General features: G+C 40.7%; 4 protein-coding genes and 1 non-coding gene across 7 annotated transcripts; 3 read left to right on the top strand and 2 right to left on the bottom strand.

Moving 5' to 3' along the window:
- Positions 1 to 12,606: 12,606 nt before the first annotated feature.
- On the bottom strand, positions 12,607 to 17,621 carry creld2 (cysteine-rich with EGF-like domains 2). The gene is made up of 10 exons (XM_050036683.1): positions 17,259 to 17,621; positions 17,065 to 17,147; positions 16,670 to 16,780; positions 16,399 to 16,490; positions 16,088 to 16,264; positions 15,868 to 15,966; positions 14,708 to 14,791; positions 14,367 to 14,462; positions 14,017 to 14,163; positions 12,607 to 13,201 (listed from the first exon to the last, which is right to left on the bottom strand). The coding sequence occupies exons 1-10, from the start codon at positions 17,400 to 17,402 to the stop codon at positions 13,143 to 13,145; spliced, it is 1,092 nt and encodes a 363-aa protein (XP_049892640.1). The 5' UTR covers positions 17,403 to 17,621; the 3' UTR covers positions 12,607 to 13,142.
- A 269-nt stretch (positions 17,622 to 17,890) lies between these two features.
- alg12 (ALG12 alpha-1,6-mannosyltransferase) lies at positions 17,891 to 23,915 on the top strand. Its single transcript, XM_050036134.1, has 9 exons — positions 17,891 to 18,063; positions 19,405 to 19,537; positions 20,232 to 20,405; positions 20,478 to 20,672; positions 20,760 to 20,862; positions 20,983 to 21,207; positions 21,590 to 21,759; positions 22,647 to 22,722; positions 23,035 to 23,915. Exons 1-9 carry the CDS (start codon positions 17,905 to 17,907, stop codon positions 23,276 to 23,278), a joined length of 1,479 nt encoding a protein of 492 aa, XP_049892091.1. The 5' UTR covers positions 17,891 to 17,904; the 3' UTR covers positions 23,279 to 23,915.
- Positions 23,916 to 24,027: 112 nt separating this feature from the next.
- On the bottom strand, positions 24,028 to 32,098 carry zbed4 (zinc finger, BED-type containing 4). Of its 3 annotated transcripts, XM_050036133.1 has the most exons (3): positions 31,956 to 32,098; positions 28,619 to 28,853; positions 24,028 to 28,426 (listed from the first exon to the last, which is right to left on the bottom strand). In XM_050036133.1, exons 2-3 carry the CDS (start codon positions 28,658 to 28,660, stop codon positions 24,884 to 24,886), a joined length of 3,585 nt encoding a protein of 1,194 aa, XP_049892090.1. In that variant the 5' UTR covers positions 28,661 to 28,853; positions 31,956 to 32,098; the 3' UTR covers positions 24,028 to 24,883. The 3 variants fall into 3 exon arrangements, with proteins under 3 accessions (XP_049892090.1, XP_049892088.1, XP_049892089.1); XM_050036131.1 differs by having other exon boundaries at positions 24,028 to 28,853; XM_050036132.1 differs by lacking the exon at positions 31,956 to 32,098 and adding an exon at positions 31,828 to 31,945 and having other exon boundaries at positions 24,028 to 28,853.
- Positions 32,099 to 35,355: 3,257 nt separating this feature from the next.
- Positions 35,356 to 57,894, top strand: brd1a (bromodomain containing 1a). Its single transcript, XM_050036695.1, has 13 exons — positions 35,356 to 36,225; positions 38,210 to 39,623; positions 39,976 to 40,132; positions 41,789 to 41,920; positions 42,024 to 42,152; positions 44,432 to 44,744; positions 44,866 to 45,192; positions 47,933 to 48,517; positions 49,692 to 49,833; positions 49,970 to 50,103; positions 51,770 to 51,879; positions 52,283 to 52,437; positions 54,879 to 57,894. Exons 2-13 carry the CDS (start codon positions 38,227 to 38,229, stop codon positions 55,060 to 55,062), a joined length of 3,765 nt encoding a protein of 1,254 aa, XP_049892652.1. The 5' UTR covers positions 35,356 to 36,225; positions 38,210 to 38,226; the 3' UTR covers positions 55,063 to 57,894.
- trnak-cuu (transfer RNA lysine (anticodon CUU)) lies at positions 44,034 to 44,106 on the top strand. The gene has a single exon. It is a non-coding gene; the product is annotated as a tRNA-Lys (tRNA).
- Positions 57,895 to 66,485: the final 8,591 nt, after the last annotated feature.

Below are 66,485 nucleotides of genomic sequence, written 5' to 3' on the forward strand. Positions count from 1 at the left end.
TAACATTTGCCAATTAGCACAAGACACAAAGTACAGATGAGGCTGATGTAATTTGTTTTGGAAGTCGCTGGCCATGAAATGAAGTACTGAACAAACTTGACCTGATGATGGCACGAGATGAAAAGTCAGAAGAAGTTATTATGATTCATCCTGAAGGGGTCATGCACATCTGTATCAAATTTCATGGGAATCCATCCAATAGTGGTTGATTCATTTCACTTAAAACCAGAAATGCCAACCTCATGGTGGCACTAGAGGCAACATCAGTCAGGATATGTCATCTGGAAACAATGAATGGGCAAAATTTTGTGTCAGTCCATTGAGTGGATGATGAATTATTATACAGGATGAGTGAAAACTATAACCTGTCAGTGATACTACATGAAAAGTCAGGGTATTACTTTAGTCATTATACTTCATCCTCTGGGAACCATGAACGTCTGTACCAAATTTGATGACAACCCATCGAATCGTTGTTGAGATATTTCAATGTGGAACAAAATGGTGGACCAACTGACAAACCAATGAACAGACAAACCGACTTTGCCATCTCTATAGCAGTGCTGCCAGCATGGCTAAAAAGTAGCTAATGTTTTTCCAACAAAAACTGACTATGGAGAGGGAGATGTAGTGAGTCTATGTATCGTCTTCCAACCTTATCGCTATCGTCAGAATAAATGTTGGCATTGTACATTTCTGCAAACCCTGGATATTTTGCATTTGTACATTTCGATACATTTGTATGTTTCGTACATAGCAAATATGTTAAAAATTTACATCTAATTTATGTTATGTTATGTCAACGCTGTGCTTAATGTGTGGTTAGGTTTAGGCCCAGATAAAACTTGGTTAAAGATAGAAAAAGGTAATGTTATTTGCCACAAACACAGCTGGACATGTCCTAACATGTCATTAAAAAATACCCGCTTTTGTTGTTTGTGGGTCTTGAACAGTGCTCAGCAGCCAATTCACCAAGATGTCACAACATACACCGTATGGCAAGCCCTTTTAACATATAATCAACAGAGCTGACTAGATTACAAATATCTACAATCAACATTCCACTAGCAAGAAAATAATTGTTGATATCAAGCATTAACATTTTGACTAGTGAGAAAATAACTGTAGATATATTTAATTAGAATTTGCTACTATTTAAAATTACATTATGTTGGCTTCGTATTCTACCCAGTCTAAAAGCCATTGCTGATGTCTACAATTGCTATTTCTGCTACTGATTAAATGTTAAAAGGGCTGGCCATATACACCATCCCCTCCTCCTCCTGATGAGAAGCTCAGCTCATATACCTGCAATCTGAACTCACTCACTCACTCTAGAAATGTTGAGATAATACATATGGTACATGGAAATGAAACGTATCTGGTTTGCAGAAATGTACAATGCCAACATTTTATTCTGGCAACTGGGCTGCTCAATCATTGGCTGGCTTTCTCATTTTATTAACAAATCGACATAGTTTATTATGAAAATCTAGCCAAATCACGTCCTTATTAACCCCAACAACAACCTTCATGAATACTCATAGTATGGTTTAAAAGGCTAACTAAAAAATTTAAAGTTACCTGTTACCTACATATGGGTGTCAGCGTCTAAGTCCTTTAAGAGGTTGATCCGAGTCGCCCAATTTTCCGCCTCGTAGGGTAGTCATATTGGCGGAACCTTTTTGGTTTAAACAGAATGAGGCCGCCTTTCACCACGGGAGGGGCTGTTGAGGACTTGTGGGAGGAGCTGCTGATGACGCTGCATGTGCGAGCCACTGGCGATGGATAAATAGGAAACAGCTGATAGCAGGAATGAGCAGCTAGTAGTTAGAGGGAAACACAAACCTGACAGATCTGTAAAGATGAGAAACTGGGGAGACAAAGAATTGCGCCCCCTCCTTGCCCTCGCAAACGAAGAGGCCATTAACCGTCAGATGACGGGGACGGTGAAGAACGGGCCGACTTATGAGAGAATCGCCGAAGGACTGACTAGCCGCGGCTTCCCTCGGAGTACGTCACTGTTTACGTGACATGCTGAGCTACATGTTTTGTTACTTGCTCACGCCCCCCATTGCCGCGAAAAAGGCACATTCTATATAAACAAAGGTAGGTAGGCGGCATTTTGCTGCACTCCCCGATTTTGTTTATATACTGCCAATGCTGAAAAAGACTGATTGGGCTTTCCTGCGAATTTGCACAACTCCTGTCTAAAAAGGGCTTATGTGTCAGCCCTGTGATAGTCTGGCGACCTGTCAAGGGTGTACCCCGCCTCTCATCCAGTGTCAGCTGGGATAGGCTTCAGCTCCTCCGCAACCCCTAACAGGATATGGAAAATGACTGAATGAATGTACATAAAATTGCTGCTTTTTATGCTGCTTTATTTAATTTTTATTATTTATGTATTTGGTTTTGTGGTAAGCTTGCTTAAAACTTTTTCAGTGGAACTAGTTGCAAAGAAATTTTACTGGGAAAATCAAGTGTATGTCATTTAAATTGTGGTATAAACAAACCTAACAATGCCCGACAATCTATTCAAGTGCTATCCCCTTTGACTTCCCCATCTTAGCATCTTAAAAAAACAACAACACAAGACTTCAGGAGCGAGGACTGCAGCATCTCTTTAGAGGGAGATCAAAGTCGCCCTCTCTGTCTCCTTTCATTCCTGATGGGTGTACGAGACCAGAGGCCAGACGATGCAGTCGCGCTGTGAAGCTGCACACAAACACACACACACACACACACACACACACACACACGCATGCCAAATCTCATCATCATACTGTCATGCAGGCGTACACACATATGCCTTCACGTGCAGACAGGCACACACAGACATAGGCGCTGGCTTTGAGATCAAACGAAGGTGGGTAACATGAATACATCCTACCTGTCTGTGAGATCTCTGTACAGCAGAGAGCGTGCCAGCTAGCACCAGGCCACTCCCTGTCTCCTGCACCCACCCCTCCTCTTCCTCCTCCTCCTCTTCCTCCTGCTTCACTGAGAAATACAACTCTGAAACAGGATTGAGCCGGTGCATTGTTCCAAGGGAATATCTGAAGACTAATAATGAAACTAGCATCGCACTTTTAATAAAAGAAAAAAGCCAATGAGTGCAAAAGTCTCTGATGTTCTTCTGTCACATTCACTTTCATACATACAGTAATTGTATGTCTATACAGTACCAACATTTCCAGTTAAAGTACACACTTTGAGCCTTTCATGTTGACGTCTGTTCACAAGAAAAAAACAACACTTTTCATTCCCAGCACAACGAACCATCAGGGTCACATCACATGCTGAATAATTAAAAATGTTTGGATTGGTTTAACACTCTTATCGAACAGAATAGTCCCAGGCAGAATATCATTTTCACACATGAGAGGAAAACATTGGTGTTATTGAATGTTTTGCTAATACATTATTTCTCTCCTGCCTCAGGCCCAGGCGCAGCTTGACCACCTAGTTGTGAAAAAAAAAGCATCATGGCCTCATGACGTAAATAATTCAGATTCACGTTATGTTTCCCTGTTTGCTCCTACCAGAAGTCAATTGAAAATCTTATAGACGGATCACAAATCCAAAAACATGCTCAGTAAATGCAGCGCTGCTTGATTCAATGGAGCGAAACAGCCGTAGTCTAGTTTTTAAAATTGCAAGAGGGTCTGTAGTTACAGCACACAACATGAACAACATACCTGCTTTTGGAAATAACAGTTGTGATTGTGATTTTTCAATAGCACAATTTAAAATTTCTCATACAATTTCTCCTCCCTATTAAACGCTATGATGATTTTATACAGGAGAGGTATATAAAATACTAGGATTGAGCCAAATACTTGGATGAAACAAGTATCCGGTACAGATTTTTTATGAGTACGACGATTATACGCGTAAAATGTGTCAATATATGTCCTTGTGATGAACTATAATCCTCATTTGGGTAGGAGAGTTCAATATCTTGTGATCAAATATGATCTGAAGCTCAATTTTGAGGCTGTTCTGTAAATATTTTTCAAATAAATAATAAATGTAGCAACTTCTGATCAATACATATCAATTTCAGGCCTCAAATAACTTCTTGTTAGTTCCCACCCATTTTTGAGTTAAGCAAAACTATTTTCTGGTTTAAACTCTGCCCATTCCATGTACAGATATGGTTACGGATAATTTAGTTGGTTGTACATGTCAACGTATTCCTATAGAACTGTTCAAACGATATCCTACAAAAAATACATGCACAACAGTTTATATGATAACCTACTAATTTAGCCCCAGGAACGACATCATGTCCTTAACGTACAGTTACAGAATTAACATAAATTTACGGAGGTTAGGTTTAGGCAGCAAGCATTGCAGCTCATTGTTTTCATTTTCTGACCCACAATGTCACAGATTAGGTTCACTCCAATCTTAGAACCCATCGGCTACATTGGTCGGATGACAATATAGCTTCTGGAAGCAATGGCCAATATTTTGGGGGTTCCAGTAAAGCCAATGATTATCCAGGCAAGACTTCCTCTTGCCTGTGCCACTCATTTTGGTTAATGTAATAGCCAATATATTCCTAGGTTGCATTTCGTCAAATATGTGCTGTCTCTTCTGCTCTAAGCAGGGACTCTTTACCTGCCCTGTAAACATGATTGGTCGATGCTACTCAGACTTTTAATGAACAACAAACGGAAACCAGAACCCTTCCATTTCCAAAATCTTGTCCCATTGCCTAGATTCTGCACACACAGATATCTGTTCCTGAAGATTAGGTTCACTCTTAATGCTCTCGTCAATCCAATTTTTTTTTATTTTCAGCTCTGTATGCTACCTTTCTAGCACCAGACAGACAGAGTTAGCAAAGAAAGCTAAAGCTAGTTGATGAACACAGTGGAGCAATTAGCAGCTAAAGAAGCCAGATATGTCCCTTAGAAGTTGGTGGAGACCAAAACAGAGCTAATGGAAGCAGGAATATTGGACCTACATTTAATAAGAGGCCAAAAACATAATTGAAACTGAATGCTAATGTTGAATTTGTTGTTGAATAGTAAACCACTGTCTCACTAAACAACCAGGATACAACTAGAAAACGGTTCATATAGAGATAAAAAAAAGACATGACGACACACTTGTGTGGACCCAGACTTGTATTTCACTTCATCTGCAGATATAAAAGTGCATATGTGATCTTATTTGTAGCCTCAGATAAAGACTAGATAAGACAAGAAACCGCCTCTGTGGTGAAATCAATCATTCGGGTTCATCTGTGTTTCAGGGGTCACATAGGCTGCAAGTCACTGCGTTATATATCTCTTTCGCACACAACACAAATTTCCAATTTCCCCTCCTTAACCTCAGGCGGGCAGCTACAGCTACACATACAGCCCCAGATGCTCCTCTGCTCTCCATCGAATGCTTTTACTTCCCGCCAAAGTCTGTGTTTTATAAAGCATCTTGGAGCAGCAGTGTTGGTGTCATTTCATTCACTGACGCTCCCTACCTACCGAAGCACTTGAGAGGGAAAATTCCCAAGCAGCACCTTGAGAATCTATATTTGAGTTCCACTCTGCAGAGTTTCCAATTTGTCTGGCCTAATTGTTGGCGGTTGAGCGTCCAGATGGGTGAAAGGAAGGCAGACACAACCGCATCAGAGAGGGCAGCAAGTTTAAGGAGTGCCTGACATCAGAGGCGGGGCAGGCCACTGACAGCTGAACAAAAGCACATGGTGCCACATCTGGCTTCTAGTTTAGCATGCAGTTTCCCTCAGCGTACCTCAGCACTATGATTATCTCGGTCCCACCGCCTTATAATGGAACAAAGAGGATTGTTGTCTAAAGATAGGTTCGGGAAACAGCAGCCCTGAGATTTAAGCAGTGATGAATGTGGATGCGGAGGAGAATCAGTTTGATGCCAGGCAGCAGGGTGTCCTGACCTGCTAGAGTAAGAGCCATCTCTGAATGGAGGAGATTATGGTGCTATCAGCTCAGTTTCATTTTCTTGCTCTGCATGCTCCTGGGTTTCCTCAGTAACCCTGTCAGTGTCCTCGTAGTCACCCCACTACAGCTGGACCATGTGCTCCACAGCTGAGATTTACTGGCACGAGAAACCACCACAAAGTCAAGAGAAAAGAGCAGGGTGCCCCTCCAACCGCAGAGTACTCGTGCACATGCTGCTCCAGTGTGTGTAAACACGCATGGGCGATGCAGTGCATGTGCGGACGCATAAACATCATCCACTTCTTGGTGCACGTTTTGTGGAATCCGACCAAAGCTTCACTACGCTGCACGAAAGGAAAGGACAGCATGTGGAATAAACAATACTCTAATTTCAACAGCAGGCAAGCCCAGTGGTTAGAACAGCCGTCTGTCCCACAAAGGTCACAAGTTCAAAACTCTGAAAGTTCCAACCAAGATCCGGAGGACCTTCGTGTCTGCCCATCACTCACTGAATATCTCTAACTTAAAGTTTCTGTTTTCATTTTGTAAGTGCAAATATTCTAAATCACTTCTTAAAACCAATTTTTATAGACTTGCTTTAATGTGATGTCGTCTTTTTATTTCTTTTATTTATGCTTTATTTATTTTATTTTGTTTTTATTTTTGTTATGTTATTGCTTTTGCTGTTGTTGATCTTTTTATTTATATTTACTTAAATTGACATTTTGTGTACTGCATCCTTTTTTTTTCATCTTATTTTAACTCATCTTAACTCCACCCTAGTTTTGTTTTGCTTATGTTTGGTAGGACTGTTTGGCTTTCTGTTGTTATATTGCCTTCTGAGCACCCTGTTTTTGCTTGTGCTTTGCTTGTCAAAGCATGTTGTAAACTCTGTTTTTAAAGGTGCTATTTAAATGCTTAAATTATTATTATTATTATCATTATTACATGTAAAATCTTCTTGCAATTTTAAAATGGCACTAGGTGAAGCAATGTTTGTAGCTCCAGAGGAACAAAGTCTGCATATTCGTTTTCCATTTCCAGCCGCCCATTTTAGATGATATCAGTCCATTTAATGGCCATTATCAGTTGTGATCACTTCCATTATAACTCCTTAAGATGTGGCAAACTGTACCTGCAAGGCCAGAGGGTGCACCTACTTGGATAGGTTTAGCGAAAATATCAAAGTTTTGGTTAAAATAAGTATCGTTTGTTATGTCACTTAAGTTACGTATGTAGTTAAAAGTATGTTACATAAGTTAACTTACTGGTGAAAAAAAGCCTTTTTTTGCAGATAATTGAACTTTAATACCTATTTGTCATGTGCCATATAATCAATAAACTGTGCACATCCTCATCGGAATTAACTAAAAGAGTCAGTAGCTGATGTTATACAAGCGTAAACCTGGTGGTGACATATGAAGCTAATGCACAAGTGCCAAAAACTGCAGTACTGCTAATGGCCACTTGAGGCTGGCTCAAAAAAAGATTCAATCCTCATAGACCCTCATGTTAAAATACCCACTTTACAGCAGAAATAAACATGTTTACAGCCTGGTACAAAAATATTTTTGGTCTCTATAGTTAATTACCCTATTCATGACAACTGTAGGGGGGGTGGACATTTATATGACTCACCAGTTTCAATTTTATCAAGTCTTAAAGTTATGTAGAATTAAGGGCTCTGAACAACAAGCTGTCTGCCCATAGTGTCCTTGGGCTCTCAGTCAGATCCACCCCCCGCTCTTCCACAACTCCACCCTCTCGTCCAAATATGCTCACTTCTGGCTCCCAAATATCCAAGATGGCGATGGTTAAATTGCCAACCTTGAGGCTTTAAAACCAAGCCTCCAGAAACAGTGCCAAGCTTTGAATTCAGTGTTACAAAAACTGGTGTCCAAAACTGGAATTACAACGACCGCGTCCGTCATGTGATGCCATGGTGCCTGAAAATTGAGTACAGCGTACAGTTCGGGCAGACCATGATATCAGGCTCAGGGCACCCTATTTAAACTGCTCTGGCCTGTCTACTGTTGTTGCTTCCTCTGTAAGCCGCTTTGCAACCTGCCTCCACCCCAGCTTCTCCTTTTCGTGTTGTGTCTGATTTCTCAATGTCATTTCTGTTTGTCATTGATGCTGCTCTGTTCTGTTCCTGGGGGGTCTTTGCTGCTGCTCCCTGCCCTTCCATGCGCCTACATGGAAAGCCTAAGGCAGGTGTGCTCTCTCCGCCTTAAGCTTGCAGTGTAGGCCTAGGAAAGGCAGAGAGGCCCCAGAACAGAGCCATACTGCCAAATATAATACTTCAACTGGAAATAAAGTTTTCTTTGACCAAAATGGTCCTGACTCAAAGACTTTCTCCCATAGACATACATTGCGAAAGAGATTTCTGTAAATCAGTGGATACATTTTTTTGAGCGTTACAACTTGAAATGATTCTTTTCACTATTGCGATTTGATCCATTTGGTCCAATAAGATTTTGAAAGTCTAAGAGCAGCTCAATTAAATCATTTCCCCCCCATTACAGTTAGCAGAGTGCTAGACCAGAAGTTGGCCACTGTAAGTCTCTAGTGCACCTGCTCTACGGGCCCCACAATGCAGAAGACACAGGTAATTTCATACCATGGAAATTGAGCTTTTTTGTCTTCTTGACCTCAGAGCAACTTTCATACGAATGAATGGGGCCCCATCTCCAGTGCTGTATCCAGTTCTCTTTATAAATCTGTGTTTAAAATGGGAGTCTACAAACCATTAGGTAATGTTTGTATACCAAACTGATGAGACACACAAAAGATTTAATAATAACAGAAGCTGCTCATTTCTGCTTAGTTTTAACTCTTAAAGGAAATTTCAGGGGGAATTTTTTCAGCCTGGCTCTTATTTTCATAACTGTGTCCATTTCAATTATGAGTCATGCTAACTTAACACTTGTTACCTCCTTTGTAGAGACTTGAGAAATGATAACTCTGAAAAAACAAGCATATCAGGGCAAGAAACAAAAAACACTATCCCAAAAAAAAGTGAATCAGTTTTACATGACTAATTTGCAATACTTGTCTCTGAGTCTCTCTGAACGTAAACATAGAAAATAGCTACCAGAGTTAGCTATGGTAGCTAATGGGGCATGCTAAGTTGGTAATTGCCACATAGAGATTTGGGAAGCTACAGCTATCCAAATAAGTAATTTACAATCCAAGTCAGACCAAAAGTAAACACAGAAAGTCGCCATCTTGATTGGTTATCGTAAGTAACCGAATAGGGATCTATTCCAGGAAGCCTTCCTGGAGTTTGTGCTTCCTAAATCTCTAAAGCAGACATGACTGCAAAATCACAGTGGCCAAGTCAGAGTGGCCACAATTATGAGTAAACAAAATCCCAGTTGAATACTTGAATAAATATAAAATTCTTCTTGTAAATTTTAACCCACACGTATTACTTTAAAACGCTAAAAAAACAAGTCTAAAATGCCTGACTCCAAAAAGTTACCATGGCATACAGAGTGACTCTGCTTCTCCAGATGAAACAGAACACTATTGCTGGCCTACTTTGTGGTTTAGGCTGATAAGTCGGGTGGAGTATATTATCTTAACTCAGGCTTGAATCACCAAATCTCTGCCGCTGCATAGTGTGGGTGTGTAGCAAATGAGAGAAAAGCCCTTTCAAGAGAAGAAAAAGCCAGGTGAATGTGTAGTGATTACTCATGGTACGCAGTCACTCAGCATCAGCTTGCTGCGACATGATCACAAACTCTCCCGGTTGAGCTGCTCCTATCACCCAGGTGGTGCAAGTGGAGAGTCTACCTCGTTTGCTCGGATGAAGCATCATATCAAATATTTCTCCTCTCTATCACTGCTACAATAAAAGCTAAATTCACCTAGATGGGTGTTGTAGCATCAGGAGTAGGTACACTGAGTCATGCATTAGTCAGTATGCTGACTCATGCTAATGCTCTCGCTTGCTTTTTCTGCTGTTTGGACTCTCATCATCTCTTAGAAAGACAAACACTTTCTCCCTCGAGCTACTGATAATACACATATTTTTCGGGTGCCTTAGGAAGTTGTTTTTCATTTTGCTCCTTTGGCACTGTTGCTCTGTTTCCTGCACTCATTACATTGTCGCTTTAAAGGTCCAGTCTGTAGGATTTCAGGAGGATATATTGGCAAAAATGGTATATAATATTATTAACTATGTTTTCATCAGTTTATAATCACCTGAAACTAATAACTGTTGTGTTACCTTAGAATGAGCCCTTTACATCTACTTAAGGAGCGGGTCCCCATCCACAGTCTCGGCCACTGTTTCTATGGTAAGCCAAAACAGACAAACCAAACTCTGGCTCTAGATAGGACCATTCACATCTTCACATTTCTGTGCCACCACAGTTTTCCTACATGCTTGGCACACAACAGAGGTTTCAGTGGTTGTAATTTGTAACCTCATCGCTGGCTGCCACCAAGTTCTACACACTGTGTGGTGGTAAACACACTTCAAAGAAATACTTTGATATTTTGGAAATATGGTTATTTACAAATGTACGGCTAGCAAGTGTGGCTAGCAGACAGTTAGCTTAGCAGACCGAATGTAAACGGGAAAAAATCTGGCTTGGCTCTGTCCAAAGGTAACCTATAGATCTTGCTTATTTAATCTGTACCGAAAATCAGGTGCAGTGTGTTAATGAATGAGCGTTAGGGGTGTTTGGTAAATTAATTCTGTTACCTTGAGACAGAGCCAGGCTAGCCTTTTATCTGTTTGTAGTCTTTATGCTAAGCTATGCTTAGCTAAGCTAAGCTATAAAGACACTTAAAGAAATACTTTGAGATTTTGGAAAATATGCTTAAATGCTATCTTTCTGAGAGTTAGATAAGATTATTGATACTAGTTTCATGTCTGTGCGCTAAATATCAATGTATCGCTAGCAGATGGTTAGCTTAGCACAAAGACTTGTAGCTTGGCTCTGTCCAAAGGTAGACTAAATCATGTTTGTTTAATGCGTACCAAAAGACAATTACAGTGTGTTAATAAGTGAGCGTTAGAGGTGTTTTGTGGGTGAATTTTGTTACCTTGGGACAGAGCCAGATGAGCTGTTTCTCTGTTTTCATTCTTTATGCTGAGATAAGCTATAAAGACACTTCAAGAAATACTTTGATATTTTGAGAAATATGGTTATTTACTATCTTTCTATGAGTTAGATAAGAAGATTGATACTAGTTTCATGTGTGTACGCTAAATATTAAAGTTCAGCTAGCAGACGGTTAGCTTAGCCCAAAAACTGGAAACAGGTAAACTAAACTAAGTTCAGCTAAGCTAAGCTAAGCTAAGCTAAGCTAAGCTAAGCTAAGCTAAAGCTTTAAAGAAAATAAAGAAACACTTTTATATTTGGGGAAATATGGTTATTTGTACACTAAGCAGTCAAGTACAGGTAGCAGACGCTTAGCTTAGCACATAAATTGGAAACAGGAAAACATCTAGCTTGGCTTTGCCCAAAGTCTTGTTTGTTAAATTCATACAAAAACAAAAAATGCAGTGTATTAATTAATTAATTTAGTGTTAAAGGTGTTTGGTAGGTGGATTGTGTTACCTGTCAGCTGTTTCTCTGTTTTTAGTCTTCATGTTAAGCTAGGTATAAAGAAACTTAAGAGCAGTTCAGATATTTTGGGAAATATGGTTGCTATCTTTCTTTGACATAGATATAAAGATTGATTGAGGCCAGCTGATTGAGTTAGGCTAGCTGTTTCTGTTTTTTGGTCTTTATGCTAAGCCAACTGCTTTTTTTCTGTAGCTTCATATTTAGGGTGCATTCTGCAACGCTAGAACAGGGCAAGCACACCCTTGTTGTACAGACATGAGAGTAGGCTACTATCAATATTCTCATCTAACTTGTGGAAAGAAATTGAACCAGCACAATTCTAAAAAATGTCTTATTCTGCTTTTGTTAAATCATTTTGGTTATGTTACTACTGTATGGTTTCATGCATATGTTAATAAACATACACTTGACCACAATAATATATGTCTGACAAAAAAAAATAGGGGTTGTGAGGGGGATGAGCAAATGTGATTTATTGGGCCTAGATTATGTCAAAGATTTCCAGTCTTGGTTTTTCCATCTTTTCCAGAAAATTGATAACCCTGTACATCTGGGAAAGAACCTGTTTCCATCCTCCCTGATAAAAATCTTTCCACAGAGTGGAGTCAACATCTAGGGGTGAAAAGTGTAGGGGTGGCTGGGAGGGGAGTCTGCGGTATGATTGCGTCTCTGCTCCCTCATCACCAGCTCAGACAGGTCTCAACTGGCTGCTACCTCCACCTTGGCAAGCCTGTCGAGTCCAAACAGCTGACATCATCCCGCAGGAAGCCGGGAAGCCTTATTGCAAGGTGAGACTTGGGTTAGAAAAATATGCTTTGATCCAGACGGAGCCACGGGAAGGTCTTTCCAAAAAGCTTCCTAACACCTGAGTGGTGACGGCCCTGCAGACTTTCAAGTCAGTGATAGAAAGGCTTTGGTGAAGTCCAGGCCGCATGAGAAAACTGTGGATTAATGTGCGAAAATAATCCAAGACTGAGGATATAGAACATGTAGGCATGAAGAAATAGAATATAGAGTATGATTCCCTGTGGGAAAACACTTGAATATGATCTTGTATCAAAATGGCTGAGATACAAAGATAAGACTTAAGGGAAAACAGTGACACACTATGTGGTCTTTATTAGATCAGTCTAGGAAAGGCACTCATTCTTCACACAGCAGTGAGCATCTTTATTTCATATGGCTACACTGCCATCGTGTGGCCATTTTATATCACTGCAACACAATCTAACTTCCACCTGTTTACTTAACTGCACTACATTTCCTCCTCAAGAATAATAAAAAAATTTTTTAAAAAAATGCATTTTGTTGACATGTTTATCTTAAATCCAACATAATTAACCTTTATTGAAACAACTTCAATTTAAAACCATACAACAAATAAAGACAACAAGTGGTAGTTTGATCACACCAGAGAAAAGCAACAATAACCAGCGTACTTAGAGCATAAATGTCTCTTTTTAATCCATGGTCCACTGCTGGAAAACACTGTCTTGCCAGCTCATGTTGATTCTAGGTGCAGCTGGTACATTAAGTGCGTGTAGTCGATGATCTAAAAATGGGCGGCTTCAGATGTGCATTAGTTCAGACTGATCTTCCGAATTCGCTCCCATTGTTCCCAGTTTTTACGTCAAAGCTCCCCGTGTGAGCTTGTGGTCGTCTCTGATGCTTCTGACTCCTCTTCTTTTTCTGATGAGAATGGAAACATGGATTAATAATACAAATGATAATATATTCACTTTTGATATTTATAAAACGATTGTGAAACTTAAAGGTCCCGTTTTGTAAAAAAAAACAAAAAAAAAAACAGTCTTTTTTTGTAATAAAGAAAGGTATTAGTGCTTTATAAATACTGTGAAAGTATCAAAACGCTCAATCCACCTTCAAAAATGGGGGCTTTTAATGAGCCATCAGAACTTCCATGAATTTGTGATGTCACAACTGTTCTATAGAAAGACAAAAACTGCCACTACAGTGCTGTTACAGTCATTCCAGTGCAGATATGAACGTCCCCAAAACGAGCGTCTCAGATAGAAGGTGAATACAGGTAATACACACAAACTGTACAGCACAAATGATATGAAGAGAGTCCTAAAAGCTACAACTGGTAACTTGAATAAAGGTACTTTTTGTCATATTTGCTATAGCTGTCACATCCTCACAGTTGGACATGAGACGAATGGTCTGTGAAAAAAATTCTGCTCCTTTTCCTCCTCGTAGTGCTTCTAATGGCGTTTGCTGGAAACTGTGGCTGAACGCAAACAACCAATCAGAGCCGAGGAGTCTCTAAAGCAGCTGTCAATCATGTCAATCACTCCTCGTAAACTGCCGTCTGTCTCACTAGGCAGCGCTGATCAAATAAGAATTAAGGTTCTCCTCAGATGTTTTCAGAAACACATCTTAGTGCACTGTTTAGCTGTTAAATGAGAAAGTTTGCTGAGGACAGTGGGTGGTGCTTGGTCTTTGCTCGACAGTTTTTGCTACAGCTTTAAAGCAACACTAACCCTCAGCTGGCTGTTGCATTTGGACACACTCGCCATCTCGCTCCTCATAGCCACTTGAGCAGATGCACACATGGCTGCCTTTAGTGTTGACACACTCCTCGTGCTCCTTGGTGCACACTGGCTCTGGCTGGGAACACTCGTCGACATCTGGAAAACACAATGTGACACTGATACACCGACCTGACTGAAACACAGTTTTCTCTTCTGAGGAGGTCAGACAGAAAGCTTTCATCACAAATAACACATAAACAGTGCAAGGCTAATGTTACTAAAGCATTTAAGACCTAAACGAACCTTCCTCTGACCTTAAGAGTGTAAACCCTTCATATAGTGAATTATTCACATCTTACCTGAGCAGGTGCCCTCTGTGTCTTGGTACCCGCTGGCACAAGCCTTGCAGTTATCAGGCCCGGCCCCAGTGCAGCCGGAGCACACGTTGTCACAGGCTAGGAAGGACAAATACATAAAAAAAACCTTACTATTAGATGAATGTCACTAAAAATATTCCCATGAAGAAAGAGAAAATTATTTTCCTGTTTGATGTAAACAGGCTGTAAATATGTGAAATCACCATGATGTGTTATCAAACACTTTATGGAATTGCTTCGTATACCAAGGGTAAATAATTTCTCCCCAACCAAAGTAAAACAAGCAGCAGATACTGTTGTGTCCTGATGTTGTGAGTAATTACCCTTGCAGGAGTAGGAGCCTTCCGAGTTAACGCAGTATTGATCTTCTTCACATGGAGACGGATCTTTGGAGCACTCGTTCACATCTGTAAGATGGACTGCAGTGAGGTCGACAGTGGTGCACATAGAACATATATTTTTGCCATTTTTTCCCCCGTGTACAACATGGAGACTTTTCACCGGTGCTCCTATGCCGACCTTGCACCAAACTACTTTTCAGCAATTTGACTGTCGCAGACAGATATGAAAATATGAAAATTTCTAGTGCCGGGATCGTCACGAGAGTTTTACCTCAGTTGGTGGGTGCCCCAGTGATCTTGTTAGTTTGGTGTAAGGTGGTCTTAAAACTCAGCCTGAGCTGTCTTAAGTCTGTTTCTTGTCTTGACATTTCAACAAAATCAAACATGTTCAATATTATAGACACTTTTCAGTCTTGGCTCGTGTAAATAATGAAGTTCAATAACGTGAACATAGTCAACAACCAATAGCTGCACTCTCTCCGGCACCTAACAAGAAGCAGCAAACCGCGTAGACCGTAAACATGGAGGGGACTCTGGGGAGGCATAAACAAGTCTCTGATCTTTTCGGACTGTGGAGTAGGAGGAGAACTGGTGGAGTTGTGGAGTGAACAAGAGTTGGAGTTTAATTCATTCCAACCAGCACTTATTTTAGTGAGAAATCTTAATTTTGAAAATGGCTATCCTCCGACTAAAATAACACAGCTGACCAACAGAGACTGGTAGCAAGTTGAGGCATTAAAATCCACATATGTAATGTTTGTACACAAATACAGTTTATCTTTATGGATTATACTGATGCCGAATTGACAAGAATACTGTCAAGATATGATGTCTTTTATCCTGTGTTTCTAGAGTTATGTGTTTTGTGTACACATGAGGAATAGTTAAAATGTCACATTTCTTAAAAGGGAGTTTGGCATAATGTTTTCCACCAGGAGCAGGATGGAAAATAACCTCAAAAGGAAAATCCAGTTGTAGTCTTGCAAATAGTGACCCTGCAAGATCCCCGGTCCTTGCAAAATCTATTTATAGTGTGTGACTAAAACCTCACAGTCTCAAGATATGACAGGGTGTCAGAGTTTACTGTTTTAAAAGTACTTTTAAAGTCTTTTCAAAGTCTACTCATGCATGGGAAGCATTACCAACACAAGCTTCCTGGTCGTCCTCCTCCCAGCCGTCTTTGCACTCGTCACAGTCCTGATTGCTCGCTCCAGTGCAGGTTTTACAGGAGGAGTGGCATTCTGTAGGGAGAGGGGAAGCTTGCATTCAGAATTCAGAACACTTACCATATATATATATATATATATAGACATGTCACTGAAAAAGCTGGTGGTACAACACTTTCTCTGTGTCGACGTGTACCTGTGCACAGAGAGAAGGTGTCGTTCCTCACTTCGTTGAAGTAGCCGTCGATGCAGTCTAGGCAGAACTCCCCCTCGTAGCCATGGTCACAGCTGCACTTTCCGTTCCCACCGCGAGTCCCGTCGCCATCACAGTTTCCATTTCCGTGACAAGGAGTGTCAGAGCCCCCAACGCAGGCTTCAGAAATAAAATCAGAAAATAGTTAACAACTTTAACATCCATGCTACTGCCACACGCTGAGATACATACATGTCTTGTCTACCAGAAATAGAACCAACATGGACACTAAATGCTGAAAGGATTTTCCTCACCATTGCAGTCCGGTCCAAACGTTCCCTTCGGACAGCACACTTTGATAGTTTCAATGCAGAACCATTTATGCAGATCGGGGTGTTTCGTTTTCCTGCATTGCAACAGGAAACAAAACAGGAAGAGGTGAGGTGTGAATCAGTCATTTTATACACAAATAACACTGCAAGTCTTTTACTTTACACAAGCTGTGTGACGTCTTGATGTTGTGAAACTGATAGTTGCAATTGTCGCTGACCATGCTGGCATAACCTATACATAACCGGCACCCACCTCTTGAACCACCAAATCTCGAAATGATCTTCGTGCTCCTCTAACATGCGGTTGCACTCGAAGCTGCTGCTGTCACACAGCCCTTCAATGATCTCCATCAGACGGATCTCGCTGTAAAGGAAGCGACAAGATGAATGGATGTCACATGAACTGTTTGATATGAGGAAGTGCTTGTTACATGGTTTTGTGTAAAGCTGGGAAAGGAAACTGTTGCTCGTAGTGGCAAATTAACACCATGCAGTCTGCTATGTATTCAAATACATCCTGTTTGTCTAGAAGTTAAGATAAGCTTCCTGCTGTACAACTGCCTGCAGCTCTGGTGCAAAGCAAACACAGGTCTGATGACCGGCCCCTGTGGCAGGGTGACCTGGACAGGTCAGGATGCACTGTCTCACCTTGTTTCATATTTGGACAGTTTTCTCTCCTCCCAGGCTGTGTTGCCTCCCCCAAAGTTCTGCTTTGCTGTTCTGTCATAGCCCTAAAATACAAAACAGTGTCACTGAATATACAGGAATCATTAACAATACTTGAGTAAGATATTAATATAATGTCACACCACACAAAGAGAGGTTTAGTAGTGTTTTCCTACCTTGCTGAAGTTATCAGTGATTTGCTGACAGGTAGAACAGGCGCTTTTTAAGTCCCTCTTGGCGCCAGTGGCTTGAAAAAGTAAAACAACAATTAAACAAGACAATAGCCGCAGCAGCCGCAGCTCTGGACCGGTGGACAGCATCTCAGCCGATCAATTCAGACACACTTTCATATCAGGACACACGCTGAAGCCACACACAAGCTAGTAAAGCGCTGCACGGGTCGAACACATCTAAATGAGCCGTTCCTAACATTAAATCTAAGTCTGCGTTATCTATGCAAAGCGCAACAAAGTAGTATTTACATGCCGGCTGAAGAAAAAAACGCTGCGGGTTCGGATTTCCGCGTCAGCTTCTTGATCGAATTGTGGCTTGCGCTGATTGGCTCGGATGGCCTGTCAAACAAATGTACAACCAATCACAAGCCGCCACGCGCGGGACAAACAGCTGCTTCCCCACGTGGAAAATTCGGGAATATAATTATATTATGTAAAATAATTATTTTTTTCCATTTTGGTGACGTGTTAGAGGTAATTTCTAAAAAATATCTTTGTCACATTACTATAAAAATATTTTTCAGCGAGATGAAAGCATTAATAGTTCGCTTCCTGTCTTGACCGGAAGTGATAAAGTCACTCAGCTGTCATGGCTGAAAAAAGGACTGTTTCAGGGCTGCCACTGCTGTTTTTACTCACAGCAGTGTGTCTTTTGCATTTATTTATTTGTCCGTTCACTAAAGTTGAGGAAAGCTTTAATTTACAAGCAGCGCACGACATTTTGTATCACAGACTTAACTTTGACAAGGTAAGCAGGCGTTATCTGTCCTCCCATACTGTTCTATGTGCTAACAAGCTAACTTTGCACAACACCAGTGAATTAAATAATTATCAGAAATATTAAACGTCTGTGAATACGCCATCTTTAAATGTAAGAAGACACATTCACTGGCTTCAGCTTATATTTACATGTTTTTAATTCACTTATCCTCACTATTTACAACAGTATCTTATACCTTTTGCTTCATATTATCAAATGTGGCACTGTCCCTTCTAAGAAAACACTGGGCAAAAGAGCTTTTATGTTTAAAGCCCCAACAGACTGCAATAATTTGCCTGTTGATATTAGATACTTTCAACACCTGGTATGTTTAAGCATGCCCTGTCTTCTTACTTTGAGATGGACTGCTCTTGTTATTAGTGAATATCATGTTTTTGTACTGTTTACAGAAGTATTATGTGGATAAATGAATGCTGTATTGTATCTGCTGAACTTTTAAATGTAATCTTACTGCTTTCATAAGAAGTATGCTTTATCTTTATCATATTAGATTAAATTAGGTACCTTTTATATTTGAAACAAAATGTTGTTTCAGCTTTACTTGTATAGCCAAGTCATAAAAATACGTTACATTGCAGTGTGTGCTGATACATACATCTTGTATTTATTCTCAAAAACATGTAAATATAGATGATAATTATGCACACAATACCAGTTCAGTAATTGAGAAAACAGTTGTCAAAACAATCCCAGCACCAGATCAATTTAGTAGCTGTTCTGAAGAGCTTTCAATCTTCATCCATAGATGGAGATAAAAAAAAGAAGTTTTTTTTTTAATACTATCCATTGAGTTTAAACAGACAGAGCAACATACATACCCCAGACAGCTGTACAGCACATAAAAAAATAATAAAAAATAAGGCCATAAATAAAAGAAATCAGACTTGATGTATTGACAGTATTTCAGTAAGATTAGATAATAAGAAAAAAATTAACAAAATGAAAAAACAAAAACACATACAATCAGATGAGTATAATGACTAATCAAATGGAGTTAAACCAAACACTCTCTCTAGTCCCTTCTGCGCAAGACAGTTTGGAGCCACCAGCCATTAGTAGCCATGTCATGTGTGACTCATAATCGGGGCTATGAGAGGGACATAGAAATTTCAAAATCTACACGTCCTCCATCTGCTATTTAAAACCATGTGATGTGATTGAGATCTTCAGATTGACTCCTAAATAGATCTTTAGGAGATCTAAATATGAAAATATTTTGCCAACTGTTGTTTCCAAGGTCAGCAATGAATTCAAGTAAAAATAACATTTTCTGTAATAAGGTCTGACTGTATCTGTGTTGTCTTTCAGTATGACCATCATGAGTTCCCTGGTGTGGTGCCACGGACTTTCCTCGGCCCCCTGTTCCTCTCCATTCTCAGCTGCCCTGTTGTGTTTCTGTCGTCTCTGCTGGACACACCAAAATTCTACTCACAGCTGATTGGTAAATCACTACTGTCTCACTAACTGGTACTTTTGCCCTCTACCTATATGTTCAAAACAATTAGAACTGCAATAGTTGATTATAGTTGATTCATCGATTAGCCCAGTGAATTCCAACCTTTGTCCTCAAAGAACTCGTTTTCTATCATTAAGTAAACTGACAACCCCTGACTGAGTGACATATTTTATGGATATTTGATATTATAGTCAATGCATAACAATAACTGTACAAACAAACTGATAAACTGTACAATTAACTCAAATAGTGAACGTAATAATTGCAGAAGTTTGTGTAAAACAAGCTTTTAATACAATCTTCCGTCTAACTCATCTATCTTTAAAATGTTTAACAATCAGAAATACTTAATATGCTTCTTTTTCCACAAATTCAGTGTCTTCTTTCTTTTTTCATGCCTCCTAAATGTGAGAATTTGATGCTTGTCATTGTCAAACATTATTATAAACTGATCAGCTGTGGATAGCTGGACTGTTGGCCGGATAAAGCATACCATTTGATGATGTCACCTTGGGTTATGGGAAATTATACAGGACACGTTTCGCTATAAAACAGTTAATTGAGAAAATAGTGGGCAGATTAATCGTTAATGAAAATAATTGTTAGTTGCAGCCCTATAAACGTTGTTGCCTGTTCAAACAGTTTAAACAAATCCATTCTCTTGATGTGTTGTGTGCAGTCCGAGCCTCCCTGGGAGTGTGTGTTGTCAGTGCACTGTGGCACATGCAGAAGGAGGTGAGGAAGCAGTTTGGCTCCACGGTTGCAAGTCTTTTCTGTCTGACGTGTGCTTCTCAGTTTCACCTGATGTTCTACAGCACTAGGACGCTCCCTAATGTATTTGCACTGCCAATAGGTAAGACACATGGGTGATAATCATCATAAAACAGAGACTCTACATGATGACATTATACATTTTCCTTCCCAGTTCTGGTTGCATTCACATCTTGGATGGCTCAGAAATACGGCCGATTCGTCAGCCTCTCTGCTTTGGTCATCATTGTGTTCCGGTCAGAGCTCTGCATTTTCTTGGGACTCATGTTACTGATATTACTGCTGAGCAGGAAGCTGGGATTGCTGCAGCTGCTGTACTATGCTGTTCCTGCTGGGATCTTGTCGCTCGGTGAGTAGTGAATGTACAGTGTATGATAAGTACATACTCGATAAACAAATTGTCCAAACGAGTTTTGATTTCCGTTGTGTTTCACAGCTCTGACTGTGGCCGTTGACACCTTCTTTTGGAGGAAGCTTTTGTGGCCTGAAGGTCAGGTTTTGTGGTACAACACTGTTCTCAACAAAAGTTCCAACTGGGGAATATCCTTTTATTTACTCAAGTACTCTGCCACTTATCACATTTGTTAACTTTCAGCCACTGAAATTCATCATGAACGCTCTCCACCCTGCAGTTCTCCTTGACTCTCTTCTCCCCAGTAAACCTCTCCCTTTCTGTGGTACTTCTACTCTGCCGTGCCCCGCGCCCTGGGCTGCACGCTGCTCTTTGTCCCCCTCGGCCTCCTCGACAGGCGGATGAGGCTGCTGCTGCTACCCACCGTCGGCTTCATCCTCATCTACTCGCTGCTGCCCCACAAGGAGCTGCGCTTCATCATATACACGTTCCCTGTGCTCAGCTTGGTGGCTGCCCGAGGCTGTTCTTTCATGTAAGTAAAAAAATATTAATCCAAATGCTCGGAAATTGACACTTTATCTGATGTCTGATAGATACCAATACAAACCTCTCTCTTTGCTTTATAAGCTGAATATGACCCATGGAGTACAGAAATAATTTGAAAGATGAGAAAGTTACGATGCTAAAAGGGCAGTTTGGAGTGCACGACCAGCTGCTGCATTCTGTATATTAGACTTGGCTGGTGGATGTTGATTATTCCTCGCTCTTAAAATAGATACAGAGCAGCTATTTTCCAGATATTGATACCAGTGCCATCATAAGAAGGACTTGCGTTAGTGTGGGTTTATGTCATGGCTGCTCTTTCACATTATAGACTGCAAAAGCTATTGCTCTTCTTTTCCTCTGTGCTTCAGTTTGTGCAACTACCAGAAATCTTGGATGTACAAACTGGGCTCTGCGGTTGTGGTTGGCCAGCTGCTGACCAATGCTGCGTACTCTGGTATTAGTCTCTACGTGTCCCACCACAACTACCCGGGCGGCCAAGGAATGCAGGAACTACACAGGCTGCTGCCAGTCACAGCAGGTCGGTGTCACTTCAGCACATTTTTATTTGCAGGGAGTTTACTGCTTGCCACCTTTGAGAGGAGCTAATAACTTTATACATATTGAAGATTTAACAATTGAAAGTATGGAGAAACTTGATCAAATGTGCATGTAGTGTGTGAGTTTAGGGGTAAAAGACATAATAAAAAAACAAACGAGAACAAGATAAGTGTCCGAAAACAAGTAGGTAGAAGTAAAACTTACATGTCTATGTATATGTGTCTTTCTTACATTTCCTCTTTTAATTCATACATTATTTCAACAAATTCCCAAATTTATTTACAACTAATATCCCCAGTCTATTGACCACCCAATTAAATACATAATAAACCCAGTTTATTTACAGTCCAAGTATATCTGTGTTACAAAATAAATATGCACTCCCTTGACACAACCTTTCCTAATCTATGTATCTGCCAAAAATACCTTTTTATTTTTTTATTTGATTTATAGTCCACCCCATACACTGAGATACACAGACTCTTCTCAGTTGTACGGACATTGTTTTTTAAAGTTAAATTCTCCTCTTAAATTATACCCCCTCCTCCCTGTCACAAAACATTTTTTGAATGTTGCCCAGGAGTGAATTGTTTCTCGCTTTTAACATGATTCTTGCAGTTTTAAATTTGACCAGATCTAAGAATTGAAATGCATGTGACTTTAAAAACAGTGTCTTCATGTGTTCCCTGTCCCTTTTGCTCTCTTTTGAAGTTTGTATACTGGTGTCGAGCAAGTACATCAGCTAAACTGAATTTGTGTGTGTATGTATGCGAGCCATATTAGTATGATTAACTCTATTAATTGTGTGTAAGACAAAAGAAGTTTGTTTGGAGAACACATTTTTACTCAGTGCCTTTGTCCCCTAAGATGTCTTTGTGCATATTGACACCTACGCTGCTGAAACTGGAGTATCTCGCTTCCTAGAGCAGAACAGAAACTGGAGGTGAGTGCTTTTTTCATTGTTCTGAACTAAAATGTGTCCAAAAATAATGTACCCATTATAATCACCTTGTATTGTAATGCAAGGATAGAGATTCTAAATTAGTGATAAAATTAATGTATTTCATGTTAATGTTAGACATGTTTTGTGATTTTAATTTAACAGCCAAAAACAATGTATAATCAAAACTTTTCCAAAGCATTCCATTACTTCCAAACCATTTCCAGGCCTGGAAAACTGTTCTAATTCCATAACTTATGTGGGATTTATCTAATATTACCTTTGTAATGCAATCCTTTTTACATATTTTAACAGATATGACAAACGTGAGGACCTGAGTCTCTCGGATCCTGACATCAAAATGTACTCGCACCTACTGATGGAGGCTAACGTCACAAAGATACAGCTGCTCCAGGACACTCATCAGCCTCTGGCCTTCGTGGAAGGTTACAGCAACATTGCCTTCAACATGTTTCACTTCCCACCTGTCAGTGTGCGATTAGAGAGGAAAACTGTGCTCATGGAGAGAAAGACTGCAACCAGGCAACACAAAGAGTGACTTTAAAAGGAATGTGTTGGATTAAGGTGTTTCTTAGAGACCAGAAAATAAGACCAAAGGTGACCAAAATGAGTGTTCTTGAAGGCTATGGTGGGATAGATGGTACAAAGAGAATAACACAGGTCTGTTGTGTGTCTACCATTACAGGTTGACTGCTGATGTATGCTGCGTAAGTAGATTAGTATGTTGAATTGAACTGTCACATCTTTCCTGATGTTAAAAAGAGTTCCCACACATTTTTGTGGACAAAACTTTTCCAGGACCCATATTAACATTTTCATGACCATTCACATTGCTCCATCTCAAAAATCCAGTACAATTTCAAAGTAACTGCAAGACATAGCATAGATATAGAAACAAACTAAATTCAATGACTGTTTTAAAAACAAATTCCATGACTTCCCCAGGCCTGGAAACAACATTGTGAAATTCCATGTGTTTTCAATGACTGTGGGAATCCTGAATGTTTCTGTCCTCTCATGCTGATGTGTAATGAATTTCTCGTGAATAATTATAGGAAGAAACTGTTTCCTGCAGACAAGGCAACTACAGACAATGTTGTATTTTTTTACCTCAGGCTGTTATTTGTACATTTTGTAGATATATTTCATAGCTGAATAAAACTGTAACTGAAGGAGGAAACCAGTTTCCTAAATTGGACATTTGTTTCAAGCCCGCACATGACAGATCTCTGGTCTGTACATTAAAACATTTCTCTAATCGCTAACTGAAGAAAAGCCGCTGCGATATTGCATAAGGAAAACCTTTATTTAAAAATGACCACAAAATTTGCATGGTTCCAGTCTCAATGCTAAAACATTTATCAAATTAGGTTCAGAAGTCATTTAATATAAAAATGTACAGTACATTGTTTTACTCAATAATAAACCCATAATTTAATCCCCTGGACATAAACTTAAATTGTGCTTAAGAGACAAATTGTATATTCCAAACAAACTGCTTATTCTGAAAATACAGCAATATTATACATGATCTTATTAAAAACTTTTCAGCAAGTAAAAAAAGAAAAGAAAACAAAAAACGGTCTATTTCTAAATGACAGTACCATGAGCCACAAATTCACAATGAAAATTAAATAACATTAACTTAAAACATCTTTCAGTCACAGCATTTATTTTTGGGCCATGTTTTCATTCGGAAAACAACTCTGCATCTATCTTTAATACATAATAATCAAAAAAAAAAAAAAAAAAAAAAAGCATCCTGACATGATTTGCGCAATTTAACAAAAAATATTTACAGCATTTTTGACCTGAAGTAGTTTTGGATAAGGCACAAGGAGAGAGTAGACACAGAAAACAAAAAAACATTGATTTACAAGCACACACGTTATCACCAACCCCTACAGCTAGAAAAACCCTCCCTCCCTGATACACTTTTGACTGAGACTTTTCATCACAACAGCTCCAAAGTGTTTAACAGTAGTACACAGAATAAAATAAAACCTCCAAATCTGGCCTTTGCAGTGAGAATCAATCAGTGTATAAATCGTTATTTTACATTTTGCCCGACAGAAATCCCCCATTTCACAGCTATGCAACTTGGTCCTTGATAAAGGGTTTTCAAGTTAATGCTCAACAATAATCAGTACTGAAAGTAAATCAAAGGGAGGTTGACCTTGAGGAACAGCAGACCCTCCATGTTTTCCAGTAAAGGCCTGGGCTGATTCAGGGCACAGTTGACGCTAGCTGTGCTGAACAGTGTCTCTGCTGGGACGATGCTGGGAGGGCAGCCCACGTAACGGGCGGCTACTTTGGCAAGATCGGGCCACAGGAACTTTTTCAGATTCCAATAGTCGAGGGGGTCACAGCTTTGATCAAGTATGTCTTCCTCAAGGTACTCCAGCACTGCCAGCTCTGAGGACTTTGGCTTCTCCTCGTGTTTTATCTTTTGTCGGATGTCAGCCATCAGGGACCAGAGGTTGTCCTTGTTTGAGTGGGAGGTGTTGGAGGAAACGGGGGCCTCATTGCAGCCGTTGGGCAGCGGAGGCTTAACTGCAACTGAGGTAGAAGAGGACAAATCCAGCTCCCCGATCAGATCTTGCTTACATCTCTCGGCTTCTTCTTCTGTGAACAACGAAGTCTTGTACCGTGGGTCCAGCATGGTTGCCCAGGTGTATCGTTGGTCGTGCAGAGTTGTGGACATTTTGCTCACCATGGCTTCCTTTAGTGACTTGAGCATATTGTCGATGCCCACGGTTTCGTCAAACAGCAGGTCTATCTTTCTGTTGAGAATGTGAATGAGTGGTATCACTTGTCCCAGAGTGGCAGTGCGGTTGCTCATCTCCCTGCAGGCAACTTCGAAAGGTTTCAGTGCATTGCAGACCGACAGCATTACCTCCCACTGATCGCAGCTTATCATTTCCCTGAAATTGCACTCGATCGACATCTCATCGATGGCTTTCTTCTGTTCCACCAACCTCTCCAGCATGAAAAAGGAGGTCCTCCATTTGGAAGGAACATCCTGTATCAGTTGGTTCTCCGGCAGCTGGTGGACCCTCTGAAGCTCAGCCAGCTTCTCCTTGGCCTTTGCTGAGCGGTGCACACGTTCACAGATCTTTCGTGCAATACTCAGAAGGTTCTGAACCATTCTCTGGCTCTTTATGGCTTCGCTAACAATGAGGTCTATAGTGTGTCCGAAACACTGCATGGTGACATGGCCATGGTCCTCCAAGGTGTTTCTGATGGTGTTGTTATCAGTTACAGTGAACCCCTTTTTCAGCCCTGATGAGGTGATCCAAGAATCCCACAGATACTCGAGCTGCTTTGGGATGTCATGCATATCGTGATCACAGTCTATTTGTGAGACACTTAGGAGAGCGGAGCAGTGAAAGTCCTGACCCTGGGGTCTGACACTTGACTCATAAGTCGCCCAGTGGGCAGTTAGGGTCAGGTATTCCCTTGTCTGGCTACTGACCCAAATACTAGTTGTGAAGTGGACGACACCACCTTCAGCCTCTTTCAGATGGGTCAGCACAACGTCCTTCACCCTTTCGTACATATCCGGTATGGCAGTGCTGGTAAAGTAAGAAGAAGGTGGTAGAGAATACTGAGGCTGGAGGTACTCTAGTAGTCTGTTCAGTCCAGCATTCTCCACCATAGCTGATGGCTGAAGATCCAGTGCGAGCATTTCTGCAATAAGTTTGGTGATTTTTTTGGCAACCGGGTGGTGTTCATCAAACCTCTCACGGTTCTGTTCCGTTTCATAAACAGAAGTGTCCATGAGCTCTTGTTTAACATGAATTTCAGCAGACGGCACATCACCTGAGATAGTATTGTTACTTTCAAGAACATGTCCGTGAAATCTCTGCATGTGCCTGAAGAGGCAGCTTGTGCCAAGGTTTGTAGTCTTTTTGCCTCTGCTAATTGTGCGGCCACAGTGCAAACAAACCACCTTTGTGGGGTCAGCGGGTGAAATGGAGAAATGGTTCCACAGTTTTGACGTCTTTTTACTGAAAACGGGCAGTGTTTGTGGCTTTTTCTCACTGGCAGGGCTCTCAGTTTCTTTGGTTGAAACTGCGTCCGTTGCGGTGAGACTGGTGTAGGGATGAGGGGAGGATTCCTTCTCATCTGTGCTTTTTTGGTTTTTGAGGACGTCTGGGTGGCGTCTCATCAGATGCCTCATCAGACAGCTTGTACCAAAGTCACCCCGTTTCCCCCGACTGATGACGCATGGACAGTAACGGCACAGTGCTTTTAACTGGTCAACTGGCGACACTATGAAATGGTGCCACACTTCAGATTTCACCCGTTTCATGATCCTCTTGTTTTGCTGGAAAACTGAGTGATCCTGATTGAGGCTGGGGCCCTCAGAGAGGTCGCATGGTGAGGAAGTTAGGGGTGTATCCTCCCCCTGAGTTTTGAAGGAGAGATTTAGAGAGGATTCTGGCCCTGACAGATGCATCACCTCATCAGATTCATCTTTTATATCCATGCTTTCCTCCATGCTTTGGGGTAAGTCATCTGATATGGTTTCTGGGGAGGATGGAAGAAGGGGTGATTCTTTTTTAACTTCCAGTGGATCCTGTAGTTGTGTGCGGGGCAGTAGAGAGGGCGGGTTTGTGTAGGGTGGGGGAATGTGATTGCCCTGTCCATTTTCCTCAATGACAACCTCTTTGTGGGCCCTCCACATGTGACGAATAAGACAGCTTGTCCCTAAATCCTTCCCATTTTTACCCCGACTGAATTCATTCATGCAATGGATACATACTGCTTTGGAATTGTCAGCAGGTGACAGGTAGAAGTGTTTCCATACAGCTGATCTCCGGCGGGAACTCGAGCCTTTTGGGGTCCCAGGGAGGCGCTCGGGCCCACCGTCTGACATGTCTTCAAGGTTGTTGTCATTGGAATGTGAGGATGAGAGCGTGCTGCTAACTGTGTCAGCGTTGGCATACAGTTCTAGTTTTGGTTCGACTTTGGGTAACACTTCTTTGGATGACAGATCTGAATTCTCAGCTGAGGAGGTGGACGGTGAAGTGTTCTTTGAGGCAGAAGAAATAACGTTATTTGTCAAGTCTCCGTTTTTTGGTGAGTTTGGGGATGGAGGTATCAAAGATGAGGCGAGGGAGCCAGCCAGATTATTCGAGGACGCGTCTGCTCCGTCTTGTAAAAGCACAGTGGGGTGAGCCCTTCGTACGTGCCTCATTAAGCAACTTGTACTGAGGTCTTTCTCATTCTTACCCCGGCTGAACTCTTTCATGCAGTATAAACAGATTGCTTTGGTACTGTCTCGTGGTGATATGCAGAAATGATTCCATGCAGGAGATTTTTTCCTCGGGTTGGTGTTACTCCTCATAGACGACAGAAGGCTCTGAGTGACAGCGTCCATGGCAACATCATAAAGGGTGCTTGTGTATCCACTTAGTATGTTACTGTACTCATCAACATCTCTAGTCACAAAAGGGCCAACTGAGCTACCAAATGTTAGCCTTTCATCATCCTGGGTTTCATCCTCCATTCCATTTGCATCCACAGTCTCCTCTTTGATATGTTCACTTTCTTCATTCCCATTTTCGTAGTTTTCATTCTCCGCATTTCCCTCAGTATCAGTGTTTAGGCATTTGTTTGAAAGAGCGGGAGAAGCTGGATCAGCCTCACTTGCTTTGTCTGATTCCAACTGTTTGTCGTCCTGAGGAGATAAATGGAGAGAAGGGGGAGAGTCTTTATCCAGTGTTATTGAGGAACAAGCAGGTGACTTTGCATCATCGTGAGGGTTAATGCTGTAAGATTTGAACACGTAGCCATCCTGGCCCTCAATTTTCAGGCAGGTCCCTTTCGCTTCTCTTTTTTTACTTTCTATGGAGCCATTAGGTTCACTGACCATATCCTCACTCATGTGAGACACCTCTTCCTCCCCATCCATGGCAGCAGCCCAAGGGTTTCTGTAGAATAGTCAGGTCTGCGTTGTCAAATGTGATCAGCTTTTTTAGGTGTAGTCATCAATTCTGCAACTCTCAAGCAGGTGTTGTGGTGAGTGTGTGGCTCTCTGGGACACAGGGTGCCTGCTTGTCCCTCCCCATTTATGACTGAAGTAGTCCCACCTCTCAGCACACAACCTAGAGACACAGAGAGAATATATCAAAGTGTATTCTTTGGAAATAACAAGACTCCAAAACAACAGGTGATACGAGTATTTTGCAATTACACAGAAGTCCTGTACATGACATTTTACTTTCCTTCTTATTTTCCAAACTGGTTGAACAGGTTGTTTATACGAGCAACAAATGGTGAGATGCGTTTAAAGTGACAACTCCTGCTCTAAAATCATGTTCCGTAAAATGCCCTTATTGACAACTCTAATTTTGGTAATAACAAACATGGCCATGTTAACAAGTTGTCAAGCACCGCCTGAACAGAGTATTAAGTAGTCATTATGAGGCTACAGAGTCTCATTTACATGTGCATGTTCAGCCCAGCTTTCAGGTCCCCCACCTTCGTGGGTTTCTCCAGGATCTGGCTCACAGCTTACATGTGCAAATCAGACCCATCCATCAAGAGCTGGAACACTTCTCCAAGCGTCTTCCGTGGAACTGTTGCTCAATGGGTAAGCCTTCTGACTAATAACAGCCTTCACTTATCATCACATATTTAATACCCTATCTTTCCTCCTCTTCAAACGGTATGCAAATTGTTTCCTGTGTACTGCAACAGTCATGCTTACCACAGAAATAATCACAAAATTTATACTGTTAATTTAGAATTTTCAGTTTTGAGATTTTATCTGTATGCTGTAACTGTAACATTTCGTTATGTTTAACTGCCTCATGAACAGTAGATCTATGCACAACTGAAAATGAACCACTGTAAACTACCATAACAGTTCAGCAGCTGATCGCACTGATTAGCACGTCTTAGGCAATAGCATCTGTTTGAAAAAGAAGCAACCTGCAGTAGTGACTCATATTTGTAGAGGCAGTCTGCTATGTTTTGTCATAACATTAAGATCTTACTAGTAAGGCCCGACCTTTACTGAGTTTTTGGGGTCACCATCGATATTGACAAGTCGGCCTATATTACGTGTACATTATCTAAATATATGCAAAACACGTTTTCTTTTGCAATCAAACACGTGACAAAGATATGTAATGGAGGCAGGAATTTTTACAGTGTAACAATAAGGTTAACTGTTAAACATGACATGAGTTCACTGAAACAATAAATTTAATTGGGGATTTGATAATTATAAATTATCCAAAGCAGCTTTTTCTTTCACAACGGTGTGTATCGGACAACATATTCACCGCTACCATTTAGGGCTGCAACAATCAGTCGACTAATCGACTATTAAAATAATATATAAAAGTACTGTAAAAGTGCCCCAAAATACTCTTATTGCAGCTTCTTACGTTCAAATATTGGCAGATTAACACTCTCCCATGATGGTGAACTAAAATCCTTTGGTGTGAGTACAAAACAAGACATTAGATGACATGATTTTGGGGATTGGGAGAGACAGACCAACATTTTATCACATTTTTGGATAAAATGATTAGTCGACTTATTGAAGAAATAATGGACAGATTAGCCGACAATGAAAATAATCATTAGTTGCAGCCCTACTACTATTATAGATCTGTGATAGGCCAATATTGGCATATTTATATCACTCTAATTATTAGACTATTAGTGCATTATCGGCACCTTGTTACAACGTTTATCAATACACACAGTGAAATGTGCCAAAATCATACATTCAGATGCCAGATCATTAGTTCCACCTCGCTGTAGTAATCCATTTACAACAACAGGATAGCGAGGTCTTGTTAATATTTGTCGACCCTCACTGATACAAATGCAGTGGTTAAATATTAAAAACACCTCTAAATTTAATGCAAAACAGTATAACAGCACTACAATCTACAGCCTCCACAATGACCACTGAGTTGAATATAAAAAAAGACATTGTAATCGTCATAAAAGTAGTCTTTATGACACGGCTGTTGAACTAGCCCACATTAGTTTTAACTAGGTGTACAAAACACACTGGTAGCTAGGCGACTATGTTGTGTATTTTGTTAAATCTCTTTGTACCTTGATCGCAGGTACACCACCGGCTGTTGGATCAGGTCAAATGACCCGTGCCTCACTTAGCACTCAATGTTAAGTCTATGTACAATTATCTTCCTTATGTCAGGAAGTATTGTGTTACTTCAAACCAATGCAGTTACAACCAAGCCTTTTGTACATACAGGATAAAATAAGTAAGGGAATATATGGAGACTCCTTTTCAACAACAACATCTAGCCTAACCTTTACAATACAAAAGCAAACAACACAGGCAAGCCCTACAAGGGGGTTAACATTGCTCAATATACAGTATGTGTACATACAAGACACATTAGCTCTGGGAATATTAGCCTAAACACACAATTACACCCAACTGCAGACTGGCTTATACTAACAAATAACTATTAAAAAAAGTCATTCATTTTAATCTAACTGCATGAATGTGGCCGCCATATCTAACTTAATTCTTTAGTATTAAAACAGTGTTTCATTTAAACAGGCACACAGTAGCGTGGAGCCATTTCCTAAGAGAGCAGTTTTCCGGGTTTGGCTTAAGTGCTAGTCAGGAAGATGCGAGAGGACAGCAGAAAATAGCCAACGCTCACTAGCTTTCATCTTCACATGACACACAAGTTGTAAACGGTCACCTACACACCGGCTTTCGCTTTACCCTCGTTGAATAACAGCTAACAAAACCCCCCAAAGCTGTGCGACCTTCACAGCAATTAATATTTAACGTTACAATTAGACATTGTTGGCAGTTACGCTACATCATCAGTAAACACCACGGTGGCTATCCTGGTGCTAACTGGGTTAGCCGCAAAGCAAATAAACACACAAAAACAACACACGGGCTTCAACACTTGTGTCACATGGATTCTTAGCGTAAATATTCGAGACAATTCAACTTCTACAACTATCCCAGTAACGTTTCAATGTCCAGTTTGGGTTCATTTCGGACCACAGCACGACTGCTAGCTGGTTAGCTGCCAGCTAGGCCACACACAGGACACACTAGCTAACCTGGCGAGGCAGAACCCAGCCGTGGCAACACACGAACCACACGGGATCCGAATCAGACCAGCTCTCACCACGACGTCCCGACCACATTAAGGCCTCCTCGGACACGTACATGTGCTCGTTGTACTTACTGTGAAGTGTGACGGTGGGATCGCAGGGTTTCGGCTCCTAAACAGTTAAATATGACACATTTGATTGATCCGGAGGGGGGGTTCACTTTGTTGCTTTTGTCTCCTGGTTAGCTAGCAGTTCACGTTCGGCCGGAGCAGCTCCACACAGCGTTGGACGGAAGGAACATGTTTTAATGATGTCACCGGGCGCAGGGTCCTCAGCATGGTGACGGGGAGGATGTGTCCCCACACATCCTTGTTTCTTTATTATAAAAACTAATAATACATGGATAAGAGAATCAATACAGAGGGCCACGATTGGTAAATCTGCTTCTATTTTTGTTTGGAATATTTTCTATATTGGTATAGTGTGGGGAAAAACATGGGTATTATTAACCAGAATTTTCTTTTTTGTTTCACATAGGTGTCATTATTATTATTAATTAATAATAATTATTAATATTATTAATTATTATTATTTATTTATTTATTTATTTATTTGGACAGAAAATGAAATACTCACATTTGATACAACAAAATCTAATTTACTTCATTATTTTATGTATTTATTTATTTTTTGAGAATGTGCCTTTAGTCAGACTTTTTGGGAGGTATGTTTATTATTATTATTATTATTACCATTTTTTATTTTAATTTTAATTTATTTTATTTTTTGTTACAGAAAATAAAAGGCTCATATTATATACAACAAAATTTAATTTACCTCATTATTTTTATTTTATTTATTTTATTAATTTATTTATTTTTGGAGAATGTACCTTTAGTCAGACTTTTTTGGGGTATGACCTATTTATTTTTATTATTATTATTATTATTATTATTTATTTATTTTTTTATTTATTTATTTTTTAACATAAAATGAAATGCTCACATTAGATACAACACAATTGAATTTACTTAATTTTTAAGCTAAATATTGACTATTTTTGTTCCATATGCCACAACAGAGGAAAGACAAATCATCTTTTTGGAGACTGTACCTTTAGTCAGACTTTCTGGGGGTTCACCTGTTTCTTACTAGTATTATTATTATTAGCAATAGTAGTAGTAGTAGTAGTAGTAGTGGTAGTAGTAGTAGTAGTTCACAGAGAATGAAATACTCGCATTTGATACAACAAAATTTAATTCACTTCATTAGTTTATTTATTTATTTGGAGAATGTACCTTTAGTCAGACCTTTTTGGGGGGTATGACCTGTTTATTTTTATTATTATTATTTATTTTTTTAAGAAAATGAGATTGTCACATTTGATACAACAAAATTTAATTTGCTTTATTTGTATTTATTTATTCATTTATTTATGTATTTATTTACTTACTTACGTAACCAGACAGTCCCACTGAGATTGAAAATCTCTTTTACAAGAAAGACCTGGTCGAGGCCAATCAGAAGAACACATTTTAAATCCAGCAAATACAACATACAACACAAAAACCCACAATAAAACAACTATTCAAACATAGTGGCCTCTCAAGAAACAGAAGCACATGTCTCTATCACCACATTTTTTATGATGCCCTTAAATTCATCAATGGATATAAGTGTTTCTTATTTGAAATGTATTTGGAGATTGTTCCATGTTTATGGTGCAGAGTAGCAGTTTTCCCCAGATCTGTTAAAACCTGGGTACATTAAAAAGCATCCACCTGGAGGAGCGTAGCTGGAAACTGCCAGAGCTGATACACAGAAGGGTGCAGAAGTAGGCAGGAAGTTTATCCAATATTGCTTTATAGATAAAAGTATAAGATGAAAATGAAAACAAACTCAAAATCTGTGAAGACTATAGCCTCATGTAATGAGTTTGATTAGCAATTAATTTATTTTAATGTTGTTTATATATAACACAATGCTATTTCTGATTGTTATATCAAATTCAATATAACATTGATTATCGGGTGCATTCTGTTTTAGTTCATTTTTAGTAACTCCTCTACTTATGTTACTCCTATTGTTACTCTATAAGGCGCTGGTTTTGCTTTTGCTCCTTGAAAACACTTCTTATATTGTATATTTTGCCACATATTTAATACTCTATTGTTCTAAAACTGGGCCTGTGACCCTGACCCAGGGAACCCACTGGTTGTCTGGTTGTTACTGGTTGTGAACGTTAAATTGTGCTTATCATACTTAGTGTTACTGTAATTTAAAGCATTCTTTGGCACAAGAATTACCTTCAGGATTTAATTTAATTTAATTTTATATACTTTATTAATCCCAGAGGGGAAATTCAATTTTTTCACTCTGTTTTTTTGTCAATTACACACAGGTCCGAACACACACATGCACAAACAGGACCTATACATGCACTAAGTGGAGAGATGTCAGAGTGGGCTGCCCATGACAGGCGCTCAGAGCGGTTGGGGGGTTCGGTGCCTTGCTCAGGAGCACCTCGGCAGTGCCCAGGAGGTGAACTGGCACCTCTCCAGCTACCAGTCCACGCTCCATATTTTGGTCCGGACGGGGACTTGAACAGGCGACCCTCCGGTTCCCAACCCAAGTCCCTATGGACTGAGCTACTGCCGCCGATAAATTAAGTTCTCCTACATTGAATTGAATTTATGTTTGCCCATTATTTTTTATCTCTTCATCTTTTTATGTACAATTTTTTTATTTTCATTGTGTAAATAAAGCATTATGCTACATGAAATGGTGCATTACTTTGACTTTTCACTCATAAGATCAGAATTACTGACCTGATAAGACCAATTGGTCTATTGTGATTTGTTACTTTAACAAGTAACAAATGTTATAGCCTATAACAGTGTACTCCCCCACTTGCCCACCCAAAATAAATAAATAATAAATAAACAAACAAACATGTAAACACGGGAGTCACACAGGAATTTTCTTTTGACAAAATTAGAGTCATTTACACCATAAACTGATGCAGAAAAGAAATAAATTGGTGCATAAAAAATTTCTAGAAAGCATGAAATTACACCCTTGAAGCATAATAGTTACGTTCACTAAAAATATAGAATAATAATTGTTATTATTATTATTAATATACAGTCATATTCTTAGCAAGAAACAGAACATTAGAGATATATACACCATAAATTGATCCAGAAAAGAAATAAATTGTTGCATAAAAAAATATTAAAAAAGCATGAAATTACACGCTTGAAGCATAATAATAATAATAATAATTATTATTATTATTATTAGTAGTAGTAGTAGTAGTAGTATTAAAAGTTTATAATAATAATAATTATTATTATTAGTAGTAGTAGTAGCAGTAGTAGTAGTAGTAGTATTAACAGTTTATAATGATAATAATTGTACTACTAATAATTATTATTGTTATTATTATTATTAGAAATATTAGCGAACGTAACAAAAAAATAACTTAAGTGATGATTATTTGTTTATTTAAAACAATAAAAATCGACATCCCATAATGCAGCTTGTTACTACAGAGTAATTACTCCTCACTGACTCAGTAACTGCTGCTGTGTGTTGCATTCACGGTCACTCTGGAACAGGAAACAGCAGCATAGTAATTATATGATTGTATCACCACAGTTCGTTAAACTGCTCTAACCGACGGCTGTCATGACCTCAAGAATAGTGTTTGGGGCGAACTGGTCACCAGGGTGGGGCATACTGGTTTGTTGTTGCTCTGCCTGTGTCCCGTGACAATCCTCTGTGACGAGACGAGAAATGCTGAATCAATAGCCCGGAGCATGACAGACAGTCACACCAGTCTGAAACTCATTTCCCGATCCGAGATAGTTGTGTCTCTCAGCTTTCACCCAGACACTGCTACTTGCGCTTTGTACGGAGCTTTGTCTGCGTACAGCTAGTAAGGGTCGACAAAAGGCAACGCATTGATTGTGACAGATGGGCTTTTGTGTGAAATCTACGACTCACCACCAACATGACCTCCAGCGTCACACGTAGAGTAGTGCGTACGGGTGGGAGTTGTCTGCTGAAACGCATTGTTGTGTTGGGGGATGAGCCGTCCGTGCTGCTCGCGCTGCTGAGTGCTCCTGGTCGGCTGTGGCTAGCCAGCGACTCTAGCCTATGAATGGTCCACAAAGCAGATAACCGTGTGTTCTCTGTTGAATCCAAAACCGAAACTTCACGGGCACCAAGCTGGCCTGTTTCTTATTTTACTAGTAGCTGAACAGAGCCCAGTATCGCCCGTTGGATGAGAACACTGTGTACGGAATTAGAGCCACTTAGCAGGCCATATCGCCATTGCTTTGTACGGCTGCTGGGTAGCTACCGTCTTCCTCAACTAGCAAAACTGTGCGTGAACCCGAGGTATGTTCTTTGGCTTTGTTTGGTTTTCTGTGCTTTGTGCGGTGACGGAAGAGAAAGCGTTCAGTGCATGTGCAAAATGTGTGTTTAATTTTACACATTTGGTTTGAATTTTAAGGCGCTCTTGTCTTGTTTGACGCCATTTGCTCCGTTTAGGGGGTGGCTAGCTCGTTTAGCTAGTTAGCAGGCGAGCTAATGTTATTGTTAGCAACTTGGCCACTTTGACTGGGAGTCGTTAAGGGGAATTTCATCTCTGCACCAAATGGGCAAGTGCTAACTCCTGCGCAGTCATGTTGATAGTGGCCTGTGTGGCCGCCTCCCACTGCATTTAAATGCACCAGCTCATTGACAAACTGTAACGTACAGCTGGCTGCAACCCTTATCAGTTTACTACACTGATAGTGTCTGCAGTGTAAAGCATCAATGAACCACCTTTACTTTGCTTTCATGGTCACCAGGTTAACTTTAAAGTTATTAAAGTAAAATGCATTAAAATCTAACACAGTTAAACTTTCCCTGTGTAGTGATCCAGGAGACATTGGGTTAAATTACAGGACCTTATCTTTCAGTGTAATACAGGTACATTACCATAGCAATCAGCAGAGATGGGACCAAGTCACTGTTTTGCAAGTTAGAAGTGTGTGTGCTCGAGTCCTGATCCAAGTCGCCAAGACAGACAAGTCCCAAATAAAGTCCATAGTCAAGATTCACAAGTCATAGCTTTATTTATATAGCACATTTCATACAACAAGCGTAAACCCAATGTGCTTAAGATAAATCATACATTACAAACAAGCAGGACATGATAAAAACAAACAAAATAAGTTGTTATTATTATCGTCATTCTTAAAAGAGGGGAGATACTTACCATAATAATACTAATTCCTAAAACAAACAAACAAAAAAAATCATTAAAAAACCTAACTAAAAGCTTGTGAGAAAGATACATTTTTAGTTTGCATGCAAGTCCTAGATCCTCTACTTTGAGCTACAAGTCCTAAACATGATAATGCACTCTTTATTAAATGTAATGTCATTTTAACATCAGAGTTATATTGCATTAAGTTTATAAAGTTGAATTAATTGTATTTATTTGCTAAAATAAGTTTGTTGGAAGTTGTTTAGTCTCTGTCAGTAATTTTCAACCTGCACGTTTTGCATTCTGCTGTTTTTTTTGTTCACCACTGCATAGTTTTTGGATGCAAATGAAATTATCTTTGGTTTTATAAGGATACAAGGCAATGACAGGTCAGCTTACTTAGTATGAAAGTCCATGGTACGGGCCAGCCAGTCCAAAATGCATCCAAGGCAGGCTGATGGAGGTAAAAAAATTCTATATTAATTCATGGATAGAACAACATGTCAATCAGAGGGCCTCGGATGCATTTTTGGATCAGACCTTTAAGTGACACAGTGTCTTGATCCAGTGTGACATTCCCTTCTTTTTTCTTTATTATCTTGAGTGTAATGTCTTCCATGTTGCGCCCAGTAACATAAGATTAGTTCTTCATGGTTCTCTCCTGCAACTTAATTGACTGCTGTCAGATTGGTTCAAACTAAGTGGATCTGGGGAATTGAGTTTAGACTTGCAAGGAATTAATAGGGTTAACATTAGTCGATTCAGGAAGTGAAGGGAAATAAATTGATTAATTGCACACTCATTAAATAATATGCTCTTGATCTTTGGGCTTGGGGGAAGGTATCAAGTATTTTCATGTCAAAGATTCAAGTCCAAATGAAGTCAGGAGTCTCTGGTGTTTCAAAGTAAAGTGGAAAGTCTTTTTTGATTTTGTCAAATCAAATCTAAAGTTATCGAATTTGTGTCTCCACTCAGACTTGATTTAAAGTCATTTGAGTCATGTCAAGTCAATGGATGAGTACATTATCATGGTCTTTGTTTTTACTGACCCCTGAAAGGAAAGCTCCTCCTTCTTCATCCCAGTGAATTACATGCAGAGCTCTAACGGTTTACCCTGTGTCTCCACAGCAACACGGAGCGCCAAGATGAAAAAGAAAGCTCGGCAGCACCGTGTTGCGGTGCAGCAGAGGCCGCCCTCTCCTATCAAGCCTTCTCCCAACAAGCAGATCCTGACTTACGCCCAGGCGCAGCGCATGGTGGAGTTCGATGTCGATGGCCGCCTCCATCGCATCAGCATATACGACAGGCTGGACGTGGTCTCGGATGATGACCCCTTGATGCAGGAGATGATGGAGTGCACCAGCAATAAGGAGAATACTGAGAAACCACAGCAGCAGGTCCTCCTGAGGTCCGTCAGGCTAAAAAACAACCAGGAGAAGAGAAACGCTGCGCTGGGCATCACCAGTCATGGAGAGGGAAGTGGACATCAGGCTGCTGGTAATCCCGGTCCAAAACTTCAAGAACCTAAATTTCGTACAGTGGAGTATAACCTTCCAGCAGTTCCCAAACGCTCATCTGCCTTTTACAAATACACGGAGAAAACGGAGGAAGAGCTGGACGAGGAAACTGAGTATGACATGGATGAGGAAGATTATGCCTGGCTGGAATTGGTGAACGAAAAGCGGAGAAGCGAAGGGGTCAGTCAGGTCTCTCACAATGTCTTTGAGTTCCTTATTGACCGCTTTGAGAAGGAGTTGCACCTGGAGAGTCTGGATCAAAGTAGCGAAAAGCAAGCTCCCATCGATGAGGACGCCGCCTGCTGCATCTGCATGGACGGAGAGTGTCACAACAGCAACGCCATCCTGTTTTGTGACATGTGTAATGTGGCCGTTCACCAGGAATGTTACGGTGTGCCCTACATTCCTGAGGGCCAGTGGCTATGCAGACACTGCCTCCAGTCACCCAACCAGCCTGCAGACTGCATCCTTTGTCCTAACAAGGGTGGGGCAGTGAAAAAGACAGACGATGACCGCTGGGGTCACGTGGTGTGCGCTCTCTGGGTCCCCGAGGTTGGCTTCTCCAACACCACCTTTATCGAACCCATCGATGGTGTCAGCCACATTCCTCCAGCCCGCTGGAAGCTCACCTGCTACCTCTGCAAGGAGAAAGGCGTAGGGGCGTGCATCCAGTGCCACAAGGCCAACTGTTACACCGCCTTCCACGTCAGCTGCGCCCAAAAGGCTGGTCTCCATATGAAGATGGAGCCGATCAAAGAGGTAACGGACACCGGGGAACCCACGTTCTCTGTGAAAAAGACGGCCTACTGTGGAGCTCACACACCTAACGGGTGTGTGAGGAGGCCTGTTGCAATATACGATGATGCCAAACCCAAAAATGGACTATGTAAGAAAGTGGACAAGGGAAGAGGTAAAGGACAGTCAAAAGGAAAGAAGAAGAGTAAGAGTAAGAAACCTGAACCTGAACCAGAACCTGAAAGTGAAGCTGCGACCCCTGCTACTGTGCCTACGTTTCCTTCTCACAGGTACGAGTTGTGTCAATGATGGGAGATAGTGTTTGTAATGCATTGATGTTTGGCGTGTGGGTGGTGGTACAGAGAGGGGTTTCCTATCTTTCTGAAGGGCACTGAAAGGACATTTGGTTGTTGATGTACAAACACCGACGTCTACAGGGTTTGCGCCTGTGACACTGGTGAATGTTTGCCTTTTACAAACACAAGCTTCAGTGATTTGCCTGGCTGCATTTTGGTCTGCTTTAAATGCCACTCAACTGCTGGTTAAAGTTTGTCTGTGGCTGCTCGTTGTAATATTACTCTGAAAACCACAACCACATGTAACCTGCCACTGTTCCCACACCCGTCTCCCTGCCTCCCACAGGTTACAAACCATTCTGAACCAGGTGTCAGTCCAGAAGAAGAAAGCATTTGTGGAGCTGGTCCTAAATTACTGGACACTGAAGAGGCAATCCAGGAATGGGCTTCCCCTCATCAGACGGCTTCAGACAAGCATACAGTCTCAGAAGCATGCACAACCGGTTTGTTTATCTGTCATTCAACCACAGCAGACTTTCAGTATTTAGTTGGGATTTTACCAGAGCACCAGAAGATTTTAGAACTTGAAATATGTTTTTCACACAGCCAGTCATTTACGTACATTTTCTTAAAGGAGCAGTGTGTAATATTTAGGGGGATTTAGTGGCACCTAGCACTTAGGATCGCAGATTCCAAGTAGCTGCAACTCCTCTCAAAAACCAACAGACCAGGGGTCTCATCTATAAAACAGTGTGTAGGATCCATACTAAGAATTTACATACAGACAAAAGCCAAAAATGGCATGCGCTAAAAAATATTTGACAGTTTCTGTGCTCACCTTTTTACTCTGATAACTTAAGATCCAGATGTTCAGGAGGTTTTTACTGGCAGCTGAATTATCCACAGAGGTCTCTTCCCCTCCAAAACAAATAGAACCAGTGATTAAACCCAGCGAAATCACTGTATAAAGCAGTTTCATGTTAAAAAAATCAGTGTTTTTCCAACACTGCTTATCGTGGAGGTTTGCTAACTGTAGCCCCTTTTACACTGCCAGATTTTGCGCGAATGTTGGGCCGTTTTGCCGGCAAGCTGCGAGCGTTTAGACACACAGAGCCGGATTGGCAAGTTGATCCGAGGTGCCCAATTTTCCGTCTCGTAGGGTAGTCATATTGGCAGAACCCTTCTAGTTTAAACAGACCGAGGCGGCCTTCCGCAACAGGAGGGGCTGTTGAAGACTTGTGGGAGGAGCTGTTGATGACGCCGCACGTGCGAGCCACTGGCGGTGGATAAACAGGAAACAGCTGATAGCAGGAATTAGCGAGCAGCTAGTAGCAAGAGGGAAACACAAACCTGACAGACACTGTAAAGATGAGCAACTGGGGAGACAAGGAATTGCGCGCCCTCCTTGTCCTCGCAAACGAAGAGGCCATTAACCGTCAGATGACGGGGACGGTGAAGAACGGACCGACTTATGAGAGAATCACTGAAGGACTGACTAGCTGCAGCTTCCCTCCCACGTCACTGTTTACGTCACACGCTGAGCTACACGTTTTGTTACTTGCTCACGCCCCCCATTGCCCCGAAAAAGGCGCATTATGTATAAATAAAAGTAGACAGGCTGCATTTTGCTGCACTCCCCGATTTTGTTTTTATACTGCCAATGCTGAAAAAAGACTGATTGGGCTTTCCTGCAAATTTGCACAATTCCTATCTAAAAAGGGCTTGTGGTTCCCGATTGGAAATCACGAATGGCCCTCTCTAGAACCAGTGTTCGGTTTGTTTTTTCTGGGCAATTGTAGAAACATGGTGGTGCAACTTGAAGGACATTGTGGACGAAGTCCTTTTACCTATGTACAAATAAATGGCTCATTGTAAGGTAACGAAAACACAACGATTCCTACTTTCAGGTGATGATACACTGAGGAAAACATATGTATTATATTCAATTCTACCATATCTATCCCCTTAAATCCTACACACTGGACCTTTAAGCCTTTTTACATTTAAATATAATACGCCTAGTATGCTTTACAACATCTTTTTACTGCTGCTAACGCTGTGTGTATACATGCTAGTTTCCTGCTAAACCCATAAAGCCAGCTGATTATTATCGGTTCTGTTCTGTAATTATTGTATTTTTATTTCATTTTTCTCTCCAGAGGCAGAGCGAGGAGGAGAGCAGGGCACTGAAGGAACAGCTGAAGGAGTGGCATCGTCTCCGACACGACCTGGAGAGAGCCCGGCTGCTGCTGGAGCTAATCCGCAAGAGGGAGAAGCTCAAGAGGGAGGAGGTAGGGAGTGGAGGGATCAATGGATAGACTTGTGACTTAAAGTGCGGTCAGATAAATGAAACAATCTGATTTTCTAATGGTTTCCCTCTGTGCTGTGTTGTAGATTAAACTGCAGGAGGCCCTCCTGGAGATACAGTTGAGTCCCTTCAGTATTTTGCTCCGAGCTCTCTTGGACCAGCTCCAGACGAAAGACCAGGCCAAGATCTTCACCCAGCCGGTTGATGTCAATGAGGTGAATTTTAGTTTATATTTGGTCACTTTTTTAAAGTTTTGCTGTTGGGTTTGTCCGCACATGAACTATTATATTGTTTGTTTTTCCGTTGGATGCAACACTTTCACCCTAATGTTTTACCTTTGGAAGAAGTTTAATACTAAAGCACAATATGCTGCAGTACAATCCTATTTCTTACATTTCTTAAGGAATGATTTGTTTGTTGTTTTGCAGATGTGCTTTATCTCAGTCTGTGGTGCTGTTATTTTATTTATTGTGCAATAGTGGAAAAGTGGAGCACTGTAGCAGGGGGCTCATTGTGGGGGTTCCACCAAGAAAACACAGATAGTGCTGCACAAAGCTGATTCTGTCGATTTGTTGTTTGACTCTCAGGCAGGGAGTTAGGAAAGAAAGTAACTGCAGCCATGACAAACTTTTTCAAGAGACCCCAATATCAAAATATTTTACCTTGTACCTGTAGTGCTATTTATCAATCTAGATTATTTTGGGGTGAGTTGCCAAATGTTGGAGATGTCAGCCGTAGAGATGTCTGCCTTCTCTTGAATATAATGGAACCACATGACACTTAGCTTGTGGTTCTTAAAGCTAAAAAAACTACATTTGAAAACCTCAACACCAAGTCTCTTTCCAGTTATCAAGACCTGGTAACTCAGTATAATCCACAGATCTTGATGTGAACATTTTTTTCTACCAAGTTACACCCTCCAACTGTATCACTGCATAGAAGGAAGAGTGCATCTACTGCTAGCTCACCTAGCATCACTGAGCTAGCTAACATCACAGCTCCGCCAAGGAGGACGCCATTAATTTTTACATCTCATGCTGTAACAAGCACAAGCCTCTTTGACATGAGTAGATACACACTTCCTTCTGCACGGTGATTCAGTTGGTGGGTGTAGTTCGGTAGAAAGAACATAGTTCCTACATGAAACTGCTCACAACAAGGTCTGTGGCTTATCTTGAGTAACCAGGTCATGATTTCTGGAAAGAGACATTGCTGTTGAGTTTGTCAGACATATCTTTTTGGCACTTTGAGCACCACAAGCTGAGTGCCATCTAGTTCCATTATATTCAAGAGAAGGCAGACATCCCTACGGCTGATATCTCTAACACTCGGCAACTCACACCAAAACAATCTAGACTGATAAACAGCACTACACGCACAAGGAAAAATATTTTTGATCGGATTGGATTTTTGGGTGAACTGTCCCTTTAAGAGGTTTACAGTCCTGCTTTAAATAAGTATGAGGACTTACACTGTCTTTTAGAGACTTCCTGTCTGATAAGGCTCCAAACTGGACTTACTGGTTCACACTCCATCACAAGTTTTTGCATTTTGCTTTTGTTCTATTGTCAAGATAAAAGCCTACTAACAGTGAAAGTGTTGTTCCTGTTTTTCTACCTGTTTGTCAGATTACTGCTTCAGTGGTGTTGAAATTAACAAGTAGGCTACCTAATTTGAACTCTTTTTCTGCTTCCTCATAGTGGTTTCTATGTTGGCATCTAGGACAGGACAACACAGAGTGTGATCTTGTTAAATATCAAGTAAATGATAAGAGCCCTGACACCCCAAGAAGACCTAAAAAACTACCACTTATAAGCAAGAGTAGTTAGAGCCTTTGCTTTCCCGTTCCTCGCCACGTGTTAAAACAGTTTCACTTGAACACACCGCAGAGACAGCAGCGAGCTCTGCAACTGCTCACTCCATGTCACACACTCTGCTCAGTGACTCAGGTTGTAAATGAACACCCCCCCCTCCACCTCATGTGTGGACAGTGTTGAGCAATGTGACTTCCTGTTAGGTGGAATGTGTAACATGAGATTAAGGTCCACTGGCAGATGGTGACGTCCAAAAAAGGTGGAGGGTTGCTCTCTGTGCAAGCCCGGCTAGCTCAGTCGGTAGAGCATGAGACTCTTAATCTCAGGGTCGTGGGTTCGAGCCCCACGTTGGGCGCAGCTTTTGACTCTGGAGTCTTGTACAGTGTTAGCAGATTGTCCTGGCTACTGAGCATGTGTTTTAAGTGTGTTACTGGCATTGAGGCTTCCAAGTGTTAAGACTTAGTAGTGATCAGTGTTGATGTTGTTCACAGTCTCTAAGAGACTTTAAAGATCTTCTTTAAAGTCATGCCGACCATAATGACGTAAGTCGCCATAAAATAATCATCTTTGATCAAGAATGTTGATTTGACATGCAACATCCAATGATATTTGCTTCATATTTTCAAAAACGTTGTGAAATAAATCAGAAAATAATTCATTTCATCTGCTGTTTCCTGTAGGTGCCTGACTACCTCGACCACATCAAGCACCCGATGGACTTCTCCACCATGCGGCAGCGCATTGACGCACAGGCCTACAACAACTTTGAGCAGTTTGAGAGTGACTTCAACCTCATTGTTGATAACTGCATGAAATATAACTCAAAGGACACCTATTTCTACCGGGCTGCCGTTCGCCTCCGAGACCAGGGCGGGTCCCTGCTCAGGAAGGCCCGGCGAGACGTGGAGAAAATCGGCTTCGACTCAGAAAGCGGCATGCATCTGGCCGAAGCTCCTGAAATCAAAACACCAGCATCCTTTTCTTGGGAGGACGGTAAGGGCGTTAGCAGCACAGACACATGCGTCTGTGACATCAGAGTCAGGCCAAGTGGATGAGAATTTGTTGAGCAAAACATGTCTCAGTCTCCTACTGATTATTTTAATTCTCTCCACAGTGGACCGCCTACTAGTGCCAGCCAATCGGGGGCATCTGTCTCTGGACAAGCAGCTGCAGCAGCTACTGGAGAAGTTCGACCTGACCTGCGCCATGAAGTCCAGCCCCTCCCGCAGCAAGCGCATGAAGCTGCTCAAAAAGACCATCAACGACGTGCGCAACGAAATGAGCCTAAAGAGAGTCCTACCGTCCCACCACCACCATCACCACCACTCTTCCTCCTCCACAGCTCCCTCAACTTCATCTTCAGCAGCTGCCTCCCAACCAGAGATTAGTCAAGCTAAAGAAGAGAGTTTGAAGCCCAATGGACATTTTCCAGATGATGAGGGTATGTATGGATCTGGCTTTATTAGAAAGCTAATAATCTGTTTGATGCTGTGCCCTGGGATTTTAAAGACAATCACATGTTCTTAATATCCTGAAGCACAGGTCAGAGGTCAGGGATTAGGCCCTCAACCCAAAACATAGCCTCACAGAGCAATCACATGGTGCTCTCCGTACCTAGTGTGTCTGAAACTTGGTTGTATAAGCCTCGTTTACCCCACGCAGTCCTGTTCTGTTCACTTTATAACACCTTCAAAGTAATTTTTGTGTTTTCGAAGTCAAAAGTCGTGGATGGCACCAACAGAACCGCTCCGTTCTGTCCTGTTTTTGTCACCACTCTGTTGAAGTACCTGGCACACTGATCTGATACTGAAAGGTGTAGCTAGAAACACAGCAGTCAGTTGATTGGTTAGTAGAGAATCATCACTCTTGCTTCACAAGGACTCAATGCACAAACCAGCCTGTTCATTTTGTTCTGAAAATCTCGGCGTGCGTCCGCATTCCATGGACAATCAGCGAGCTGCAGACGTTCCTCTGCATCACCAGTGAAAAGGAAATACAGTGAAAGCTGGATGGGAGCAGAGATATGTCTGTTACCATCCACTAACAACCCTGCTTACATAAAGGAACTGTTTGCGGTGAAAACACCAGACGTATCAAGGGTTTAGATACAAGTACCTACGAGTTTTAAGGATACTATACTGAAAGTGTTTAATGGAAACACGGCTATAGTCATCTTCCCCGATTTCAGTACTACAACACAAGCTATCGTCCAGACCTCTAAATTGCCTCCTGCAGCAGAGACTTTTTAAAGCGATTCAAAGAAAACAAAATGGCAGTTAAGTCTGATTATAAGACAGCTATAACATATAGTCATTATAAACCCTGTACTGTTTGTGTTGAGGTGTGGATCTGTCTGTCCTTTATGTCCTAAAACTCGGATAACTGATTGAACCTTTGAATGTTTAAAGAATAATTACTGGTAATATTGTTTCGTAATGTGTAATACAAAGTTTTAGGGATATTGTCACACTTAAGAATATTTATTGCACCAGTACGTTTTATCTTTCTCATAGAGAATGTGTCATAACAATCTGGAGTTCAGCTCAGAGTAACAACTCCTCCTAGATTAGTCACATAGTTTCAGTATGACTGAAAACTGTTCCAAAGGCCGAGTGAAACACAAAACCTTACATGAACATCTAATTACAAATCACAGAGCCAGACAGAACAGTTTCAGGATTACATGGATGTCACGGTCGAGCGCTAGCAGCAGTTATTGGTGAACCTAAACAACATTCTTACGTCTCTCTGCCCCTCTTGATACCTGGTATTAACATGTGTCTAGGATCGGATTGGATCACAGGTGAACAGCGTTAAACGAGTGTAAACGACCACCAAGATATATTGTGATCTGATCCCTCAATCCACTTACTGAAGTGGTCTGTGACATTTTTGACCACATATCTCTTGAAGTATAAACGCCAATGCGTCCTGAAGCGTCCCCAACAAGTAGTTTACAGGAAACACGTCACCAGTGCAGGTCATGGTGGCTGTTTTGGTGACTGTGTGCTTACACTATACAACTTGACCATTTTATGATGAGTTGGATTAAGTGTTGCATGACCGCTCCTCGTTTTGCCCTGCAGAAGGAGACGTATTAAATTCTGCTGACCAGCAACACAACCCCTGATGTCACTAGTGACCAGCTAGTGAGAGTGTGGACACAATAAGCCATGACCCTCAAGCTTTAGTGACGTGTGCAGTAAGAAATCTGAACATAAGTGGTCAGCTGGAGACGCATGATAGACACAGGTGTGAGTGGCGGTTTGTCTCGGCCGTCCACTTGTGTTCAGATTAACACAACACATTTTAACGCAGTGTAAACAGGCTCCCTGTTTAACTGATCCCTGAATGGGAGTGCACCTAGGGCTCAGAACCAATATCGTCCGCATCACCAGACTAGAATCGCTACGGAAAAATGTGTAAACAAGGTCATAATACAGTATCACGCTGTGTCACTGTGGTCGCTTCTTAAAGCTTTAACTCGCAGCACACTTGCTGAGTCACATTAACTCTGGTGAAGATAGCATTAGGATGAGCTAGTGGGAAAAAAAGAAAGGAAAAAGTCATTTTGCACTCATTTTTTATTTATAGAAGTGCCTCTGTGTTATGCAAAACAGCGCCTTGTTTTACTTTTATGATAAACCCAAAAGCCATACGATAGTGTGCGGTGTCAGCATTTCTGCAAACACAAGGACAAAGTGTGGGTGTTGCAGCGCTTTACTGTTAGTAATAGCATTATACTATAGGTCGTATTTTATGTCTTTGTCATGGCTGCGCTTTTGTTGTATTGTTTATGGTTTTACTTATTATAAATATTTTTTTTGTTGGTGTTGTTCTTCCAAAATAGTGTGCCAGGGATTTCATTATGCTCTTCTGCATAGCTAATCATTTGCCACAATAAAATGTGTAATATTCTATCTCTACAGCACCACCAGGAAATTATAATGAGGATGGAAGAGAGAGGAAAAAATACATTAATGTAAATAATAAAACTGAAAGAAACGGATGCACTGCACCCAGAACCCAAAGAAAACAAATTGTGGTGCATAATTATCAAAAACTTTGCAATAACTGGTGCCATAGCATGAATAATATGTGTTGGCCGTAGTGGTTGCAGTTAATGTTGGCTGTATGGTCATTAGTAACAGTCTCTATCTTCTTCTTCTTCTCCCCTGCAGGAGACAAGTCTCTTCCTCCCAAACTGGAGCCCTCAGACTCCATTCCCCCTCTCATCCACTCAGACGCAGACTCCGAGCCCCCCACCCTCAAACCAATTGACGCCGCGCCTGACTGTGAAGACAAGCATCCCAGCAAGCGTGTCAAGTTCGACGGCGAAATACCAGACTTGCTCTCCTCAGCTCCGCGCCTCAACGGCCACTCCCATGACAGCCTCCAGAGCTCGCTGCTGGACGGGGACGTGAGCGTGGTGGCCACGTCGACCCTCGCGGAGCCCACGGGCACGGTTAACCGCCGGACGGCCGTGCTCTTCCGCAAGTCGAAGGCCGCCAGCCCGCGCAAGCCCCCGAGGAGCGGAGACGAGGGGGCAGACGGAGCTGACAGAAAAGAGAGCAAGGCGGAGGAGGATGAAGACGGTGCACAGCTGGGCTCCAAATCCTTCCTGTCGGTGGTCATTCCCAGGCTGGAGACGCTACTTCACAGCAAGAAGAGGAAGCACAGCGGCAGCAGAGACAGCGAGGAGGAGGGGGGAGGAGAGGGGGAGCATGAAGAGGAGGGAGAGTCCTCTGTGAAACGACTTGACACTGGTAAGAAGTGTACACAGAAAAATGGGCTGTGATATTTATGCCTCTGTGCCAGCAACAGCCACGGCCTGGGGTATTATGTTTTCAGATTGTCCGTCCTATTCTCGTAAACGCAATATCTCACTAATGCCTTGAGGGGATATCTTTTTTCAGTTTGGCACAAACGTCCACCTGGACTCAAGGATGAAGTAGAGCTATGATAAGACCCAGAAATCAGTCCCAGCACTACATGAACCTGCATAGTTTCTGTTAAGATCCAAACCATAGCATCGGTTTTGAGCCTGAGCTCAATTAAAAACCAGAATTCCCACTATAAAAAATACATTTTTAAATTATAAAAACATTTATAACATTTACACACACTATAAGGTCTACATTAAAACAAACAAACAAACAAAACACTTGGAAATTGGAGCAAACCCTATCTGATTCAAGTCCAGGCGAACCAGGGCTTTTCTGTTGCAACTTTGGCAAATCAAACCATGACTCGTTGATTTTCGTTTCCTTAGTCAGTTTAACCACACTGACGTATGCCGAGCCGAAAAAGCATCCCAGTCGCCTCCACAGACGGGGTATTGGTGAGGTCTCGCCAGTCACAGCCAACCTCTAATGACGACCCCCTTCTCCTCCTCGAGCAAGCATGTGTTGCGTGACTAAACTGATGTCTGTCTGTGCAGGATGGGTCTGAGATGTGTGTGAAGCATCCACATTTTAGAATGTGTAGCTTCTTTGCTGCAACGACCAGATTTGAAGCATTGTCTCCTTGAGTAATTCTAAATTCTCAGTGTCTGGTCGGTGCCATCAGTATTTTTGTCATCTCACAGTATGTTGCAGATTTTCACAGTTGTCTGCATTTCTTTGAGTTACCATATGTCAGAATTTGAATGGCATTTCTTCAAGGCTCTGATTAAATTAGTACAGCAGCATTTAGCTCTGCTGCCAAGCCCTGAAACTGGCAGTTCAAACATTGCAATTAGCTGTTACACTACTTACAAGTCATCGCAGTCAAAACAGCACAGCGGTAACTAACAACAGACACTTGTATACTCTGTTACATCAGAGGCTGATTAAACAAACTGTAACCAATGCAGACACTTTAACACTGGAGTATTTGTACTATAAATTTTCAAGATGAGTTTTAAATCTTTTTGCATTCTATTGTTTTGTGTCTATTCAGGCTTGTCGAGCGGTTTTCTGGAGGAGGAAGAGGAGAAGGAGCTAGAAGACTCTAGTAGAGCCAGTAGACCTGTGGAGCCACGAAGACGCTGTGCCTCTGAGTCCTCCATCTCCTCATGTAGCAGTCTGCCAGGAAGCACCAGGTAATCCGTCAATACTTATGAGAATTTAAGCTGCTCTGTCTGTTCTCCCATCCTTCTGTTCAGTTAGCTGATTGTCAGAGCACCAGATGTTTAGTTTCTAACGTTGACCCTGGTGTGTGTTTTTCTTTGTCTACAGCACAATTCTCAGTCTTCCAAAATGTGGGAAAGGGAAACCCGCCTTGGTCCGGAGAAACACTGTGGACGATAAGAGCGAATTAATCGCCTGCATCGAAACCGGGAATTTTGCAAAAGCTGCACGGATTGCTGCAGGTGAGTCGGCTGCTTTATGTGTCAAAAGACTCTGCGTGCATGTGTAAGGGTCTTTACATTATGTATACAGACTACCTGTTTTATTCACTATTTCAAATAAATATGCAGGATTTTTCCAGTGAAATATTGATATTTAATTGGTCTCACTTCACATTATTGTTTTTGTAAACAGAAAATAAATAAGAGAACCTAAATTCCCTCAAATTTATTATTAATAAGATCTATCAATAAGTATAATATTGTCTTTTTCTCAAAGAAAATAGTAAGTATGAAAAAAAAACAGTACATCTAAAATTAAAAAATCTCACTGGACTTTCAGTTAATATAAATTAGGATAAAATTTACATTAGAATGCAGGTTAAATAACAATTGTGTGCTGCAATTTCTTCAAGTGTATGAGCCAAAATGTACACCAATAATGACATGTTAAAGGGACAGTTCACCCTGAAATAGAAAACACATATTTTTCCTCTTACCTGTAGTGCTATTTATAAATCTAGATTGTTTTGGTGTGAGTTGCAGAGTGTTGGAGATACCAGCCATAGAGATGTCTGCCTTCTCTCCAATATAATGGAACTAGATGGCACTCAGCTTGTGGTGCTCAATGCGCCAAAAAATTACATTTGAAAAACTCAACAGCAATGTCTCTTTACAGAAACCATGACCCAGGTACTCAATAATCTACAGACCTTGTTGTGAGCAGTTTCATGTAGGAACTGTTTCTTTCTACTGAACTACACCCGCCAAGGCGTCACCATGCTGAAGGAAGTGTGCATCTACTGCTAGCTCATCTAGCATCACTGAGCTAGCCTCTTTAGTCTTGTACATGAGTAGATGCACACTTCCTTCTGCACTGTGATACAACAAAATAGTTCCTACATGAAACTGCTCACAACAGGTTCTGTGGATTATCTTGAGTAACCGGGTCATGACTTCTGGAAAGAGACATTGCTGTTGAGTGTTTCAGGTGTATTTATTTGGTGCTTTGAGCACCACAGGCTGAGTGCCATCTAATTCCATTTTATTCAAGAGAGGACAGACATCTCTACATCATCAATACATTTAAGACAAAACACAAAAGTCATTGTAGCCCGTTGGAGTCAGTCTTGTCCAGACATCAGTGTGTCCAGGAGGTAATACATTACACTTAGTAGTTGTGTATATTCCTGGATGTCTGCAGGTGCTGTAAAAGCTGATAATGTCTCAAAGTTTTCCCATTGAAGTGAAGATTGGCCTTTATATTTGCTTCTAAAAGTTTAACTCAGTAGAACTTGTGGATGCCTGGTATTCATACACACATAAAAAGCAGGGTTGGTAATTAACAGCAGCTACCAGCCAGCTTCTTGTGACATTTGGCAGTGACCAGTGAGTCTTTATGCTCCTCCTGCCATCATGGCATGTAACCAGTCAGCAGCTGGAGATTCTTCCCTCATCTAGAATTCATGTTTGGCTGATAAAATGCGAGAAGTGGCTGGTAAATTTTAATATCTGTCCTTCATTGTGGCTCTTAAAGGGGAAAAGTTAATTTCCCACCCTGATTTATTTATTTTTTGCTGTCGTTGTTGTTGTCGCTGTGTGCTCTTGCACTTACAGCATGGCTTTGAAAATGTGTTTCTGTGTTTCAAACCCACATGTGACTTGTTTGGTGTTGTTCCCGCTTCCATAGAGGTTGGCAACAGCAATATTTGGATGCCCGCTAGTGCTGCAACAGTTGCATTGGAACCCCTAAAGCTAGTTTGGGCCAAATGTAGTGGATACCCTTCCTACCCTGCCTTGGTGAGTGTTTGTGGGAGAGACAGCACGACAATCACTGACTGAAGTCTGTTTTACTCTCAAGTTTTCTTGTTTTCTCTTCACTGTTGTCCCACAGGATGAAGTAATAGTTTTACTACAGCTGTTCTTTTAGGTGTGACAGTTGGGGGAACATTTCCCTCTTCTTCCTCTAGGTGGCAGCCTTTCACTGTTAACCAGTTCAATTTGACCTTAGCATGAAAGGACAAATGAGGAAAGGAATCTTATTGCCACAAGCTGGTAGTGTGCATGCATTTGTGTGTTTTTATACAGTGGAGACATCTTTACTTTATGCTTGAGTGATTCTGTGGGCAGATGTATGTTTGCCATGCCTTTGCATTCATGAGCATCTGTGTGTAACGGCCTGGCCTCTCCCTGCTGTGCGCAGATCATCGACCCCCACATGCCGCGCGTGGGCTGCCAGCACAACGGGGTGTCCATCCCCATGCCCCCCATGGACGTGCTCCGCATTGGAGAACAGATGCAGTACAAAGCCGAAGAGAAACTCTACCTCGTCCTCTTCTTCGACAACAAGCGCAGCTGGTGAGTGCCGCCGCCGCCGCCGTTGTTATCTGTGGGGATGATTTAAGCTGATGCAGGCCTCTACAAGGGTAAACCTGTCAACATGTCCGTCAGCTGATCATTACTCTCTTGTGGCTGCGTCACATCAATTGTCGGGAGAGAACAAGAGGCAACAAGAGGCATTTGAGAATCTCACCTGGAGTCCCATCAGTGGGAAAATGTTTTTCAGTCTTTAACAGTGATGATGGTGCTGTAGCCTTTTGTCACAGTGGGAACTGGCTTTCTGTCTGCCACTTTGAATGAAGATAACACATCTATGAGTGACCACTTTAGACCTGAAAGTAACAAAATGTCATAAAAGGAAAAGTCAAAAATATAGCAGATTACACCCATAATTCATATCATGACCTAAAGATATAATATTTAACCGTACACATTAAAATGTTCTATAAAACAACCATGCCAGTGTTATATATTTTGTTGAGTCTTGTACTTACAATATCTCAAACGTTTCAAACGTGAAGGATTTTAATTATCAGATGTCTGGATCCTAAATTGTCGGAGAAACAAGCTGAGCAAATGTAGCAGCAGCTCGGCCCAAGCCCCTGCTGTACCAAACAGCATTAAAGAAACACAGATTTTTACCGTGAAAATGCTTTATGTAGTGTTTTTACCAGTTTAAATCACCTTGTCTGTTTGTTTTGGAAAGGAGGAGACCTGAGCGGATAATTCGGCTAAAGGAAAAAACCTCCTGGTCATCTTAATCTTTAGTTATTCGAGAAAAAGGGAGAGCACATTAGCAGGATCCTGGCTAGCAGCCCCTCTGTAACAAGCGAAACAGCATTGGAAAAACACTGATTTTTAACATAAAACTGCTTCATTCAGTGTTTCTACAGGTTTAAATCACCGGGTCCATTTGTTTTAGAGAGGAAGAGACCTCTGCAGATAATTCGGCTCCTGATAAAAACCTCCTGAATGATTAACACTGAAGAAAGTCTAACCAGGAGAAACTGACTGCAATGATGCTCCGTGCTGTTTTGATTTAGAAATCATTAGTGGCAGAAAATTACATGTTGTAGGGTTAGATATTTGAAATCAAGTGTATAAAAAGCGTTTTTTTTTTTCCTCTCCACCACCAACAATCAGCTGATTAAATATTCTTTAGTTCTTTTTGTTTGTCTTGGCACACACATCTTTCATCTTCCCCGTTTTCCATCCTGTAGACTACTACACACACTTAAATGTAGCAGCCGCAGTAGCAATAGTAGTGTTTTTGGACTTTTGTTATTTTGCTATTGGGAAAGTTAAATACCAGGAGCTGAGGCTGTGATGTTTGCCAGTTTTCTCCCATTTCCCTGCAGAAAACCTGTGATTAGCTTGATTAGACGTAGCTTGAGTGTTTGTGCACCTGTGTGTTCATGAACACATACGAAGCGTTCTTCTCTGAACAAGCTTTGAAACAAGCACTTGACAGGAAATGTCACAATTGTCATTTATCAAGGAGAAATTCCAAACAGTTGCTGATTCCAGCTTTTCAAATGTGAGGATTAGCTGCTTTTCTCTGTTTTATATTGTTGTAAATTGAATATATTTGGGTTAAGGACTATTGGTCAAACAAAATAAGCATTTGGAAGACGTCAGATTTTGTAGTCAAAACTATCCAAAAAATAATTGACAGCTACATCGATAATGACAGTAAAATTCCAAAAAACTATAGCAGTGAAATATCTAATAAAGTCAGACCTTAATATCAGGGTTGCAACTTACTATTATCCTAACTGTCTATCAATCTGATGATTATTTTCTCAGTTATTTGACTTGTTGTTTGGTCTATAAAATGTCAGTGTTTCCCAAAGCCCAAAATGACTTGTTTTGTCTTCTGTGGCTGCTACATTTGAGAGTGCAACCCAAAGATGCTCAGTTTACTGTCATAGAGGAATAAAGAAACTAGGAAATACTCACATTTAAGAAGCTGTTATCAGAGAATTTTGACTTTTCTTTCGTAAAAAAAAAAAAAAAAAGAAATTAGTTGGGTATTAATTTAGTTGATAACTAACTAACTGATCCTTGCAGTTCTACCTACAATACCATTATTGTGGTGTCATAAGTGGATCATCTTGTCAGCTGCAGTGGTTTCTTCCGTTTAAATTTAACACAAAAACAATTGTTTAGCAAAAACAAAGCTGAGTGCAGAATCTGTTAGCAGGATAGTAACACTTAAGGTGATTGTCATTGTGATTTCCCACCTCAAATGAAAGAATAACAAACATGAGCATACAGACCAATTATCTGTCGCTCTTTGTTTAGAAATCAAACTTAATTTACTGAAAGAAATCCCAGTTTTCTTGTGAGGAGAGAGATATTTTCCTGGAAAGCAATACTTCTAGATGGTGACAAGAGAAACATTCAATCCAAGCTACTGTTCAGGTGTTGTAACTTAGATTCTGTCTTTCCCCCTTCAGGCAGTGGCTTCCTAGATCCAAGATGGTTCCTCTGGGAATGGACAAGACCATAGACAAAATCAAAATGATGGAGGGGCGCACATCCAGCATTCGTAAGGCTGTCCAGATCGCCTTCAGCCGTGCCATGAACCACCTGAGCATAGTGCAGGACGAGCCAGTCAGCGACCTCAGTGACGTGGACTGATGACACTCGCTGACTTTCTCTCTCCTCACTCACAAACTTGTACCTCTCCTGTACCAAATACCTTCCTCTGCCCCCCTCCAACACTCTCTCTGTCTCTGCAGGAGACTCAAATGTTTACCGGGCACCTGCTGTAACAGGTGGTGTCTCTTCCTCATCCATTCCTACTCGCACACACTCCTACCACGTGCTGATGGGATATGGCTGCTGCTGAAATGAATGTGTCTATCTATCCTCTCCACCTCCAGGCTTGTAACTGTGCTTAGAGACTGCTCTTTATGTCCTCCCTCTGTCACTCACTCCACCAATCATGACTGTCGTTTTCATTCATCATTTCAAGGCAAAAACGTTAGTGATTGATTTCATACATTTTGGTAGCCTTACCAAAGGTGTCATAACGTCAGGACTTTGTAGTAAAACAAGAAATAAATACAGATGTTACCTCTTATCTGTAGTGCTATTTATCAGTCTAGATTGTTTCGTTGTGAGTTGTCGAGTGTTGAAGGTATCAGCTGTAGATTGTGTGTGATTGTCAGGGTAATTGCCATTAAGTGTAGCTAAGGCTAGATAGCTTCTACTTTACCTAGGGGGCTTCTGTTGCCTGTGACCGGTATTTTCCTGAGGCTCTGCACGAAGGACGGAGAGCAACATTTCATCCACCACAAGCTTCATTACTTCTTTCTAGCTACAGCTGTCCACGAGTAAAATCCAGTTGTTGTTTAGCCAGAGCAGGACTACAGCCAACCGTCACGTTGTTGTGTTCTCGGTTGCAATAGCTAAGGTGTTTCAGATCGGAGGTTTGAGGACGTGTTTTTCGTAGTGGAAAGAGTTTTAGTCCAACTATCTCGACACTACGACTACTTCCTTACTGCCCAACACTGAACAGAACTAAATGGCACTCTGCGTTTGGTCCTCAAAAAGCGGCAAAAATAAATTTGAAAATCTCAGCAGCAATGTCTCTTTCCAGAAATCATGACCCAGTTGCTCAAGATAATCCACTGAACTTGTTGTGAGCAGTTTCATGTAGGAACTATTTTCTTTCTACCAAACTGCGCAGAAGGAAGTGTGCATCTACTCGTGGATGAGATGTCGACATTTATGGCAGAAGGAAGTGTGCTGTAGATGCACTCCTCGGTTAGCCGATGTAATTTGGTAGAAAGAAAATAATTCCTACATTACCTTGAGTATCCAGGTCCTAATTTCTGGCAAGAGACATTAGGTGTTTCAGGACCAGAGGAACTTTTTCATTCTTCAAAGAACCCCCCTTTTTGTAGTGTCGGTATCACAAGAATTAGGAATGATCGTAGTTTTTGAAACGCCGCTTTGAGGGACTTTTTTAGCTCTTAGAGTAGGTACTTTAGGAACCATGATCAACGTGAGTGGACAGGTATTGGTCCAGACGACATAGGTGTACATTGATTGGTTGAACACATCCAATGCAGCACTGGCAACCGCCATTTTTTTAAAGCCCATTAGCCGTGCAAACAACAGATAACACAGAATACAAACAACCGTTGGTAATGGCAAAATTAATGGAAGAAAATACGCAAATGGACAAACACCTAAGTTACTGAGCATATATGTAACAATAGAAATACAATCTAGACTGATAAGTAGCACTATGGGTAAGAGGAAACATGTATTTTTGATTTTGTGGTGAACTGCCACCTCAACACAGACTGTTAAATTTTGGCTGTAGCTAACCAGTCCGTTATTTTGGCAGGTAGCCGATCATCATTTCTGTTACACGTTATTAAAAAAAGAAGTATCTAGTAGCTGTTGAATTAACTGATGTGGACAAAAACCAACATTTCTTGCCCCGTGTGAAGGCTTTTCAGTTGTAACCAAAGCTTACGTTATGTTAAGGTCACATTTGCATTCTGGTCCTCTCCATTTGAAAATACCTTCCTTTGTATTTAAACTGTAAATAATCTGTACAGCTGCCTGACACTAACTTATTTTGTAGTTTTGACATCAATGGGTACTGTACAGGAGTTTTCTTAGTATTTATACTTGATGCATTCTCGGCACTAACATGTTAGTGCTATTTTGACAGTGCTGTATGAACAAGAAGAATAAAAAAAAAGGTGCAAAAGCCTTAGTATTAATGAGATTAGGGCTAAAAATGTCATGTTTCTGAAAAGTATGAAAGTATTCCCTTCTTTTTTTAAGTTATTGAAGTTTATAATCATAAGCTTCCATTTGGCATTAATCCTTTTTGTATTAAAAATAGTTTTAGTATATTTTTGTTCATATATATTTATATGATTTGAATACACGGTTATCCAGTATGTAAGTCTCTGAAGCTCATACAGGCAGTCTGATGTTGTGGACCCAGAACGTATATTGTTCTCAAGAAACCAAAAATGTTGCTACCCAGAAGTTTTTTGCCGATTCATTTTTTTCTGTGTGACGTGTGAAATTGTTGCCAAAAAAAGAAAACAAAAAAGAAAAAAAAGTAAAGTGTATTTTTATGTGATACATCTGACTGTTACTTGGTTTTGCTGTAGTCGTAGGGAGACGTGCCTGCGGTAACTTATTGTAAAGTATTTGCATTACTTTATATCCAAGGAAAGACGTGCAAACTGATTGTGGTAAAGTGGCACATTTTGTGGTGGAAACTTGCCTTCTTTTTAAGTAACCTTTTTCTAACTTTTTTTGTAGTTGTAGACTTCAAGACATTTCATTTTATACTATTGCCTATTTTTTTTCTGGGTAGCATTGGGTAGTTTTGGTATATTTCATTTTGTACTTAACTGTAGTAGTTTTTTTAATCAGGTCATATGAAATATTGCTGGGACTGTTTTTTTCTAGCAAAAAAATAAAAGATACAAATATGAACACGTGCTTTGTTTTTTAATGTAGTATCTCTGTGACAAGTGCAGGACTCACAATTTTACAATATAATACAATAATATTGTTTTCGTTTTCATTATTAGTCTTTAAGTAGCTGTTTTCTGGCGTTTAACTGCTCGTGTACTGTTTGTCCAAGAAACTTTGTCAGGAGATGTATGTTTTTACTTCGTCTTTATTCTAACATTATTCCGTGATTTTATATAATTTTTTTTTTTATTATTATTATTATCTTTTTAGTTACTTCAGGGTCCAGCCCTATCTTGCCAGGTCTTTCATCGGTCATTTACAGCAGAATGTAACATAAAAGTGTGTCACAATGTGTAATACAGAAGCTAAAATGGACCGATAAAGTAAATATAAATATAGGTATGAACATAAAGAAACTAATACAAAAAAGAAACTGAATTCCATATGAACCAGAATGTTGCTGTGTGTCTTAATGAAACTAATCACTTTAGAAACATGGGTAAAATAATCAATAAGAAATGACATCAGTTCAGATTAAACAAACTAAGAATGACCAGGTTTAATGTGCAGCATCCAATTTTCACATCTGTTCAATTTTATATAATTTTCAAAATGTTAAAATCTACATTGATAATCAATGGGAATTACGTTTGAATGGCCTCCCACCATGATATCTGCCTTCTCATGCATGAAAGCAAACCAAACTTTGCACATAGGTCCGGTCCTGTGCCAAAGTTCCTTAGCCAAAATTTTGGGCCAGTAGTCCTCATGGTGGCGCTACAACAACCATCTTAAGTTTCACACTTAAAAATTCGTAACAAATCACTTGTATGTGCTACCACTTTGCAGCTTTCAATAAATTGTAGCTCCAGTCGAGGAGAAATGTTCATAGAATAGAAATCCTTTATTGTCATTATACCAGTACAAAAAACTTTTTAAAAGCTATAACTGTACACAGTCCAGTTTAAACAGTACAAACAAGTGACAACCCAGAAAAATACCTCCATCACATCACTAATTAATAAAACTAAAATAAATAATAATCAGTAATAAGAGGCAGATGTTATTGCACTTAATGTATGAAATGTCACCCACACTGGAGAATGAGGATTAAGACAGTTTATAACAGTCATAAATCACTTCATATGTTGTGACATAGCAGGAATTATGAGGTCTGTCACTGTTTTTCACAAAAACTGTTAAAACTAATTAATCCAATTTTCTCCCACATTTTTCACCCAGTCAACACCAAAATTGCTTCACAGCATCTTTAGACTGTCCTGCACAAACAATCAGTCAGATTTTTGAAATATTAAAAATTGAGCCCACCTAGTGATGGCCTTGTCAACAGCTGGAATCACGCTTCTTCCTGCGTGCCAAGTTCGGGCCACTGCTGGGCCAGGTCATTTTTGCCAGCTGGGCATAGTGCATCACTATGTTTTTGTGTAAACAGTATTGTAAACAGCTACTGCAAATCCTCATGAAGTAAATGTCCACAGTTAATGAAAAAACTGACAAAATTTAAAGTCTTGGTTGATGTAGTCGTGGATTTCAGAATTGTGTCTCAAAAACTGAATTTGAACTTTGAATTCTATCCATATTAAAACTATAGCAGTCAATGGAAATAACCTTAAAACATCAGTTTGTCACCTTAAGGAGCAATCAGTCTTTGTAAATAAATAAATTCCATACATTTGTATATTGTCATGGTGAAGTACAAAAATGGTCAGAATTTTGTCATTTTGTATGTTTTGCATTTTCTTCAGGCAATCTCGTAGCTACTTAATTCTTCACCTTCCTCTCTATGGTTTAGATCAGGGGTCAGCAACCTTAATTATCAATAGAGCCATTTTTTTTTACCAAAAATATTAAAGAAAAAAATGCCTGGAGCCGAAAAACATACTTGAGTAACATAGCCTACTAAGTCTACGTTAGCCTATCGACATTGATAATAGATCTACGTAAATGAGCATTCAAAAATAGGTGGCAGTCTGCAGTGGACTATTTATGATTATTTGGTACTTTAACTTTGCAACATTTACAATGGAAACAAACAAATCTGTCCATGCACTATTAAATTCTCTTTTTCCCTCAGACAGTTTTACTTTTTCTGATTTGGAATCCACTGACTAGCTCAGGGAAGCTCAAGACTAGCCACTGCTGTTAAGGTGCCAGGCTAGACGTATGATGCACATTTTAGCTGATGAAATGTTAAAACTTTTTTTGTATTCAGTGAATAGGCTACACATTGATACAGTTGAAGAATGTATGAATTTATTTAGGCTCTCCAACAATGATAAATAAAAATGTATTCATTGTCATAAGAGTTTTGGAAAGGGGCTCCAGAGCCACATGGTTTGGTTTAGATAAATGTGTAAAACATCCACAAACTCACTGCTAAAGTAACAAAAATGAAAAAAGCCAAACTTCTAATTTAATTTGTCATTAAATTTACATTTTTAGACTCATCTTGGGCACAAGGACTCCAATTCTCCTCAAAAGGACTGAACCTCCTTCATGGTTGGCAGAGGGCAGACTCTAATTCAACCTATCAGCCATATGGCACTGTACCCTGCTCATCTCCTCAGCTGATGATTATCCACTTAAACAGCTAATTGTGTCTTATACGTTGCCAGGTATGTAATATGGGCTTCTGCAGTATTCCAGCAATTTTATCTTAAGTTTTGAAGATATGATGTTATAATGGAAGTTCATGAGCAGAAAAATGTGATTCAGTTTTGAGTTTAAGCACGTGCAGCCACAGAAACCTTTCAAACTTAAAAAGCTTGCGACACTTTAACCTTTCAAAGTTGTAATCAGGGTCTTGATTACTGTTCCAGTTTTGGAGCAGTTAAAGTAAAAAGTGACTTGTTTTTACAGCTGTAAATAAAATTCATCAGCGATGTGATCAGCTAATGTAAATCAGTGTTTTTCTAGATCAGAAAACATGTCCTTAACTGCTCCCGGCTCCACAGGCTTCACTTGACAAGAAAATGTAACCCTAAAAATGTAGCCACATGTCTAATCACCCCAATCAGGACTTGGGTCACAAGGTTCTGAGTTTGATTCCTGCTAAGGGCAATGCACACCACAACATCGCCCTGATAATTTAAAATGGTTTATTGGGCAAGATTCCCACAAGAGTTTGTTAGATCTAAACTTTAATTAATAGGTAGAGCACTGTGACGCATTCATTTAGCTGCAGGCTGACTCCCTCTTGTTGCCTCCTTTCTTAAACTTCTCCATCCATTTAAACACTGTGTACTTATTGTATATCATCATGCTCAGCTGCTCCTGCTGCCTTTAATATAGTAAATATCAGAATAACAAGCCTTACTTTTATTAGAATTTATAGTTGCACAAGTTCAGAATTTAAGCTTTTCAGCTTTAAATACAAAGATAGTCCTGACGACAATGTTCTGGTAATTGAAGTTAGTTACCTTTGCACTACTTCCTTCTTTATCAAGTTAAAACCATGGATGCTTTCACACCTGCCCTGCTTGGTTCGGCTCAATCGAACTCAAGTGCGTTTGCCCCCTGAGTGCGGTTTGTTTGGGCAGGTGTGAACACAGCAATCGCACTCGGGTGTGCACCAAAACAACCAGACTGAGACCTTCTTGAAGAGGTGGTCTCAGTCCAGTTACATACGAACTCTGGTGTGGTTCATTTGTGGTGAGAACGTGTTGGGACCTGGATCCAAACCAACTGCAGTCACATTACGCATTGTTTGGGCGAAACAAGCATGAGCATGTTACAGTCCTGGAGGATTACTAATGTGTGCCTCCTCCTGTACTGCCTTAATATGCACATTCAGTACATCCAATGCATCAAAACCTTGTTTTCTAGTTGGAGCCGCACCTCGTTTTCAAACTGTATGGTTTGACTAAAATGAACAATGACAGCAATATAGTCCACGGTGACCAGCGCTAAAATGAACCTGCGTAGTTGTCCCTCCATTGTGACATTAGAAAGTGTCGCATTTATCTTGCAAGTGTACTCTTCTTCAACGTTTTGTGTACTTCCTGGATTTTTCCCGCATGGAAATTCTAACTTGCCAAAAGCAGTTTTTTCAAGCAAGGCATTTTATCTGGTCCGTTTGTAAATGCTGCCGTAAGAACACAAACCAACTCTGGGTAATTATGCAACTTTGTAAGTAAAGTAGTCCCTGATTCGGACCAAAGCAAGCTACTCTAGGTCTGAAAGACCCTAAGACTATATGTGTGGAAATTGCTCATATGACCATCACTTATTAGACCTCTTCTTGACACTGTTTTTTTCTTCTTCTTTACTTTAAGCCTCTGTGCCAGCCATAGCCGTGGCCATAGGCATTATGTTCTCGGGTTGTTTGTATGTACGGACATCTGCACCATTCTCGTGAACGCCATGTCTCAAGAACACCTTCAGGGAATTTCTTTGTATTTGGCAGATATGTTCACTTGGACTCAAGGATGAACTCATTGGATTTTATTGGTCAAAGGTTGAAGGTCACTGCTACCTTGCACCCATTTCATTGCTGTGAACCTGATATTTCAAGAAGGCCTTGAGGGAATTTCCTCAAATTTCGCACAAACGTCCACATGGGCTCAAGAATGAACCAATCATCACAGTCACCATGACCTCACAAAACATGTTTTTGGCCATAACTCAAAAGCGCATGGCACAGCACCGGAGAGCCAGCTCCTCGGGTCAAGACTCAGCCCATTTACATCTAAAGGACAAGGGACAGTCGAGGACAGCAATGTGCACATCTTGGGCAGAGAAGACAGATCGTTTGAAAGAGGCATGAAAGAACCCATTTATGTCAAATTGGAATGACCATTGTTAAACAGAGGGGGTGGCCTACGACACCACTTATCACCCACCTGCAACGCAGTCTTGAGATCCCTCCCCAGACGACTTAACACCCTTCACACCTGGACCCATCTAACCCTAACAACACATGATGGCCGGGTGGATCAAAGACTCACATGTGCCCTTAAGGACTCTGAAACTCAGAGCTCACATGTGACCTCAACGACTCTGTAACGGTTCACACTCACACAAAGTTTAAAACCTGCAACTACACACCACTTCGTTAGAACTGAGGAAGCCTCTTGGATGAGAGGTGGAACGTCTTCAAGAAATTCAAGCAAGTCCATTTGCCAACAGTGTAGCACTTAAGGTTGAAACTTCAATACTTTAGAATATGTAGCTTCTTTGCAGCAAAGTCTACATTTTAAGCATTGTCTATGGTCATGGCTACATCTGCACCTGGACAGACACTGATGTAAACTGTAACTTGGCTGGTTGGTGGAGGCATACAACAACAAGGCGGCTATTCTAGTTTTTATAAACATTCGTTCCCATCTCAAGTGTGAGCTCACTTGTTACAACATGCACACTGTTGATCTGTCATTTCAAGTTTGAGTCCCCGCATTGCCAGAGGACATATGAGCTTGACATATTCTTTCGTATTCCATCACACCTGCTCTTTCTCCGGCAAATGCCACTTTTCTCAGCGTCATATGCGTTCTTCAAGCAACAGTTGCAGCTACAGCTTGGCAGCTCTCACTTTTTCCTGGAGAAGTCTTCTCTAGTTATTTTTAATACTTCTTCTACATTTAATATTCTGAATTTCCAAATTAGGCTCCAGCTGAGACGTTCATGGTTACTTGTACACATGTCAGGGGCTGTATTAATGAAGTCATTACAGTTCCCCCTCTTGAGTTCCAAAGATAGATTTATAGTGCTTTCCACGAGAAATTTCAACAGTGACTACACAGTCCTGTAGTAAAGTTCAGGAGCACATTGCACCTGTGGTCCTTTTCTGAAGTAAAACTAACAATGCAACAAGTTAAAGACACTTCATGTATCTGTGGCTCAGAGATAGAGCTCGGAAGATGGGAAGATCAGCGGTTCGATACCCGGCTCCTCCAGTCTGCGTGTCGAAGCATTCTTGGGCAAGATACTGAACTCCAAATTGTGCTGGAGCACTGGTCCTGTCTCAGAATTAATCTAATTTTTACTCGGTCTTGTCTTGGTCTCAGGATTTTATTTCAAGACCAGTCGGCCACAACTGTGGGAATATCACTAAATTGCCTTTGCAAAAAAGGAGTGTTGTATAAAGATGGTTACACGGATTTAGCTCCTCCGAGTTTGCATTTGTTTTCTCATAGAAAACAACTTGCTCTGCTTTAGTCTTGGTCGGAATAGTAGAAATGTCATGGTATTTCCTGCTTCATCTTCTTTCCATTTTATGGCAGATTGTAACCACTGCTTTTGAGGTAGCATACTGCAACCATCTACTTTACCGAAGGCATCTTGCATCTATGAGATGCGTTGTAGCAGTTCGTCAAAATAAAAGTACTATCACTACTTTTCATGGATTTTTTTGGGTGCAGAGGTACTAATGCACATTTTTTAAATACAGAAGGGGAGGTGTCCCCTGCTTCTCTCTCAAAATCTACGCCTATGCTTATGACTTTTATTTGGACACCTGCATTGGCCTTACTTCTATAGTGAATTAAATGGTTTAAACAAACTATTTCCCAAGGACCCCTGATTGAGAACCACTGGTGTAAGACAGTCCAAAAGTATTAGAAAATATGACCAACTCTCTCCTGAATCTAGAAATTAGACTGCTATAACTTAAACTTGTGATATCATCAAGTATAAAGTCTGGAGCTGCTCTGTAGACAATGAAAGATGCTCTAGATGATGACATACAGCACCCAGGGGGATGTTTTGATTATATGGGTACATTTTCTGTTTCAGAACTGAGAACACTACTATAGAATATAGCTCATCTGGGTATAAAAAAGAAAACAAATATTCTGGGGGTCCACAAAATCAGGCTCCCATTCATTGTCTATGAATCAGTGCCAGACCTTATACCTTATGACTTCACAAGTTTGAGACTTAAGGGCTTTCTCAAACCACCCCTACAACAGCTCCCTACCCACTTTCACTTTCTGCGTTCATGCGGAAGGTCTGCCACATAAAGTGCCATCCAAAACCAGCTACCAGGGAGTGGAAGTGGGTTACAAAACCCTCCAACAGCAAGCCTGCATCACTGCCAACTCACTGGCCACATGCTACACGATATTGTGTTTGTGATGGCAAACGCTCCGTACAAATTAAGTTCCATGCGACTACCTTTAGAAATGTAGACTGCTCAAACTAAGATAGACATTTAATTTATAGATGTTAAAATGTTCAGGTTACATTGCATTTAGGATAAGATACACCCTTTTCTAGTCTCTAGAAAACAGTGGCAATCATTTGATTGTTCTGTTTTGTATGTTAAATAGTTACAGGAACTATTGCGAAAAAACAGGCAGCTTAGAAACGTCAGAGTGAAAAATTAAAAGCTGTTTACAGAAAAAAACAAACAAAAGAAATGCCACCAAAAAAAGCGTAGGAGTAAGATTTATCTGTATTTATTTCTTAATTTGTATGGAATTTTTTATCAGTCAGTTTATCAAGTTATTTGTTTCTTTTTATGACAAAAGAATAATATATAACCATAAGGTAAACAATAGCAGCACATACAGATAAAAAAAAGTGCTACAAATACATATGAAGGCCATAAAATAGGATCAAGCTTTATTTTTCTCCATGGTTACAACAGTTCCTGTTTCCGCCACAGAGAAGGATGTTTGTCCCAGAGCTTGCTGCTGTATTTACACCCTACACATTGATGAAGGGAGCTTCATTCAGCTGTGAAGGTGACTACAGATGGAGTTACATTCCGTGACAGAGTGGGAGTGGGTAGGGTCCGGTTTGGGATGGGCCCTGAGTCTCTGGTTTCAGGCTTTGAGAGGGAGTTATTAATGTTCACAAATACTGATTGAATTTTCCTCGGCCATGGAAATAACATATTGTAATCTGTTGTTTAGGTGGTGTTCAGCTTTAAACTGTCTGAAAAGTGGGAAATGTCTCTGGTGGAACAACTCATAGACATCTGAAATGAAAATGAATCATAGGAATGAATGAATAATTTATTTTAGTGTTGGGATATTTTCATCCCTCATAGGATCATTCAGACACATTAATCAATAAGAAATCAAACATTCTGGCCTGTCAACCCACCATCATCCAACAACACAATACATAAATATCATCCAGGCATAAATACAAATTATCAGGCAAAAAGAGACAAAAAAGCTCCCACAAACAATGCATAGATATCCCACAACAAAACATAAATACAAAGCACAAACACAGCCCCCTGAGTACAAGATATTACACACAGAGGTGTAAATATAGACAGTACAGGCAAGGCGGTTGCACTGGGGCTCATGGGATGACGGAGCCTATAGAGAAAGCAGGCCTACCAACAGTGTGTTTGCCAGAGAACAGGCTCTTGTAACCCACTCAGATTGCCACCTCAGAAATATATATGTATATATATATACTAGTCCACTCCATACCCACTGAGTGCACAGTTGCCCACATACAGTTCCACATGGTGTGTGTTTGGGATACAGGTCATAGGAAATTGCAGATTAAATAGTCAACTGAACCCATTAAGAGGAGCAATGTATTCAGACAGAGTTTTTGTGAATGTGATAGTACGATTGCTTTATTGAAAGTACAGTAGTACCATTGCCAATAGTGGGATA

This window comes from Epinephelus moara, chromosome 23 (genome assembly GCF_006386435.1).
Source record: "Epinephelus moara isolate mb chromosome 23, YSFRI_EMoa_1.0, whole genome shotgun sequence".
NCBI lineage: Eukaryota > Metazoa > Chordata > Actinopteri > Perciformes > Serranidae > Epinephelus > Epinephelus moara.

Excerpts from the sequence above, each read along its gene's own strand:
- brd1a (XM_050036695.1), top strand. The coding sequence starts at position 38,227 with ATGAAAAAGAAAGCTCGGCAGCACCGTGTTGCGGTGCAGCAGAGGCCG. Across the intron at positions 45,193-47,932 it reads ACATTTTCCAGATGATGAGG|GAGACAAGTCTCTTCCTCCC; the intron begins GTATGTATGGAT and ends TCTCCCCTGCAG. Across the intron at positions 51,880-52,282 it reads ACCCTTCCTACCCTGCCTTG|ATCATCGACCCCCACATGCC; the intron begins GTGAGTGTTTGT and ends TGCTGTGCGCAG.
- creld2 (XM_050036683.1), bottom strand. The coding sequence starts at position 17,402 with ATGCTGTCCACCGGTCCAGAGCTGCGGCTGCTGCGGCTATTGTCTTGT. Across the intron at positions 14,164-14,366 it reads CACAGAGGGCACCTGCTCAG|ATGTCGACGAGTGTTCCCAG; the intron begins GTAAGATGTGAA and ends TGTGTTTTCCAG. Across the intron at positions 13,202-14,016 it reads AATGCAACAGCCAGCTGAGG|AAAAAGAAGAGGAGTCAGAA; the intron begins GTTAGTGTTGCT and ends CATTCTCATCAG.
- zbed4 (XM_050036131.1), bottom strand. The coding sequence starts at position 28,660 with ATGGATGGGGAGGAAGAGGTGTCTCACATGAGTGAGGATATGGTCAGT.
- alg12 (XM_050036134.1), top strand. The coding sequence starts at position 17,905 with ATGGCTGAAAAAAGGACTGTTTCAGGGCTGCCACTGCTGTTTTTACTC. Across the intron at positions 18,064-19,404 it reads ACAGACTTAACTTTGACAAG|TATGACCATCATGAGTTCCC; the intron begins GTAAGCAGGCGT and ends GTTGTCTTTCAG. Across the intron at positions 21,208-21,589 it reads GCCCGAGGCTGTTCTTTCAT|TTTGTGCAACTACCAGAAAT; the intron begins GTAAGTAAAAAA and ends TCTGTGCTTCAG.